The sequence below is a fragment of the Vidua macroura genome, chromosome 1, assembly GCF_024509145.1.
Source record: "Vidua macroura isolate BioBank_ID:100142 chromosome 1, ASM2450914v1, whole genome shotgun sequence".
Classification (NCBI taxonomy): domain Eukaryota; kingdom Metazoa; phylum Chordata; class Aves; order Passeriformes; family Viduidae; genus Vidua; species Vidua macroura.
Window position 1 is genome coordinate 70,036,291 of NC_071571.1, and position 57,718 is coordinate 70,094,008.

Below are 57,718 nucleotides of genomic sequence, written 5' to 3' on the forward strand. Positions count from 1 at the left end.
TGAGCTCGAGTCAGGGCTCAACTGGGAATGAAAGAAAGAAAGAAAGAAAGAAAAAAAAAAAAACAAAAAAAAAAAAAAAACCAAAAAAAAAAAAAAAAAAAAAAAAAAAAAAAAAAAAAAAAAAACACACCAAAACCTGGAAAACCTGGATAGTTAACTCCTGGCTCCTGTCTCATTAAACAAAACAGCCAATGGATCTGCCTTTGAAAAGATACCCATCCTACCTGAAAGCAAGCCCAGAGATGTAGCAGCAGGATGCTTTTCACTGGTGGTCATGGTAGTAGACCTCTCTGATTTTATGTATATGCTAATTTTACAAGTGTTGCTCTTCTAGCAGCCTGACTTATTGCTCAGAACTTGGCTTATGCTTTTTCCTTCTATGTAGTCCTCAGGGATGTATAAATGACCCTTTGTGAAATCCTTCTCATGTTCTAAGTGCCCAAGGGATAGGAGGAAATCCATTATTTAGCACCAGTACTACAACCAAGAGGGGCTAAAAGGACAAAAGTAACAGTCATGTCACAGCTTTACCATACAAAAATGTGGAGTTTCTTTATTTGAACACTAAAAGCTGCTATACTATGTTCAGTGCTAGTACACAGTAGATTAATTGTACAGATAGCATTTGGAACTGATTTGCCATCAGATCCCAGTACTGTGTAGAGGCCACACACCACATGCACTTTTTCAATCTTGTTCATCCATTGCAGCATCCATCTGCTATCCTACTTGGCAGGGTAGCAAAAAAAAAATTTGCTTTTAGAATTCAAATTCTATTTGAAAAAAAGAAAATCCAAGTCAAGTGTAGCTATATTTAATAACAACAGCAAATTCAATCAAAATAATACAAAAGAAATATACTAATAATGTCAGTGTGAAAATTGCAATAAGTTTTTCTGAAACGAAACTTTCATCTTCTTTTACAATGATGCACAATCAGAACTTGTCTGGAAAAGCTGTCATTTCTTCTTTGATCCTGTTTTCTATGAGTAAGGTGAAATTGCTGTCTGTATTTTGAAGATTGTAGCTGACAAATATCTGCTTTTTGGTCTTGCTGGCTAAAACACAAAACAGAATAGTCAGCCAGAGTTTATTCTTATATTAAAGTGATTATGGTATTTGAGTAAGCCTCTTAAAAAGCCACATCATGCAGATTTCTAAGATGTTCTTCACTCCTGTGGTGCTGAGTGCAGTTATAAATGAAAAGCAGAACAAGTCCCTGACCACAGGGGAGTTGGGCAATATTTTGCACATCACAGAAGTGAACAATATAAGACTGGTGATTGTCAACTAGTTGTTGACCTGACACAAGACAGCACTAGTCACTGGAGAGCCTTGTGGATATTTGGACACTTTTTAAATATCTTGCATTGTAAGTGACACCACAGACTGTACTGGACTCTTAGCACTGAAATTACGAGTTTGTAAATTTGTGCTGCGTAAAACATTAGAAGGAAAGTGCTCAAGAAAGTCATTGGGCCCAAATTAATTATTTTCATGAACCTTAAAAGGTTCATAAGCCTTAAAAGGCCCCAAAAAGCTATGCACCAGTTCTGTCTAAGCTTGCTATCAATTTTGTTTCCATTAACCTTTTTTCATACGGGGTCCATGAATGCTCCAAGGAGGAGCTGGAGAGCCTTTGCTGAACATGATGAAGCCAAGCACAAGTTCCAGGCTACTGTAATGACAAGTACCTAGAGAGAGGTGCTACAAAATTATGAGCTGCCTTCCATGACAGAGCTAATTAACAGTGACCAAAAAACTGTCCAGTGGGACAAGAAAACTTAATTATCAGAGTAGAAGAGATAACACCAAGAAGTGTTTTATAAACAAAATGCCATCCTACTTAGAGTTTACCACGGTAATATAAAAAATTTGTGGCCCTCCTTATATATTACTGAAGCTAAACTTTGTGAAAAATGTAAGCAATATACAGGAAAAAGAGGCACTAAATTTAAATTGAGTTGTGTAAAATAGAAGACAAAAATTAGTATTTGGGTCACAAGATATTCTTGTCCGGGAATGAGCTGGGAGCTAATGATCCCAGACATGAACCAGACTGTTCTGCTGAATATTCAAAAATGTCATCTGAATTTTTAACAATTCAAAACAGAAACATTTGGACATCTAAGATTTTAATCCTTTCTAAACAGGATTTAATTTATTATTTATTTAACTAAATAGTTAAATACAGAAACTCATATATATGTATGTATAAAATGTAGTTAAAAAACTCCTTTAAGACATTTTCATTATGTAAATAATTTTTTTATTATTTTCTATCCTAACAGGTTACCAGCTTCCTGACTCAGTAAATAGAGCTGCTTCTGAAATGCAAGGATTCATTTGCCTTTTAAGACTTGGCACTACAAAATGCTGATATAATGCAGCGTGCTGCTCTGATTGCAAAAATGAGCACCTGGCACTAGATTTTTGTGGTATAAAGCAGCATGTTTTGTAAGCACTAGTGCTTCATCATCATGCCCTAAATGAATGCAATGCTAATTCTGAACTAATTAATGCCATTATCCTAGCTAACAAAACTATATAGTGCACTGCAGTGTCAAAACTCAGCTTCTTAATTATGTTTGCCTATAGAGTCTCTGGGATGCTGCTCCAGTTCCCAGAACAGTGTGAATCTGGGAGTCCCTCTGGGTTTCCTGTGCCAAGGACCTCCAGTCCCAGGGCTCTGCCCCAGCTCTGAGGGGCAGGAGGACCTTTTCTGTCCCTGCTTCCTGAGGATTCAGTTGGACATGTGCACTCCTGCAGAAAGGACAAAAGAGGGCAGATCTTATGCCTCTGTGGAAGACCATCTGCAGCTTCAGAGTAAGGCAGAAAACTGCAAAGGACAAGGCTTACCTAAAAAGCCCTCCAGCTGGTCTGCTTCCCATGCAGCCTGGTTAATAACCCCTGTTCCACTGGCTCTTCAAAGTGGAGGAAAAACATCCTTGACAGCCATCGTCCGGGATATGCTGAGTACCAGGAGAAACTACAGCAGCACGCATCTGCTCCTACAACTTCATGTACAGAGCAAAGGCCCAAACCAAAGCTTGAAGAGGAGCCCAGCAGGAGCAGAAGAGGCAGGACAAATGTTAGACATGAGGTTGTAGACTATTTATGCTGGAAAAGAGCTGATGGAAGTGACCAGTGCCCAGCTGAGAAATACTCAAAGAAAAGGTTGAGGTGATCTTCACCAAGAGTCTGCCAGTCCCTATAGAAGGAAGACTGAAGACATGGCCCTAATCAGTACTGCAGCCCAAAGCACTGTGATTTCAGGATATGCACGTGAGGGAGGCACTAATGGACAAGAACCTTCTCAAGAATTGGCCTCGAGTATCCTACAGGAAACATTCTTAGAATTCGGGTTCATTGACTAGTGAGACACATCTTGTGCCAAAGTGATCAGGCAGGGTGGTGGGAAACTGCACCTCATAAAAGCAGATGTAGATAGATATATATAGAAAGAGGGATGAGAATGAAGTATGTGTGTCTTCAGCAACAGAAAAAAAAAATCAGAAATAAGGAAGGAGATAGAGCCAGTACACAAAATGCAGCTGTTGTGGCTAGGACCCCTACCAAACTATCCAGAAAACAAAAGGAGAATGTGTGCACTGTGATGCACACAGCACTGAAACTCCTGCTCCAGGGCAGGAAACCTGACATTGCAGGAACACATGGCAGATGATGGAATGTGACTAGCAAGTGTAAGAAATAGAAATAGTTATGTAAAAATGGCACCGCATGCTACTCCTGCTAGTGCCTGTGGAGACAAGAAACTGCACGGAAAAAAGGGTGACAAGCATGGTGGGGACAAGAGAGGCAAGAAAAACTGCCTGCCTGAAGGTTACCACATGTCAGGATGGTTAAAAAGGCGACCTTGGAAGTACTACAAGTCAGACTTGGCTGTGAATAGCATCTCTGCTATTACAGATTGTGTGGGAGTAACAAGGATTTAAATTCCCAGAGAAAAACTAAACACCAATAACAGCAAATCTGCGTATTTCTAGCTGAGGTGGAGCACAGATTTCCTTACCAAGCACTTTGTGAAACAAAGATAATTGCTGATGACCTTGCAGATCCATTGGTCTCAGGATAAATAATTTTAAATTTTAAATAATTTTTTTAAATTTAAATATTTTTTTAAATAGATGAATAAATAAATAAATAAATAAATTTGGACTAAGTGACCAGGAGTTGACCTAAATTGCTGGACTGTCAAAAGCCAGCCTAAAGACTGCGGTGTGAGATTCAAAAATATGTATTTCTTTTCCTAGAAGCTCAGGTAAAGAGCAAGCACATAATTATTAAAAGCCATAAGTGTATTATTGACTTTCCCCTTTGAAGTAATGGTGAAAAAGGTTTATAGGCCTTCCCCAAAATAATATACTTTTACCAGCATCACACAAGCAAGAACAGTATATTAAAAAAATATGAAAGGAACTGACTGGCAAGGAAACCTGCAACCCAGTGGATAGATGTCATGGATACAGAGGAACATGGACCAAAAGCCTAGCTGGGCCACAATCAGCTCAGAAATGTAAGATGAAATAACAAAAGACACCTTTAGGTGTACACAAAGAAACAGAAAATAGGAAGGTACATTATAGTCCAAGGATAAAGAGTAACCTATAGACCACTACCAAGCAACAGTATCAGTCTCAGTAACAAAGTATGGGAAATCAGTAGTGCAAATAATAAAAGTACCTCAAGGGAAAAAAAGAAAAAAGGGATAAGAAAAAAGGGCAGCAAAACTGAGACAACTCACTAGGAGAAAAGTCAGGTGACTCAAGCAGCCTCTGTCCTAGAACACTGAAAGAGCTAACGGAAGAAATGGTAAGTTCTTATGAACTTCAGCTATGAAACATGTAATAAATCTTTTAAAGAGATAGCAAGCACATGTATATAAAAAACAACAAAAGAAGTATGGCAATCACTAAGATAACTTAGAACTGTCAGCTGGGCTACAATGCTACACAGAAGATTACAGCAAGATTCAGAAGAAATTAATGACAAGGAGACCAAATTTCCATTTGGAATGAACTGGAATAGTGGAATAAACTACATTTTATCCGAAGTAAATCCTCTCTGACTACATTTTGACTGACTTCCTAAGGATAAGGCACTAATTACACATAAAGAAGTTGTGTTATACAGTACCCCATAAAATTATTACTTAAAGTAGAAAGGATTGAACTCAGTGTGTAGAGAAATTTGTGCCACCAGGGTAGACTAAAACACTGTATATTAAAACACAAGTTACTGTGAAGAAGAAAAGATGCTAATACCATTTTTCAAAGATTAGTCTTGTGAGCAACCCTTTTTTATATGTGGCCATGAAGGAGAAGCAGGTGTTGTAGACTCATGGAAGTGCCTGACAATACAAATTCAGGACATGCTGTCTGAAACTGAGATCAGCACACAGATCATTAATAATTCTGTGGCCTTTCCATCTGAAACAGAGGAAGTAAGATGAAACTGAGCAGCTCAGCGTGTTGCTTTTAAAACTTGGTAACAAGCACATCAGCAGTTCACCAGTTGGAGCTGCATCAGCCACCGGTGAGTGATGATGAGTAACCAGCATGACACAGCTGTCAAAACTGTGAAGGTGATAGGATGCACTAGGCCGTGTGTTTTTAATCTTTTTAATATGGACATGGTAGTTTGCAAGCTGTCCTTACGATTCAGGATTTCAGCTATTGCAGTAGCTGTAGCACACTGCACGTGATGGAAAAGGAAGCATCCCGAGCAGTGCCCATTTGGGTCAGTCAGATCAAGCCCAGGCATCTTGTGAGACAACCCTGGGCTTCCCAGGCCAGAACTTCTTGGAATGTGGGGGCTAAAAAGTGCGAGATGTGATGAGGGTTGGCTTCATCTTCAGGTAAAATGCACGTGCCTGGCATGACGACCACCCCGCCCACCAGCACAGCAGTGTCACAGGTTTACAGAGAGGTCACTTGAAACCCCACTCTACAGGTGCAGCATGTGCTGCCCTGCCTCGCACCCAAAGCCAGGATAAAGATATCAAATAATTCACTTCTGATAGTGCCCAGCCTGCCCAAGGCCGCTGACTCAGGTGCCACAGACCCGCACACGGATGGGAAAATAAAAGTGAATCGGTGAATTGCATGGAAGCTGCCGCAAATTGCAGCAGCGCAGGCTCTGCGGCCGGGGCAGCGCACACCGCATCCCTCTGAACCCACCCGGCCCGGGCTGGTGGCTCAGGGCCACCAGAGAGGCACGACCCGGTGCCGACCCGCGCGTTCCCGGTGGGCGGCGGCTCCCCGCACCCCCGCCCGCCCGCAGCGCGCACCCGCACCTACCCAAGCGCTGCGCCAGGCAGGAGGAGGCGGTGTCCGAGGGGTCCCCCAGGAGCGAGGCGGCCACCGGGATGCTGTCCTGCAAGCGGAGCACAGCACAGGGCACGGCTTAGTCCCGGCAGCACGGGGTAGAGGCGGCGGGGCCACCCCCCAGCGCCGCGGGGCTCTGGGGAGCGGGCGGGACGCCGGCTGCGACACTCACACGGGGACTGCACATGGCGACGGCCAGGCTGGCGAGGGCGGGCGCGGCGCCTACCCAGAGGAAGAGCGAGTCCCGCAGCCGCATGGCGTGGAAGTGCACCCGCTGCTCGCCCAGCTGCCCGCTGAAGTCGTGCAGGGCGATGCCGCCCGCCGCTCCGCCGCCGCCCGCCGCCTCCATCGCCGCTTCTCCCGGCGCGTCCAGGCCTGAGCACGCAAGGCCCGAGCGGGAGGCTGAGCCCGGCCCGCCCGGCGACCCCGGGGAGGCGGCGCTCGCTCCGCTCTGCCGTGCCCGCCCCGCCGGGAGGCACCGCCCCCGGCACCGGCCCTGCGCGCCCGCCGCCCCGTCCGGCTCCCGGGGGATGCACGCTTCCCACTCCCCAGGGAACACCCGCACACGCACACCGGTGCCCGCACTCCGCTCCGTGCACGCCCCTCCCCGAGCTTCGCCTCCGTCCGTGAACAGACCGCGCCAGCACGAACACGCTCCCCCGGGAGCGCGCCCCCTCCGTGCCCCCTACCCCCTGAACTTGCACTCCCCCGGTGGGTGCACACCCCCTCCATTTCCGACTATTCCCCTCCCATCCCAAAAGACACAACCCCCTCCCGGTGCGCAGGCACCCCGCCGGTGCACACCCCCACCAGTGTGGGAACACACCCGCAGCCCCGGTGAGCACCCACTCCGTGCACGGCTTCCCGCGGCTCACACCTCCCCGGGCTTTGCCGCGCTCCCGCCTGGGAGAGGGATAAAGCGGAGGCAGCCGCAGGGATGGGGAAGCCCCACTAGGTGGCAGGTGACCCCTGCGCGCGGACGCGCGCCATACCATCGATGGCTCCGGGAGTCACCCGAGAGGAGCCCCGGGGTTTCAGACGAAAGGGAAAGGGATAGCGTGGTGCTGTGCAGCCTCGGGAAGGGGGAGGAAGGTCACAGCGACCTTGGCTTCATTCAGCTGTGGAGGTTTTCGGCATTGGGGATCTACAAAGCAAGTGATTCGGGTTTTCATAGCTCTGGAGAATATGGAGCCGTGAATAATTAAAAGCCCTACTTTGAGTGTGAATTTTGTGCTCATCACTCTTTCAGCCGGAGCACACCAAAGTCGGTCATTACTGGAGAGGATTTTCAGTAACTGTACCGTCTGTTGCTGATAAGAATATTGTCGGCTCCCTGATGGCCGCGGGCCCTTTACAATTGGAAACGTGTATTTTCACGCCGCCGGCAGGGCAATCATCTCTGCACAAAGAACAAGCACTTTAAGGGTACAGATTGGCTTTTTAGTCAGCATTTCCTCTGCCTCCAGTTTCCTACATACCGCTGGAAATCAAAATTTCTATTTCTAAATGGTAAGATTTCATTGTCCCATTGAAGAAACGGGTGGAGGGAAAGGAACCCTTCATCACTTTTCTTCCCTGAGCCGCTCCAGTTCTCCTGGCATCTGCCAAAGAAAATCCTCAACCCTGTACTAATTTCTGCCCATGCTGCCGCACTGACACTAAATCCCGGGAGGCAGCTAAGCCCGGCTCAGCTGCCATATCCTGACATCCCATGGCACAGGATCAGCTTGGAGAGAGGGGGGGGTTGCACACCACCTCCCTTGCCCTACATTTGTCACTTGCTTCTTGCACAAAGCATTATGGGATGTATGGTGTCAGCCCCCCACTATGTCTGTCCCCTGCCTCACTGCTGAAACAGCATCAGGCTTGTGCTGGTCCTCCCATGCCCCCGACTCTACAGCCAGTCCCAGCTCTTTCCCTCCACATGGGTTGGCCTCCCACAAGGTGAGGTACTGCAGAAGCTGAGTCTTGTGTTGGGGCTCAAAAACCTGTCCCCACAGCCTGTTGCAAACCGACACTTGCCTGTGACAGCTGTAAAAACAGTCAAATAGGTGACAAAAGCCACCTTGGAAGGGAGAGAGTGTTGGCTGCATGCACTCTGCTTATTGCAGCTGCAGGTTGACTCTGCAGCTGGTTAGGCAGGCCTGCCAGCTAAAACAGCCAGGAGCCAGGAGCATTGCAGGAATAAAATTCTAAGAACAGGATAAAATGTCTGCTGGCAGCTACACAGGTGGTGGTGGTGAGATTCCTGTGGTTAGACACCTACAGGTGATGGAGGAATTTGCCCCAAGCTTGCTTGATCAGTGAAGAGGAAATATTAGGGCACAGTTCACCTGAGCTGCTTTAGGTCTCCCTTTTGAGAGAGAAGGAACCCCTCTTGTCTGGTTTCCATTGACTTGAAAGGAGGTGAGAGTGAACAGTAAGGCATTGCACAGCTTTGCAGACAGATTTATTTATGCAGGCAAATCCTTCTCTAAGTGTTCAGAGCCAGTTTCTTTGCTATACTGGGTCAGAGTTGGCTTCTGCAATGGAGTCCTAGTGGAGGATCTGTTCTAACAGTTCCTGCTCAGTGTGTCTTCCTACAAAGTAGAAGTTTGTGTGCTGAACCTTTGTTAAAGTCATCTGCTGGACTGAAGTAAGAGTTTTCTTCGCTGGTCTTTCCACATCAGGTGCAAATGTCTGGTGTTGCTTCCAAGGCTGTCTCCTGACTTGCTTCTCCCTACAGGGAACTGCCCCTATTTCATCATGCTGTGATCTGTTCCTCTTCTCACCAGGAGTCTTCTCCAAAGTGCTTCTAACGTCCCTTATTCTAAACCCTGCAGACCTCTAAAAGTAAGTCACAGGGCTCCTCTGCACATTAGCAGTTCCATGTATTCAATGCTTTTCTGTGAAATGCAGCTGCTCTCTGTAAATCCTTGTTTAAACTCAGAAAAGGAAAAACATTCATCTAGTGACTAAAATTCTGGTTAAGCATTTTTATTTGCAGTGCAGGTGTGTGAGTAGAGCTGTGCAGAACCAGACCATCAAGTGTGAAATTAATGTCTTTATTACAGCACTGCAAGGCCATGAGAATCCCTACAAAATGAGAGGAGAAAGCACTTTATATGTGTATGGACCCTCTTGCATTTCTTTTAAAATGCTCATCTTTTTTTCCCTGTGGCCTTGAAAGCAGCACCCATAAGTCTGCCTTGTTTGTCAGGTATGACGCTGCAATGAGCCTCAGGTGTAGTGACACACTAGAGAGAAAAATAATGACAAAGTAAACACACCTTGGCAAAAGCACTGCACGTTTATATGGATGTGTATGTATTCCTGCTCAGATGAGATCAGGGAGAGGTGATTTAAAGGTATGTACTTCTATCTACCTTGTTCTTCTCCAAAAGTTAGGTTGCCCATAAGAGTCACTAGATCCTAAACCTTGATTTTTTTTACTGATCATCATCTCCCCTCCAGTACAATTTTAAGTGAGGAGTAAATCTTCTTCCTGGTAACTGAGAAGTCAAGACCCATAAAGCACAGTTATGAATTGGGATATCACTGAGAGCAGCAATTTTTTCTGATTCCAAAATGTATTCTGTGCTTTGGCTCCTGCATGAATAAAGGTGAATTTGACATGCAAGAAGGCAGGTGTCATGCAAGAAGTGTGTGTCAGTGAACCTCTTGTTGATGCCTAGGATATTCTAGCTTTCTTCATTTGCCATCCTTCTGCAGAGGAGTAAATGACCCTTGATAAAGCCAAGCAAAACCTTCCAGCTGCTCTGCTAAGGCTCCGTGACACCAGGCTACTCCTGCAGTAGCTGTGCTGCAGTCCCAGGCTTCCAGGGATCTACTTTGTTTGAGGCTTGGATGCTCATTGTATGCAGACTTCCATCAGTGGCATTGATGGCTGAGGGGGCTCTTTTCTCTCCCTCTACATCAAGGCACCTGAGGATCTGGAAAAAACACTTCTCCCCTTTTTTTTTTTCCCTATCATTGAATGCTTTTTCTCAGCTGGATCCATCCTCTGACATAGATTGTTGTGCCACTGCTCAAAAACTTGTGCTGTCATTATAGGGAGCAGAATCAGGCAAGCAAGAAAGGGAGAAATGTCTCCACTTACACTTTACTGTTACCATGGTTGTGAGGCTCTGGCCACCTAAACCAGTTTAAGGTGGGGCTGGCCCAGTCCTTCTTTCTCGTGCTCATCTAACGTGATGATGAGTCAGTCTGGGGAATCAAACTGGTCAAAACATTTTACTGGGATCCTGGCATGGGTTGTTGGTTAGTTGTTATAGGGAGTTGCTTCTGAATCATCTAACTATGGCCATAGGGGTAACCTGAGGACTCAAAACACTTTGTCAAGTATTGATCAGCCTGAGTTGTAGTCTCAGAAATAGAGATGCAAAGAGAATCCGGGCTGGAATTTCTGAAAAAGTTGCAGGAAATGGAGGAATCAGACTTGTGAACTTGTATGAAAATCAGCTTAAGAGATCTGCAAGGGGACTGCACCAAGTTCATGCTATGAATCCTGCAATCCAAAGCACTATCAAAGCCAGCTCTCTCTGAAAAACACTAGTAAGCAGATGCAAAATACTACAAGAACTGCTACAACACCTCCTCATCATACATGTTGGTACCTAGGCAGGCATTGCTACAAGGAAATGAAGTTCCTGATTCCCAAAAGACTTAAGGTAACAGATTTTTTTTCCTCCCTGAGTTTGTAACCTCAGCTGTGAGGATTTCCATAGATGTGGGATGAAGCCTGTAATGCAGGTGGCACAGCAATTCTGTCAGTTGTGATCCTCTGCACAGTGTGTTTGATTAGAAATCATTGCTATTAGGTTTTGTGCCCAGCTGACCCAGTGGCCTCCTGCAAATCCCTTCTACCTTGCTCTATTTCACTCCTCTGCAGACTAGAAGAGCACAATAACTGTTGCTGATCTCCCTGCAGCTGAACACAACTCCGTGTGACACGCAGCTTGTAAGGACCTTGGTGAGCCCAGACTAAATTTCTGCTGTTATCAAATCAGAAAGTTTCCTTTCCTTGTCATATGAGTCGTTGGAGGACCTTGCCTTAGATCTGCTGGAGCATTTGAGACTTGTGGTTTTGTAGCTGCTGGACAGGAGGCACTAACACGGAGTGACTCATTGCTCCCCTTGGGGACAAGAGGTTTATGCAGTCAACTGGAAATCATATTTTGTATGCAGATAGACCACTTCATGGTGGAGAATCCCAGAGCATCTTACCAACATCAACTCCCCATAGATGTCAGCAGCTGTAGTGAGATCTGCAGGAGCAATGGGTTATTACATACCTGTGATCTGACAGGGAAGGGCACAGGTGTGAAAGGCTGATGGAACTGAGAAAGGAAAGAAAAAACCCATAAGATAGTACTGAAAAATGTTTTCCTTTATATTGCTCAATTCAATTCCTAGATCTTATGTGACATACAACACACCTGGTGGATCCTGATATTTTTCTGTCCCTGGGTCACCTAGACCAGTGCAAGGCCAGGGCAGAGGGTATGTGGTGTCCTTGAACCAGAGGGAATGTCAGTCTGCTGCAGACTCAAGGGCTCACTTGTCTGCTCAGGCTGCAGAGAGTCACGTTCATAGTCATGGAAATTACCGATTCAACATGCAGCACTGGCAGCCACATAAACAAAGGTTTGACCGAGATTCAGGCTGCTTTGGGAGTGGAATGAAATTCCTTTTTTTGACAGATAGTTTGCTGTTGCCATGGTTATGGAACTTGCTGCACTTCTGGTCTCTTCCCCACCCCTCTGGGTACTTTCCTTCTGCTGATGCCAGGATTTCCATGAATCTTCTTTTGCTCTTTACGCTGTGCTGTGGACTTATTAGTCTCTGTCACAAGACCCTTCACCTGCAGGTCTGACTGGATGTGCCTGCATACAGCTTATCCCATTCTCCAGCATGCCAGCAAGGGCCTGCCTCTCAGTCTGGTTCTCCTAACAGCCACTTTCTTTCATTACTCTTTAAAGTGGTGCCATGGCCTTTTCACTTTTCCATTTGCAAGCAAGCAAAACTAGCTGTACAAAATCAGCTTTTATTATTTTCCATCCTCTTCCCTGGGCAAGGCAGGAAGCTAACAGGCCTGGCATTGTCCCTTAGCAGCCTCCCAGTCTCCACTCAGAAGTTCCTCAGCTGAATCCAGTTTTTTCTCTTGGCTTCTCCTTCCTGCTCTGTTGAACACAGTGGTTTAACAGAAGGAGTAAATATCTCAAACAATAGTTTGTACATAACTAGAGAGCAGCAAATGTCACCTGATCCATAAGGATATGGTTGCTTTGGCCAGGGTCTCCAAGTTCCTAGTACAGTTCTTGAAAATCATTATTTAGATCTGATGTGTATTTTATTTCCTAGCACAAGTATGTCAAACAGCTACTGTTTGACACCTCATTGATATATGTGATTTTACTGGTGATTACACCGGATATAACTTTTGCAAACGTCACTTTAGTGATCTGTTTCCAAATTCCTTAGTTTAAAACATTTAAAATAATAATTCATGCTAGTAGCCAAAGATGGGGGTGTTCCCTATTTGCATGACAACAGAACAGACAGAATAGTTTGGCTGTCAGAACACATTACCCTAGGAAAATGTTATCAGTCCCTTTAATGCATTTTCAAAGTATGATCCCAAGAGGCTGAAACTGCATCTTCAGAAAGTCTGTGTCCCACTCTTGAACAGCAGCTGAAAAATATCCTTCTCTGCTGCCTCTCAGAAAGCATGAGAAATTATCACCCTTTTCTGCTTTTGTGTTTGAAAAAGCTGGTGACAGGCACAGTTGCTGCTATTATAGTGTTCTGAGGTGGATGGTCACCTTCCTCAGGATTGAAAGATTTGTGTACATGAAGTTAAATGTTTCTCGTGAGGCAAACGCAAATTGGTGAAAAGTATCCCTAAATCCTGTGAAGACCTGTAAATTGAAAAATGAGAGGAGAGAACAGGACAAATGAATTAATGTAATTTGGAAGTGATATCTTTTTTTTAATGCATTCAGAATCTGAGCCAGCCTCTACACAAATCAATTGAAAAAATAGCTGCTCCTGTGAGCAGAATATAAACCTTGTAATGATGAACCTCACTTAGCCATTGTGTAAAATGCTGCAGTGTGTGCTCAGAGGTAGTGCTGGATGGTTTGCTTAACCTACCTGCATCCCCACCTGTGCCAAGGTGAGGCCTCAGCCCATAAAACCCAGACAACTCTGCGGGTGCAGGTCGGCTCTTCCCTGCTCCCCTACAAGCGGCCTATCAATCACCTACACGGATGTCCCCGAGTGACAATGTCAGTGCTGGCACAGTGGTCCTCCGTCACCACACCCCAATTTTACCGCCTTTTCCTCATCACTGCAGCTCCAGCTCAGGGATTCCTTAAAGCACAAGGGGAAGGAAAGGATGGAAATGGTGCTTTCAGCTGTGCTCTTGGTTCTGTCTTGGTGAGGATGCTTCCAGCTTCAATAAACCAGACGATCAAAGCCTTTGTGTAAATCCTGCCGTCAGAAGAACGGTTGTACTGCTGCACTGACAGCACAGCACAGCTCCCCCAAACCCTGCTTTTCTCGGCTGCGAGTTCCTGACACCCAGATCAGTTCCCTCCAGCCCAACACGGGACAGCAACTGGTGCCGGGGAGAGAGAAATCTCTCAGTCATTTTTCTTTGCCAGTAAGACAGATATTTAATACACGTATGTGTGATCTGGGACCGGTTTTTTCAGCCTTCAAAATCATATTTCTTTTCTTTCCACTCTTCTGAAAATGCTTACCAAAGGCACCTGAGAAGCCAACGCAGCTGCTTGATAAGGTCTTTACGATTAATTTGCACGATCATGCCTTTAGCAAAGGGAAAAAGAAAGTGTTAACGAGTTGACAAGCACACTCGTACAGCAAGCAGCTCTGCCAGCCGCAATGCAACCGCAGGGAGGAGAGAGCAGGGTGGTGGCAGAAGACCTTGAAAAAAATTTCTTTGTTCAAAGCGGTTACAAAGGCTCCTGCTTCCCTAACATACCAAATCCGAGCTGCTCGAGGGAGGCAACAGATTCAGTAGAAATTAGACTTAGTACTGATGCAGGGCAGCGTGGTGCTATCGGGGTTTCAAGGATGAGTCGTTGGGGTGGAAAGAATTTTTTTTTAAACAAGGAGAATCGAAACAAAAAAGGAGTATTTGCTGGGCATGTGGCTCCTGTAGCGCTGCGGTTCCAGATTCTAACCTGACGGCCCAAATGAGGGTCTTGCCAGCCTTTGTACCTTCTGACACTACCATTTGCAACAAGATCCTCAAACTGTGCAAATTTGTCCCATTTTACTTTAGCCCGAACATACACACACACACACACACACAACCCCCAAAAAAATCCTGCTTATGAAAGAAAGGAACAAGACCAGATTTCAAGAATAACTCAGACAAGCAAGTGAATATTTTCTTTCATGCCTTGCTCTTTTGCATTTACTGAATTTGTTCCACATGAATGTAGAAACAGCTGCATCAGCAACAGCACTGAGGCTGGAACCTTATTAATATTTATGCCTGGCAAGCAGAGCACACAGGAATCAAAATGCTTTCCCATCATTGGTTCAGGGAGCCCAGCGTCCATTCAACATCTTGCCACGTTTGGGGCCAGGCAAGCGGATTTATTAGAGAGCAGATCGATTTTTCATCAACACTCTCACCCGGTACTAGGCAAACTGCCCTTTGCCTCTCCTTACCTGCTCTTTGCTTCTCGTCATCTAGTAATTTCCTAATTAGAGAAATAATTTTTCATCTCTCTTTTGCACTTCTGTAGTTGGTATTCCCACGTATTATATATTCTTGAAGGCTTTATAGATGCTTGATTCATTATTATTAATATTATCATTTGCTTATATGGGGGCATGCCCGTCAGCCTTAGTGTGAACGAGATGAACCAGGAAATAACACTGACACAGATCCATTATGTGCTATGGGAAACCAAGTGCACAATATGTATCACTATGCACGTGAAAGGTGTCATGTGGTCCTGGGATGTCCTTTAGAGCCTCCTTTGGGGCTTCTTACTGCTGTAATTTTTGCTGACAAAGTGCTGCAGTGAGAGTCCTTAAGCTGAAGCTGGGGGGGTTTCCTTTCTGAGAGTACTGAGTGGTTGCCTTGCTCCAGCTCTTGTTTTGTGGAAGTAACCCTTACATTCTGTAATAAAGAGGAACTGGTGAGCACACAGGTGCTCTCAGAAAAAAATTAAACAGTCACAGAGTTTTAACTATTCACTAGGAACAATGACTTGTAGCAGCAGTAAAAGAGAAAACAATTATCTTGCGATGTGGCTGAAGCCCATTGTGGGGAGGATGCACCAGAAGTTCTTGGCCTCAGCAGGGATGAGGCCAGGGATGGCCCAGGATGGCAGCACTGGCAGGGGCTACGGGGCAGCTGCCCTGGCCCTGGGCCCTGCTGGCAAGTGTGTCAGCACTGTAGGGGTGACCCTGCTCCCCTGGGGGGCTGCCTAGGAGGACATGGGGGCTGTGAATACAGCAGGAACAGGGCCCAGACCTCACCCACTGGGGCTTGTTGGGTGACCAGAGCTCACCCAGCAGACAGGATGGCATGGGGCCACTGCTGAGAGTGTAACCACCCCTCTCTGTCCAGTCCTGGATCACCCTGTGATCGCCTGTCTCATCGGGCACACATTGGCATTAACCCGGGCTACTGTGACCTGAAGACAGCTTGGCCTTGATGAGCTGTGGGGTTTAAGCATTGCACTGATGGGCAGAGACAGACTCTGGTGTGCTGGCCGGGCAGCTGCAGGCAGAGGGAGGAGGACCGGGCTTTGCTGCTCCCGTGAGCGCACCCTCAGTGTTGATGCATTGCAGTTTTCTGCTGCCTCTCTGCTTTCTTCCTTTAGGGCCTCACAGCTTTCAATGCTGGTGTTGATTCTACCCTGTCCTTCAGCCACTGATGATCATGTTCCTATAATCTTCTCTCTGCCTGCATTTGTACCTTTTCTTGTTAGGCAGGGGACTCTTCTGCTGGCTTTCCCACAGTTTAGGAATTTTCTCAAGAATTTGGGTCTGGGTGATGTAGTTGGGCTATGTTATAGCCAGGGGTTTTGTTGGCAGCAAGGGTAATGAGGGTCACAGCACACAGCTGTGGCTACTACCAGCCTTGTCCTGTCCCAGCAGCTGGCACAGGTGGCTCCAGCCACTGACACAGACTGCAAACAATCTGTACACAAAACCATGAAGACACATAGAAACGAGATACCCAACAAAATTTTGTTTTCAAAATGTTCCTTCTCCACCTGCACCACTCTGAGTTCCTCTCAAATGTACCCAAGGTCTTCCCAGCCCGCCCGTCACTGACTCTCTGCTGAGTTACAATGATTCACACTGAGGAACAAAATATTGGCTTGCCCTAAATGACCTAATGAGCCACCTTAGATGTCTAGCTTGGTCTATGGTCTAAGACCCCAACTCATGAGAGTCCAAACTTCTAATTTTTTTATAGTACAGCATCCTTTCCCTCAATATACAGAAGGTCTAGGTGCCTCTCTTGGGGGTTTGGGCATAACTTCAAGGTCTGTAAGGAATTTCCATCCTTCTGAGATGAGCCACAGACAAGGAGTGGGATCTCCATGAAATGTGATGCTGAGCCATGGGACAGGTCCAAGTTTTTTTTAGAACAAACGTTCTAATGACCCACAAACTATGCTGCAGCACATTCCACAAAAGCACATATTTTCTATTATAAATTAAAATGACTAAGTCTTTCCCTTGGGCTTTTGTTAGCTGGCTTTTGCAACCTTCTGCATCCAGCAAGTAAACCAGGACTTTCTCTCATCAGTGCTCACTTCAATAGCGTAAGACAGCGGCTCTGACTGTGATCACACCCAACCTTGTAGTGGGAGAATGGGAACTGCAAAAGAGAGTGAGGAGATAAAACTGGATAAAACTGGATAAAACTGGGCTGATCCTCTGAGTTTCGTTAAACAAACTCTTGACTGTGATTGTGTTCTTCTTCTAATATCCTTCTCTGTTCTTCTAACGCCCTTCTCTCTAATATCGAGAACGACTGTGAACAGTCTTGCAAGCTGGCATTTCACCCGCCCTGCCGCCGTTTCCGCAGTCCCCTACCCACAGTGCCTTTACACCCTGGGAAATGAGCCTGGCGAGTAAAAATGTTGCAGGCTCTTTTTTTTTGTTGTTCTTTTTTTTGGGTTTTTTTGTTTGTTTGTTTTTTGTGCAGCTCGTTTCTGCCGGGCGGGGGGGCGGTTGCCGGGGAGATGGGGATGGAGGAGCCCAGCCAGGGCCGGCCCCGAGGCTGGGGCAGGGGCTGCGCTGACAGACACAGCAGTGTGAGGCAGATCCAGAGAGGGGGGAGAGAGGCACGGGCAGCCAACAGCTGAACACTTCATTTTTCTGCAAGTAATTCACAACAAGCTGTGCTGAACCTTTGAGGAGCCTTCCGTCCCAAACACTCACCTTAGAATTAAAATGGACTTTGAAGTCTCCTGAAGTGATTTGAACGTCTGCCATTCACCTCTAAGGAGTCTGGGCTAGGCGCTGCAGAAAAGCTATACCTGGGTTTCCTCTCTCATCCCTCTGAAAAGCAGCTATTTATTTTAAAAATAAACATTTCACCTATTTTATTTTTCTTACAGTCTCAACAAGTTCTATATAGTAGATATACTTGAATCTCCCCTGCTTCAAAGAGGTGTATTAGTTTATTTTAAGGCAAAGCTGTTGGGGTGGGTTTCTTTCCTCCACTGTTAATAATCTGTTTTCCCTGAATTGGATTTTAAAATGGCTTCCTTTGAAGCCTCAAGCTGTTAGGAATGAGCTTAGCGTAGGTATGGAGGATGTGTAAAATCAGCTACTCTCCTTCGCACCGAAATGTCAGTTATCTCCTCGTAAAAAACTAATATGCAGTGTACAACATGCAGGATACTTGGAAATAACAGTAGCAAACAGTCACAGTACCTGTATTTTGCACCAGCTCTGCTGTCACCGAGTTTTGCTGTGACAGGGTTTTCAGGAGTACACCCGCCGCAGCCATGGGAAAGACTGGCATTACTTTGAAGCATTACCTGAAGCGGTCAGTGGTCCCCTGGAGCTGCTAATCTGCAAACTATTCTTGAACAAATAACTATAGATGAGGATGTTGATTATGCAGTTAGCATGCCACAAAAAAATGTTCGTTTGGAATTACAGCTACACATTGTTTGTGAAGCGTAGTCAACCAAACAGTTAAATTGTTCCTGGCTTAGGCCAGTAAAAACAGATTTCACAGGGACTGCAAATGATAGGATTAATTTTCCTCAAAATCACTACTGAAGAGACAAACGTGAGGCTGTATTTTCTAGCACGCCTTTTGGAGATGGGATGCCTTCTCACCGTAAGGCAAACAAAAGAAAGGTGTGGATGCGTTGGTATATCAATCAGAGGAAACCAGGTTGTGCTGAGGATTGCCTTGGAAAAAGGTAAAATCAGATCTAGAGGCATCGGCAAGGTTGTCGATCTGCATAAACCAGGTTACAGAGATTAGGGACATCGGCACGTGTACAGAACAAAGGAGGGAGAAAGAAGAAGAAATATATTGAAGAAATAATTGGTTGAAAATGGTGATATGCTTTAATCTGCACCTCTAGAGTAGCTGAAGTGTAGAATAAATGAAGTAGCCTTCATCTAGCTGGTCACTAAAATGGGGTAGCCGAGTCCCGCCCGGCGCTGGCTACGGGGAGCCTGCCTGGGCTGTCGGTGTCTCGGAGCAGCCTCCCGAGGGAACCGCACCCTCCCTCCGCTGCACACGCACACCGAGACCGTGGTGAGAATCAGGCGATGCCGACGAGGAGCCGCCACGCCGGACTGACCGCCCCGAAGGGCACCGGGCACGGCGGGAACCGTGCCGCCCTGCCCGTGCTCTTCCTCCTCGCGACCTCCTCCTCCTCCTCCCGCGGCGTGGGCAAGTGCCGTGCCCTGCCCGCTGCCGCGGCCCCCGCCACCCCTGTAATGCCCGCGGTGACATACGGGGCTGCTGGAAAATAAAGTGAGGGACCAAAAATCATTTCTGGAGACCACATGTTCAACCGTCTCCTGCTCCCCGCCCCCCGCCCTTCCTTTCTTCATCCCTCAGCATCTGTAAATCCGCAACGAAGCGGCGAAGAGCAAGACCCGTTTGCTGCAGAGCTGAGGGAACCACCCCCCTCAAGCCCCCGGCCCTGTGCAGCAGCACCCGCGCTATTGTCTGCTTGCGGCTCGCTGGTGGCTGCGGCCGGACGGGTGACAGCGCAGAGCAGGGCGCTTGGCTGGAGAGCGGCTCCAGGCTCAGCTTCGGACCGAATCCGACCTTTTTAGGCATAGAAAGAGAAGCCGAGCTCGGCACCGAGGAGAGGCAGGCAGGGACCGCCCGAGGGCAGGCAGGGCTGGCGGACAGCATCACCGCAGCCCGTGCTGGAGGGAAGCCCACCCGCGTCGTGCCAGGAGTGGATAAACCGGGTCAGGGCGCGGGGCTCCTGACCACCGGTGCGGGCTTGTGCGGGCAAACGGGCGGCAACCACGGGCGTCTGGTGATGCCGGCGGGTACACGGTGCCTCCACGGGGAGGGAGTGTCCCGCTGGCACCGTGTGAACGAGACACTGGCGGGGGGGCGGAGGCAGCCGCGGGGTTCCCCCTCCCAACCCCCCGACGGCAACGCCCGCTGCTGCGGCAGGGAAGGCTGCGCTTCACGGGGAACAAAAGGCTGCGGCGGCGGCGGACGCGGGAGGGCGAAGAGCGGGACGGCGGCCGCAGGGAGGTTCCGCGGTTCACACGTGGGCGGCTCGGCCCGGCTCGGCCACCCCATGTGGCGCTCGGCGCCTTTGTCCCCGCTGTCAGCGCCGAACCGGGGCGGCGGCGGCGCGCCCCGACCGCTGCCGCCGGCCACGCCCCGGCCACGCCCTTTCCGCGCCAGGCCACGCCCCCCACGCGACACAATGCCCGGGCCCGCCCCACCCCCGCGCGCTCATTGACTGCGCGCTGCTCCCGCATGACGTCACCGGGGGCGGGGCGCGGCGCCCGATTTAAGGGGCGGCGAGGGGCGCGGCCGCCGCAGCGGCGAGTGCGGGAGCGGGCGGAGCAGGCGGTGAAGGCGGCAGGAGCAGCGGGGCGGCACCTTCGGACACCGGCACCATGCGTGAGATCGTGCACATCCAAGCCGGGCAGTGCGGCAATCAGATTGGCGCCAAGGTATGGACTAGCGATCCGCTCGTCCGCCCGGGACTCCGCGCGTTTGGGCGGTGCCCTCTCAGCCGGGCTCCGCGTGTGCCGGGGATAGCGCTGCCGGGAGGGAGAATTCCCGGCTTCCCGCGGCGGAGCACCATCGGGCTCGCCCGTCCCTGGGAGGGTCCGCGCGGGACGGGTCCCGGCTGTTCCACCTTAGGGGGAAGCACGGTGGGGCTTCCGCGCCGTGGGTGCGGCATGCCTTGGGGAAGAAGAGTAGGGCGGGGGCATCAGCTGCTGTCCATCAGCCCCTCGCGGGCTGCAGGGGTCCCAGGCGGGCGGGGGAAGGGGCGCCGGGCAGTGCCACACCCCTCCCGTCGGTGGGGGGGAGTGTGCAGGGCGCGGTAGCGGCTCGGTTCTGGCCGGGGGGCCGCACCCACGCGCGGCGAATCCCCGCGCGCCACGTGGCGGGGATTTGACCGGGGGGCGAGAGAGGGGCGTGGCAGCACTGACCACCCTTCTGTCCCTTTAGTTCTGGGAGGTCATCAGCGATGAGCACGGCATCGACCCCACGGGCAGCTACCACGGGGACAGCGACCTGCAGCTGGAGAGGATCAACGTCTACTACAATGAAGCCACCGGTAACGCCTCTCTGTAATGAGCTTCCCGGGGGAGGGGGCAAAGGGTGTGTAGGCAGGGGTCCCCCAGCCCTCCCCGCAGTGGGAGACGCCCCAGCACAGCTTAAATGGCTGCTTTGTTTTCATATTTACGGATCTTTCCAAATTCCCACACCCTCCATGTCCTCAGCAGCAAATCGAGGGGAAGTGGATGGGAGCACAGCAGGGCTCCTGTGACACTGCCTGCCGACTGCGGGGCTGTAATGCTGCTGCTGGTTCCTCCCACAGGTAATAAGTATGTCCCCCGTGCCATCCTCGTCGACCTGGAACCCGGCACCATGGACTCCGTGCGCTCCGGCCCCTTTGGACAGATCTTCCGTCCCGACAACTTTGTCTTTGGTGAGTGACTGTGGCATGGAGGAGTTCCCAGAGCAGAAACTCCACACACAGAAAAGGCTTGGTGTGGGCATGCAAGTGACCCTGGGGAACTTCAATCCCCATAGCAGAGTGGGGATGGAAGAGAGGGGAGGGGCCATGGGGAAGGGGCAGTGGCATCATCTGTGTTTGTCCCTGGGGCGCTCATGTGGCACCTGGCTTGTGGTCTGCCCTGCAGGTCAGAGCGGGGCTGGCAACAACTGGGCCAAGGGGCACTACACGGAAGGCGCTGAGCTGGTGGACTCTGTGCTGGATGTGGTGAGGAAGGAGTCGGAGAGCTGCGACTGCCTCCAGGGCTTCCAGCTGACCCACTCGCTGGGCGGAGGCACGGGCTCTGGCATGGGCACCCTCCTGATCAGCAAGATCCGGGAGGAGTACCCCGACCGCATCATGAACACCTTCAGCGTGATGCCCTCGCCCAAGGTGTCGGACACGGTGGTGGAGCCCTACAATGCCACCCTCTCTGTGCACCAGCTGGTGGAGAACACGGACGAGACCTACTGCATTGACAACGAGGCCCTGTATGACATTTGCTTCCGCACCCTGAAGCTGACCACTCCCACCTACGGGGACCTCAACCACCTGGTGTCGGCCACCATGAGCGGCGTGACCACCTGCCTTCGCTTCCCCGGCCAGCTGAACGCCGACCTGCGCAAGCTGGCGGTCAACATGGTGCCTTTCCCGCGGCTGCACTTCTTCATGCCGGGCTTTGCCCCGCTGACCAGCCGCGGCAGCCAGCAGTACCGCGCCCTGACGGTGCCCGAGCTGACGCAGCAGATGTTCGACTCCAAGAACATGATGGCCGCCTGCGACCCCCGCCACGGCCGCTACCTGACGGTGGCCGCCATCTTCCGGGGACGCATGTCCATGAAGGAGGTGGACGAGCAGATGCTCAACGTGCAGAACAAGAACAGCAGCTACTTTGTGGAGTGGATCCCCAACAACGTGAAGACGGCCGTCTGCGACATCCCCCCGCGCGGCCTCAAGATGTCGGCCACCTTCATCGGCAACAGCACGGCCATCCAGGAGCTCTTCAAGAGGATCTCGGAGCAGTTCACGGCCATGTTCCGGCGCAAGGCCTTCTTGCACTGGTACACCGGCGAGGGCATGGATGAAATGGAGTTCACGGAGGCCGAGAGCAACATGAACGACCTGGTCTCTGAATACCAGCAATACCAGGATGCCACTGCTGATGAGCAGGGTGAGTTTGAAGAGGAAGGAGAAGAGGATGAGGCGTAAAGTTGATATGGGTAGGAGTTAAGTATAGTCTGAGCAGGCAAGTATTCATTGAGAGAAGGAATCTGTGCAGTTGTGCTGAAGCATGCATTTTTTAATTTGGTGCTCTCCACTGTTGCTTCTGTCAGCAGTTTTGTATCCTTGACTGTCCAATGTAACAGTAGTTGCAAAATACTTCAGAGTCTTCTGTTGAAATGGTTAACTTCTCAAACATAAAGTCTTTTTGTGTCCTAAACTGTCTCCTCTACTTTATTTCTTTCTAGATTAAGCAAGTAATTTTTGTGTAGTTTTCTGTAGCTTCACTTCTCAGTTTATTCCTGAACCTCAGTGAAAGGTTAAACTCAATAAAATAAGAATTCTCAGGCTGTGAATTTAGCAGCACGTGAAAACTCACATAGTAGCTCAGCTAAGGGTGCCAGGTAGTTTGCAGAAACTCCTGTGTTTAACAGCTTAGCTAACTGTTGAGGCAAAAGCTGCTTTATCTGATAAAAACAAGTCACTGCACTTGAATTGTGCAATTCGTCTTTATGGACATACATGGTAGAGAGGTCAGAGAGAAGGTATTGAATTCCACATTACTGACTGTCAAAACTGATTTGACAGGATAGCTGCAGGCTTCCCCACTGCCATCCAGCAGCTTATTTAACTTGTTCCACAGACTGTAGTACAGGCATATGGGTGGCTGACTGTGATTTGACTTGGTGCTGAGCTCGCTTCTCTTCCCCTCAACTCTCCTCTCTAAATACAAACATTCCATGCAGAGAAGCATAGATTTGTACTAGCAGGCAACTTGAGAGCTCAAGTGAAAATGCAAGCTTTTTCTCTTCAAGAATAAAATTTCTGTTTCCCAAAAATAGCCACTAACCTGCCCTTAATTGTAAAGGGATTGATTCTACAGGGCAATCAATTCCCTTTAGGAGATAGGGGGTGATGGGCAGATTTCTAGGCTCAAACGCGTGTCCAGAGCATACCATACCATCTTAGTCACCTGTAGATCCTCTGACAACAGCTGTCTCCAAGTTACATGTTTACAGGGCAATTGTTTGCTCCTGGTCCCTGCAGCAGGACATGAACCTCTACCCAGGCAGGGGAGAGCAGTGCAGCTGCACCCTGCTGCACATCTTTGCAAAGGTAAGTGTCATTTCTTCGCAATGAGGGAGGGGAGGATTGGTGTTCCTATTTCTTATGGGATGTAAGAACCCTGAATGAATCTACATTGTTAACAGTAGTTAGCAAAGTTTCATAGATCCTAATCCTCCTACAGAGCAAGAGTGAAATCCCTCCTGGAGTTTAGTAGTTACCCCATATGTAAGCTTAGTCTTTACTTCATCCAAATACCACTTAGGAGAGTGGTCCTGCACTAAAAAAAAGTGTTGCTATGAGAACTGCTACCAATGCTACAATTACTGCAGTCCTTACTGCTCTGAAAGAGCTGGTATTCACATGTGTGCAGCCTCTATTGTGAGCCTTTGCTGAAATGCTTGCAAGGCATTACTGGAAAAAAGAATTAAAAGGGAGCTGCTGTGCATAACTAATATCTTGCCTGTTTGAGTCCTCTGCCTGTGGACACTGCTCTGAATGTATGCTGTCCTTTGCTGATGGGCCTGGCTGCACTGGTGTGTGTGGGACAACAGGCACTTCCTAAAGCTTTTCTCTCATTTGTAGGTTTGGTTTCTGGTGTACAGAGGAGTGAGAAGCTCTTAAACTACCTGGACTGTCAGTAAACAAATACAGCCGTGTATATCCACAACAGTACTTGTATTTCTTAACACTTGAGCCGTTCAAGGATTAAACATTAGACAAATTGAGGTTGTTTTAGTAACTGAGTTAATACATGCTGCCTCAAGCCCTTTGGGGAAATAACACTGTATCTGGTTGCCACAGTAACCTTGCCTTGAAATTACCTAGCTGGGTTGCACTTGAAACTGTTGATCATATAGCTTTGAGTCAGCAAACGAATCTAAACAGTTTCACTAAAAGTGAAGACCTTGGTCTTTGATAGTAGAGCTCTTCCTTTCAGCTGTGACACTGTAGCAGTTTTCACTAGTATTCAACATGTCTAGCGTCTAATTCTTAGTGTAATTACACTCTGTCTCTAGCTAATCCTTAAATATAGCTACCCAAGTGACACATTTCACTACAGCTCCCTTCCTAGAAAGTAGGACACCATCCTACATGGCTTGCCATTGTTTGTAGTCTGGTTTTTTTTGGTTTTTTTTTTTTCTTTTTTTGTTCTAGCAGAAGAAAACCCAGAAATAGAAATACTCTAGAAAGAAACATGTCCTTTCATAAATTCTACATGTCTTATTTGCCAATCATAAACATTAAAAATTAAAAATCAAACCATCATTTCAGTAGGAGTTGAGAAATATAGAAAAAGGGGATACTGAAAGATTTGAAGAGAAGTTTCAAAGCTTGGTAGGAACAGTAAGTCAAACATCAGGGAGGTTGACTGTCATTCTGGGCCTGGGACTGCAGTACCTATTTTTGTTTATCTTTGATCTTTAGCTGTATTTATTACCTAGGAGCTCTTTCATTATAAAAACTGGAGCTGACTGCTATATGCCAAACAACAAAGACGCATCTTCACCGGTCTTTATGGTTGCAATTTTTCTGTTTCACAAAGAAAGCGGAACCACTGGAAGGATTTCAGATTAGGTTATCTGACTGCCTTAACCTCTCCTGGCTGTAGATTTATATTTGTCCATATAATGAACAATACATTTAGGGTTAAAGGTCTTGCATGAGGCATCCTGATTGGAAGAAATGGAGATAGATAATACAAATTTAGTGGTCTGCAGATTAAGCCACTTATAATGACTGGTTTGTGTTGGGATGTAAGTTAATAGTATAGAGCAATCTATTCTCATTTCAATAGATCAGTTGTGGCCTGAAGGGAAGCATTCTCTTCTGCTGACAATTGGAGCTGATTGTGTTGGGGAAGAGAACAACCTCTCTTTTTTTTTTTTTTTTTTTTAATTCCCTTTTGTTAAATGTGTGGAATTTTTAAGCATGTTAGTAGAGTGTCTTGACCAAGGAAACCAATCAGTGTTTGACTGCTGTTAAGTGCAAGAGGTTAAAGATAAACAAGGTTGTAAAAACAAGGAGGCAGCTGCATGCAGGTTTAATTTACATAGAAATGGCAGGAGTCATGGTAGCACTGGGATGCCCTCTCTCCTAATTTCTCGAACTTCAGTCTAAACCATTGTAGCAACAGTGTGGTGGAAATATAATCCAGTATGTGGTTTGATATTTCAAAACTTGCAATGGGATTGCATCTGTTTTCCAACAGATGTTTTCCAGTCTTTCAAGTGGGAGCAATAATGATTCTCATCTTCCCAAGATACATCAAGTGCCTATATAAATCAAAAATTGGGTTGCATTAAGTATAAAATGGTCCTGGTGACATGATAGTCTAAGAATCAAACCAGAGGCCCATTCTGTTGACAGGTGTATCCTTCCACAAGGTATGAGGTGATGAACAGAATAAACCAAAGTAGCCAATAGGATTTAAAGCCTGAAGAAAGAAGATAATCCAGATGTTTGGTTTTTCTCTCCAGTGAATTCCCTGCAAAAACGGGGCAAACCTCTCATCTGTGCAGGCTAATCTGCTCATGGATGACAATATCATGTGCTACATAGCTCAAAAGTGTGTGGTGCTAGTAGGTTTTTCTAGATATGCAAGCTCTATGTGCTTAAAGAAAGTGTGATGGACTGACAGAGTCCTTATGGGATGGTGCTGCCATGCACTACTGCAAAGCACAGCTCTGGTCCTGGAGCAGCTCTGGCAAAGTGGTGCTAGAGGGACAAGTTTCCTTCCCTCACTTGAAAAAGCTGGGGCCTCTTACAATACTCCCTGCATTAGAAAGCGTTCTCCTCTTGTTTCCTTTGTCCTTTGCCCTCCCTGTAATCCCCATAGACAAGTTATGTGTAAGATGAGGATGAAACCCAGTAATGGCTTTCAGTAGGGCAAGTTACATAGTTGTTCCACTGAAATCACTTTCCAAATGCCCCCCCTCTCTCCCACTCAAAAGAACCCAAATCCAACCCCCCACATCTCATTGTTTTATTACTACTTTTATAAGAAGGGTTGTTAATCTATATTAGATTCTGCCTCACAGTGGGAGGTGCTTTAACTACTGTTTTCTGTTTAATTAAGCCTAATATTTTTCTTTGCAATTGTAGCTATAAGGAAGTAAAATCTTCTCTGGAGAAATCATGTGGCTATCCCCTATTATTTGATACACAACTTTTCTCCCAAAGGATGTTATTCTACTTTTCCTCTTCACATTAAAGCATAATGAACAAATATATTCCAGAAATGGCAGCCTGCACAGGAGTAATGGGTAACATTATTCCTCCAAGCCTGTTCATTGTAAGGAAGGCACTGATTTTTGTTTACAAATAATCCCCTTCTCAATTGTCCCATTTGTTTTTTCAGCTGCTTCTACATTTCTACAGAACAAAGCTTGTGGCACCTTTGATGCTTTATATGTGTCTGGGGTAATCTGAGTAAAGGTTTTTTTTCTCCCCCTTTCTTCAGCTAAAACTAAATCTCTACAGAGAAGGAGCTGATTTTGTATGTGACTTAAAAAGAAAAAAAAAATTTGAGAATTTTTCACCTTCCAATAAAATCCACTCATACTAAGCACCTGCCTTTTGATACTTCAGTGATCACCTGTCCTGGTCTGTTTGTTATTTATTAAAATGGGAAAGAGCAGACAATTTGTTCTCAGATACTCCCACTTAAATGGATCTTATCTTTAGCTTGCCTACAAGAAAGCTCAAAATTGAAGCATTTCATCACAGGAAAATGCCTCAGGACATGATAGATTTTGGAAAAAGACATTTCTTGGCCCCAAGTCTCCTGGACAGTTGTCCAGCTGGAGCCCTCTGAGCAATGGAAACCAAGGCAGAGGGAGGGTGTGGGGTTCACTGTGAAAGCCTGCCCATCCCCAGACATCCTGCCAGCAAAGGACACAGTACAGGTGACAACTCCTCTCCCTGAGAAGTTTAACAAGGAGTGAACTGTTTCCCTGCTCCTAGCTTCACTCCTATTTTAAGAATTTTATTTGTGAATCTGACAGAAAGAAAAATTGTGTCTCTTTGAAGTGTGTGTATAAGAAGGCTATCTATTTACAATATCTAGGTAAAAAAATAAATAATTTAAGAATAGGTCATTCCCTCCTCCCCACTCAAAGTCATTTTTCCCTTATGGGCAGAATTCCACTTGTAAGGGAAGAAATCAAGTTAATGCTGTTAAATTCTTGTTTATTAACATTTGATTCTTCTAGTGTAGAGATTTTCCAACTGGTCTCAATTTATCCATCTGTCATACTTTATAATAGGTTCTTTTTCTCACTAGGCCTCCTTGGAAAGCTTAAGGCATAGGGTTTTTTCTTTTTTATTTTTTTCCCTTTTTTTCCATTTCTCACAAGAATGCCTCCTTCATTGCAAAAAAAAAAAAAAAAAACAAACAAAAAAACTGAAAAAAAACCAAACAAACAAACAAAAAAAAAAAAACCAGAATTTGGAAAAAAAACACACTTGCTCCAGAGTGGCTAAAGTGAAGTGGCTACCCTGGCAGAAGTTGCGTTGCTTATTCAGTAAAAGGTTCTGTGTTGTTTTGCAGTGAAAAATGTTTTCACATTTTCCATGAATGTAATAGAAATATATTGCCTGCCTCCATAGTGAATAATTAAACAGGGGTTTCAAGCAGAATTCAAATGGTCTCACAGCAAGCTTTACAAACACTTAATGAAATTCATGCACTGACTTATTACATCATGCTTCTCTGCATGCAGCCTAATGCTGGTCTTATAATTAATAAATTTGTGTGGCTGTTTTTTTGAAACTTCAGCCAAGAAATTTCCACCTCCACCCTAGCAGGCAGGGATTAGAGGTTTTATTGGCATTGAGAAAACGGCTACGTCCATAGGCGGGGCTGATTCAGTATTCTCCAACTGCTGAAAAGGATTCCTATTCCCCTTGCCCCTCTTCAGGTGTTACCTCTGTGTCATTTCCTCTACCAACTCCAGGGCATGTCTGACCCTTTTACCAGTCTTTTCCTTAACTCCACAGTTAATGACAGAAAACTGAGGGGGTGGAAGAAGGTTTTTCTTCTACTAGGTGCTGTGCCAGAGGGAGAACATGTGCAAAGAAGGAGGAAAATGTGGGCAGCTGGAAGGAGGAGAGAGCAAAAGAAGGTATTTGGTTGATTCAGCCACTTACTGCAACATCACCCTAAACTCTCCTGCAGTGAATCTGGACAATTTTAAACAATGTACACTGAATCCCACCACAAACCATGGCATCTCTTAGCAAACCTCACAAGAAGTAGTTCAGAGTTGTCAGTTTGAGTTACAAGTAACTATCAGATTGCAAGAAAGCAAGGAGGCTAAGGAACAAAAGAAACAGTAACTAGAAGATCAAAGTCTCTATCTGTACCCTGTTCTCGATGACATGCAGGAAATGAACTGCCCTGGAAAACATGGTATCAGCATTTCATTTATATTGATGCTGGAATCTTAGTCATCGCTTGACTGGAGGACCCAGTTCATAGGGATATGAGATGTGTTTCATCTACTGAGCAATCTAAAAAAGGTAGATGCAGCCTGGATGGGGGCAGGAGCCATCTGGCTGCTACTCCATCACATCTGGTGTGCCAAAAGGAAATAATGAGGCTGCATTGTTTTGCTTATCTTCTCAGTAAATCACTGCCTGACAATGATCACCACATTTTCCCCTTTTTGGAATCGTTTTGTGACATGTGATCATGTTTATTATGGTGACTTTGAAAGCCACAGAAGCAAGGTTCTGTTTACTGTGTCCTGTACAAGCACATGCACAGAAATTCCTGACTCTCAGAGGTTATAATCTAAATTCACAAGAGGAGCCATATGGTGTGGAAGAAATATTAGATTCACTGAGAAACTGTTCTCCCCTCTAAAGGTGCATGGGGTATTTTAGAATTGAGTATGTCTCAAATTGCTCTGTAATGTGATTTTCTCTCACACGCTTATCCTCTCTCCTCTTTTGTTCTTGATGAAACACATAGACCCTCAGGTATAATAAACACAAGTTCAGAGGGCTCTACAATGAAACTGCTTTTGCTCATTCATAAAAACATGCTCAGCGTTGTTGTATTTAATAGCTTCTGATCCCTGCAGTGAATTGTAATATTGAAATAAAAATAGATTTCCCTTTTAGGTATTGTATTATTAGCATTAAAATCACTTTCACAATTATTCCATCCTCTTGCTGGCAGAATATTCTTCTATCTTAATGCATATTGCAAATTATTAAGCATCATGTTCCAAAGGTGACTTCATACAGTCTGGTAATGTCATAGGTTACCAGGTAAAAGGCAAATGATAATGTAACGAACAGAGCCTGCTCATTTGAGTACCAACAGAAGGACTCAAAAAGCCATGTAGTCTCTGATATAAATATCTGAGCAACGCATTATATCATCCATCACAAATAACTGAGAATAAAGCTGTGGGCAGACATTTTGTGTGGATGAGAAGCTTTCCTATCTGAACACTTATGATTCTTTCTCAAACAATGGGAAATCACAGACAGACATGAAAATGTTGCGGGATCCCTGTTGCCTCCCTTGTGCTTCCATCGCCAGGCTCCACCGTTGCCTTGGAAACTGGGTAGGCAGGGCTTGATGCAGGCAGGGAGGAGGCTGTGGCAGAGTTTCAGCTGCCAAGGGATCCATGGATGTTCCTGGGCACATGCCCTGCCCTTGTATGAACAGGAGAATTTTTGCTTTCATTTGCTATTCTGACAACTTAGAATTTATAGAGCTGTATTAAAAAAACCCAAAACAATAGGGAACTCCCATATCGAAGTATCATTGATGGCTAAGATTTGTTAAAGTGTTTGCCATAAGGAAAGGTTCTGAATTGACATTCAAGTAATTGACATTTAGTTCAGTTCACTGTGTGTTCATGGATGTTCAGCATTGCTGAAAATGAAGGAACTTGTATGCATAAATATGTACTTCCCTCTAGGTACACAGAATAAAACCTGGAGCTACATCCCCACCCTAAAAGAAACAGTGGGAATCTACAAAGAGACCACTACTACAGTATCTAAGAATTAGTTTCCTAATAAAAGAATTCTTAGTGGAATAACTCTAAAGGAGGTCACTGTGTGCATGTGGGAAGACAACATTTCAAGGAGTGTGCAGGTGTATTCAAGAGAAGAATCATAATGCTTCAAGCCGGGCCTTTGTGGATTGCCAGGAATATTCTGGCACCCAAGAAGCTCTTCAGTGTCTGTGTGGATCTCTCAGAGATACCAGAGATGCAGTTGTGTTGCAGTTCCAGCAGTAGTTACACGTAACTGCCTGCTGCTGCCCAAAAAGGTGGGTTATGCCTAGAGCAAGTATAAATGTATATGCATAAGTGGTGTGAACAATAACAAAAGCTGCCTGTTGCCAAAATATGTCAAAGGAAAATCCTGACGACAGCTGGGATATAAAGAACACAAACTCCTAAAGAATTTGGTGAAAAGATCTCAGTGCCAGCAGTGACAGTCCTGGATATTTTGTGATTGCAAAAGCCACATGGAATAGCACCACACTTAATTCCCTGTGTTGCAAAGCTTAAGCCAATCTGTGCTCATGACATTTCACAGCAGCTGAGGTTTCTGCACTAGGGAAGAAAATAAGCTACAGTTGATAAGAACGTCAATTCACTGGAGCAAACTGAGAGGTACTTTTGAAAATATAGCCAAAGCACTTTTTCAAGGTCACAGCAGCCGAATTCCAGGCAAAGATATGGTACTTCTTTAGCCACTAGGATTTCCTGCTGTTGATGAGAAAAATAAATAAATAAATAAAAAGAGTGAAACTGGTGACATTGTGCATTGATTTATATTGTGTTAAGCATAGCTAACCTGAGTATTATGTAAACTGTTCTGATCATTCTGACTTTATTCTTGATAGTGATAATGATTTTCCACATCAATTATTACCTCACTTTTGCAAAAATCTTCTTGTTTTGAAGGTGTTGTAATTGCAATATAATGTTATACTGTAGTGAGAAACTGAGATGAATAAACTGTCAGTCTGGTGTTGCTGATCACACACAGCCTCCCACTCCTTTCTTTCCCTTTCATACAACCACACAATTGTGGAGGTTGGACAGAACCTCTCGGACCATCTAGTCTAGTCCTTTACTTTGCCTGACAAGGTCAGCTAAAGGTTAATCAGGGTTGTCCCCACCAGGGTTTTGACTGACTCCAAGACTGGACACACCACAATCTGTGCAACCTGCACCAGAGCAAAGTGGTTTTGGTTTTGAATTTTTTTTTTTTTTTATGTTCAAATTTCTGTTTTTCAGTCTGTGTCCATCCACTGATAATCATGTGATATCATGTGTTGCTCAGGCATGCCCACTGCCTCTCCTCCTGTCACTGTGCACCTCTGAGAGGAGCCTGGCTCCATCTTTTTTACTGCTTCCCATCAAGCATTTATACACACTGATAAGACTCCCCTGAGCCTTCTCTAGGAAAATTGGTCCCAGCTCTCAGCCACTCCTTGTATGACAGATGCTCCACTTCCTTAACTGCCTTCATGGCTTTCATTGGACTGACTCCAAAATGGACATCTCTCTCTTATATTGGGGAGCCCAGAATTGGATGTAAAACTCCAGATGCGTCTCACCACAGCTTATCCCATTCCTTGACTTGCTGGTAACAATCTTCCTTAAACAAGGATGTTGCTGGACAACCCTTGCTGTTAGGACACACTGCTCACTCATGTTCAACTTGGTTTCCACCAGGATCTCCAGGCAGGTTTTGGTCAAGCTTCTTTCCATCTGGGTGGTCCCCAGCATGTGGCATGTACTGGTTCAGTGGGTTGTCCCTTTCCAGGTACAGGACTTTGCACTTCCCTTTGTTAAGCTGCATGAGGTTCCTGTCAGCCTATTTCTCCAGCCTACTGTGGTCACTCTGGATTGGCAGCATAATCCCCTGGTGTGTCAGACCCTCCTCCCAGTTTTGTATCATCAGTAGACTTGCTGAGGGTGCACTCTCTTGCCATTTAACTAATTAATGAAGCAGTTAAATGGTGTTGGCCAAGGATCAGCCACTGGAGTATGGCACCAGTGTCTGGCTTCAACATGAATTTCATGTTGCTGATGTTAAGCCCTTCAGCTTGGCAGTTCAGCCAGTTTTCACTCCATCTCACTGTCCATTTATCTAGGCCATACCTCATCAACTTGGCCTACAGGGATGTTATAGGAGACAGTTCAAAAGCCTTCACAAAATAAACAATGTTAACTATGCTGAGCCTGTTGATACTTCGCAAAGTTTTAGAGCTTGCATCACCATGCTGTCCCCTTGGTGCTTTAATGTTGTGCTTAAGGTGAACTCTCTCCAATTCCATTATGCTGAACACAAGGTACACTGTTTTGCATCCTCTTTACCAGCCTATTCCTTGCTTCATTGTGGGCTGTCATCTCCCTTCCCTGCTGCTAGTGTAAAGCAGTCCTCAACAGGGTGGCCAGACGGGTAGCAAAGCTACTTTCACTTCTGAAAAAAAATTAGAGCTGTGAATCAAGTTACAATCAAGTTAAATAGTTTCTGCACAATCAGTTACAGACCCCACTGACATTTATTTCAGATATTCTCTCCTTGGCAGCACTGCAGACACAGGTGTGTATCATGGTTGGTTCAATTATATTCTCCTTGTTGTCCTTGAACTGTCCCTCCTCCCTTGGTCATCCACCATGTACTTTTCTCAGTGTTTTTGTTTTTGTTTTTGTTTTCTATAAGAGATCAAGCAGAGATGCTACTAGCGGGATTCAAAGTTTTCCAAAATTAGGTGTGTGGCAGGTGTCTGGTAACACAGAACATAACTTCACTTCCAAAAAAGAAACATATTCCATTCCTGTGTGTATTAAACTGCTATCACTGCTGGATAACTCCCAGAAAGAGCCATTCTTTAGCAGCAGCATAAAATTTTATGCCAGCCCTCTGTGTTCCTGAAATTAGAGCTTCTTGTACACACGTTTAGCAGCACTATCTAAAACAGAGTTTTGTGCTTGAAACTGGCTGTGGGCTTTAATATCACCACCCAATCTCTACTTGTTTCAGCTGCCCGAGCTATGGAAAAATTATGCTTGTGCTTCAAACATATTGAAACATGATTAAGCAGGCCTGAGCTAGAAATACAGGCTTGAGGGTACTAATAAAACATAGCAGCATGCGCTTTGTTGCTGTGGCATAGTAGACGCGAAGGAAGCAAGGGCACGAATTCCAACAGGTGTGCAAAGACGAGTTAGGCGGTTTTGTTTTCTTTTTCACTCCACGATAAGCCCATGTCGTATCCGATCCCGGCCTTTTCCCCGACGGCTGAAGGCGAAGTTCCCCCAGCAGTCCAAGCCAGCGGCGTTCAGCATGCGGAGGGGCCCGCAGCCTGCCCCTCCCAGACCGGACCAGACTCGGACGCGGAGCCCAACCGGGGCGCGGGAGACAATGCCCGGGCCCGCCCCGCGCCGTTCCCGCTGCACGTCACCGGCGGGGCGGAGCGCGGCGCCCGATTTAAGGGACGGCGAGGGGCGCGGCCGCCGCAGCTGCGAGTGCGGGAGTAGCGGCGAAGGAGGCGGTAACAGCAGCAGGGGCAGCTTCAGAGACCGGCACCATGCGTGAGATCGTGCACATCCAGGCCGGGCAGTGCGGCAACCAGATTGGCGCCAAGGTAGGGACGGGCGCGGAAGCGGGGCGCTCCTGCAGGTCGCACCCCGCGGGTGGCGCGCAGCCCGTCCCGAAATAAAAAGAGACCCGGGATTTGCTGAGGCGTCGTGGCTCGTGCTTCCCCCCCGCCCCCCGTCTGTGCCGCTCTGAGCTGCTGCGGGGCTGGGCGGGGCAGGGATGTGCCCGCGCTCCCGTCCGGCGTGCCCGGCCTTCCCGCAGGCAGCCGCGGCCATCCCGTGCTGCCTCGCCCCTCTGCGGCCACGGCGCCAGCTGCCGAGGGGGAGAACGGGAGGTGTTTCAGTGAATCACTGAACGTGTGCAGGTGTTGCCATCTTGTCCTGGCTACGGGTCTCAAGCCAATGCTAGACAATGGGAGGGCACCAAATTGATATAGCCAGAGATGATTACCCTTTGGATACAAGGTACAAAGGAATTAACTTGCACTTCAGTGCTATGGCTGCTCATCAGCCTCCTGCTAGTTCAGCTGCTGCGGCCAGTGAAGCCCTTGTGCACTGACTCACCTTCCCACCCGGCAGCTGCTCTGCCGTGCAAGGGAGTGGTCAGGGCCGCGGAATGCATGGGCTGCAACGGGGGTGTGTGATTGGCACTGGCCAGCTGTTTCCATTGGCACTGAAAATGGCTAATTGTAATTTTTCAAAAATTTCCTCTAGTTCTGGGAGGTCATCAGCGATGAGCATGGCATTGATCCCACGGGCAGCTACCATGGGGACAGTGAGCTGCAGCTGGAGAGGATCAACGTCTACTACAATGAAGCTGCTGGTAAGTGCCTGCTTGCTCAGATATTCTCAAATAAATGGGGCAGCCATGACAGTTCATTGAGGCTGGAAATATCCCTGAGCACGAGCTGTCATCTGCCAATGACTCCTCTAAGAGACCTTTGTTCTCAGAGAGGCTCTGATAACACGGCAGTCTTGATTGTGACAGTGTCTCTCCAGAGAAGTGCAGGGAGGTGGAAGGGAGCACAGCAGGGCTCCTGTGACACTGGCTACTGACTGCAGGGCTGTAATGCTGCTGCTGGTTCCTCCCACAGGTAATAAGTATGTCCCCCGTGCCATCCTCGTCGACCTGGAACCCGGCACCATGGACTCCGTGCGCTCCGGCCCCTTTGGACAGATCTTCCGTCCCGACAACTTTGTCTTTGGTGAGTGACTGTGGCATGGAGGAGTTCCCAGAGCAGAAACTCCACACACAGAAAAGGCTTGGTGTGGGCATGCAAGTGACCCTGGGGAACTTCAATCCCCATAGCAGAGTGGGGATGGAAGAGAGGGGAGGGGTCATGGGGAAGGGGCAGTGGCATCATCTGTGTTTGTCCCTGGGGCGCTCATGTGGCACCTGGCTTGTGGTCTGCCCTGCAGGTCAGAGCGGGGCTGGCAACAACTGGGCCAAGGGGCACTACACGGAAGGCGCTGAGCTGGTGGACTCTGTGCTGGATGTGGTGAGGAAGGAGTCGGAGAGCTGCGACTGCCTCCAGGGCTTCCAGCTGACCCACTCGCTGGGCGGAGGCACGGGCTCTGGCATGGGCACCCTCCTGATCAGCAAGATCCGGGAGGAGTACCCCGACCGCATCATGAACACCTTCAGCGTGATGCCCTCGCCCAAGGTGTCGGACACGGTGGTGGAGCCCTACAATGCCACCCTCTCTGTGCACCAGCTGGTGGAGAACACGGACGAGACCTACTGCATTGACAACGAGGCCCTGTATGACATTTGCTTCCGCACCCTGAAGCTGACCACTCCCACCTACGGGGACCTCAACCACCTGGTGTCGGCCACCATGAGCGGCGTGACCACCTGCCTTCGCTTCCCCGGCCAGCTGAACGCCGACCTGCGCAAGCTGGCGGTCAACATGGTGCCTTTCCCGCGGCTGCACTTCTTCATGCCGGGCTTTGCCCCGCTGACCAGCCGCGGCAGCCAGCAGTACCGCGCCCTGACGGTGCCCGAGCTGACGCAGCAGATGTTCGACTCCAAGAACATGATGGCCGCCTGCGACCCCCGCCACGGCCGCTACCTGACGGTGGCCGCCATCTTCCGGGGACGCATGTCCATGAAGGAGGTGGACGAGCAGATGCTCAACGTGCAGAACAAGAACAGCAGCTACTTTGTGGAGTGGATCCCCAACAACGTGAAGACGGCCGTCTGCGACATCCCCCCGCGCGGCCTCAAGATGTCGGCCACCTTCATCGGCAACAGCACGGCCATCCAGGAGCTCTTCAAGAGGATCTCGGAGCAGTTCACGGCCATGTTCCGGCGCAAGGCCTTCTTGCACTGGTACACCGGCGAGGGCATGGATGAAATGGAGTTCACGGAGGCCGAGAGCAACATGAACGACCTGGTCTCTGAATACCAGCAATACCAGGATGCCACTGCTGATGAGCAGGGTGAGTTTGAAGAGGAAGGAGAGGAGGATGAGGCTTAAGCTGCCTAGTATCAAAGGAACTTCTGTAAAGCAGGCATGCATCTGAATGACTTCTGATAGTGGTGGTGAAGCATGTTTTCTAGAAACTATGTACCCAATTATCCTCTCAGCTTTTGTGACTTTGCCAGATTTCTCAATGTAACTGTTCTGAATCCCAATTCTTACCATGTTTTTTGTCCTTTAATATTAAGAGCACATAAAGGCATGTATTCAAGATCATGGTTTCTGTCTTTTTTAACACCTCTATCGGACAAAGAACAGCTGTTCAGCCTGGGTGGCAACAAGTAAGTTTAAAGACATGTCAGAAATCTTGCACTACAGTGGTATGATCTGGTCACTGAGGCTTACGTCTTCTTAAGACATATGCTTCTCATGCAAATATGTTTAATGTTTTTCTTACATGACTGAAACCTACCTATAACTCCATTGAAAATGGAAAGCCACCCAAAATTCCTAAACAAGGCAAAGGCTAAGCACCTCTGACTTGTTTTACAGTTCATGTCAGCGTAGGAAATTTTCCACTTCTCTGTTGAAGTCTTTTGCAAAACGCAGGTGTAAATTATGCTTTCCTTCTGGCATCAGAAGCAACCTTAAAAGAGAAAAAAAAACCAACCCCACTGATTATACATTTTATTCTGTGAGTATAGGTAATTAAAATGCTTGTTGCATTTTCCTTGCTCTTGGTTACCCAGTAAGGAATTGTAGTAACTCTTAAGTACTGTCCTTATTTATGTGGTTGGAATGTGAACCACAGCAACAGTTGGAACAGCAAGCATACTACTTATCCCACTCTGTGGAGGATAAAATAAGCCTAAACCAAATTTTTGTGTCCTAGATTCAGTTTCTAGAAAACTTTCTGGTGATCTTCAGAGAAAAGTTCCAAAACTTATGTAAGATGCATCTTTGAAAAATATGTAAAGGAACTGAGCACTTTTGCCTCTTTCAAAGAACAGCAGTTGTGCTGGGCAGTGAAGTGTAGAGTTCTTGTTGTTACCTAAACTTAATTAGTATTTGTACTTTGTGTAATCATTCTGCAAAAAGACCATCCAAAACTAAAACCATTCATCCATTAAAATAAAAAGGGAAGTCAGAACTTCTCTGGCTATACCAAAAGCTTAGAAGTAGCACCTGTGAATAAGGTTAAATTTTTATAATATGAATATGAGTCTGACATGTCTAAAATTCTACTTACTTTTGCTTTCTGAGAAAGAACTTTATACATCAGGGATGTGCACTTCTTTGTATGGAGGTGGGAAATTTTTTGTATTGCTTTGTTCTACCACATCCTAAGCAGTTCCTATAGAGCTAAAACCATTTTGACTGATACCATGTTGCCTTCATGTCCAAGTCCCACTATAGCAAGAGGAATCAACCTCCTTTTGGTGGTGACAAGTGCTGTTTTGTTTTGGGGAAAAAACAGCAGCATATGAACATATCCAGCTTTTCTAGTGAATTCTGTCTGAATTTCATTAAGTCTGTTTCTTGAAAGATAAGCAGCACACCGATGCACAAACTAAAGCACTGTGCATGCTATTTCCTATTGCTGTTAATGTTGCTGACTACTGCAATGCTACTGAACTCCAGTCATACTATGCAAATGCAGAATGATGGCACACTCTTTCACTATGAGAGAAGCCAGCAATGTATCTGCACTATAATCAGAAGAAGCTTTTTCTATTTTACTACTAGATAAAAGTCAAAGCAAGAAAAAATGATGGTAGAAGCCTGTGTTACTGAAAACTTACTGAATTTAGGCTTTTCTTTCTGCTTCACAATAGAAAATGACATTTCCAATGCAACCAGGGAAGAATAGGACCATGTGCCCAAGCATTAATTTCTGAGAACACCATTAGTCTGGTTTCTTTTCTGACAAATAAGCATACAGGGGTGCCCTTCAGCACAAAGGCATGCAAAGAATCACTGTTTTATATTTTATTGGATGGCAATTTCTAACAGTGTTTCTTCTTTGATTTGTCTCCCAAAGAGAAGCTATCAGATTCTTGTCTATTTTCTTGGGATAATTTGCCTTAGTCAGTCAGTATCTGGAGTACTTTGGAGCTCAGTGAAACCAAGCTGTTCTGGACAGGGCATGTAGGAGTGATAAACCAGCAGACATGAAATAAAACACCTGCATGTGATTGTTACGAAGATCTTTTGTTCTCATCTTTCCTGTAGCAGAATGCATTACTAGTCAGACCACAGGGCTGACTTTGAGATATCATTCATTTTTGCACTGAGATGACACCAGCAAAACAGTTTCCTACACTTTGCATTCATAAAAATGCTTTTTTTCCCCCTCACTACTTCTGTTCTCCAGTGCTAATCATCACAGTCTGTTATTAAGTAGTAATGGAATGCTTGCATTTGTATGCAAATTCATGAAGAAAATTCAGCTGGTAAAACCCCAGCTTTTTATAGGAAGCCTTTCTGGAATTTTCAAGTTGTGCTGGTTTTGGCTGGGATAGAGTCAATTTTCTTCACAGCAGCTGGTATGGGGCTATGTTTTAGATTTGTGCTGAAAACAGTGTTGATAATACAGAGATGTTTCTGTTATTGCTGAGCAGGGCTTGCACGGCATCAAGGCCTTCTCGGCTTCTTGTACTGCCCCACTAGGGAGGAGACTGGGGGTGCACAAGGAGTTGGGAGTGGACAGAGCTGGGACAGCTGACCCCAACTGACCAAAGGAATATTCCATGCTATATAGCATCGTGCTGAGCATACAGAGCTGGGAAAGAAGGAAGGGGGATGTTCGGAGGGATGACATTTGTCTTCCCAAGTAACTGCTACGTGTGATGGAACCTGGCTTTCCTGGGGATGGTTGAACACCAGCCTTCCTGTGGGAGGAGTGAGTTAAGCCCTTGTTTTACTTTGCTGGCATGTGTGGCTTTTGCTTTAGCTATTAATCTGTCTTTATCTCAACACATAAGTGGTTTTTGTTTTTTTTTTTTTTTTCCATTTTTACTCATCTGATTCTGTCCCTGATCCCATGAGTAGGTGTGTGACTAGTACTGAGTTGCCATCTGGGGTTAAACCACAACACACATGAAGCAGATTTTTCTTGATATTTTTCTTGTTTATATAATAATGTTTCTGAGCACACCTGTACATTTTTTTCCTCATTCCGCTTTTCTTACAGACATTGAAAATTCATGGGACAGGTGGAAACAGAATCCTTGAGGTTGTTCACACTATTAGGGTACAGCAAACAGAAGTAAACTGTGTTTCTCTCTCTAATAACTGGGAATCTCTCCATTCACAGCATCTAAATTTCCTGTTGTACTGAATGGGACAGAAATGAGATCTCTTACAGCAAAAGGAATGCAATGGTCATAACAAACAACTCTGCTTGCTTTGATAAAGCTTAGGGAGTAGTTCTGTTTATGTAGTGGAAAGAGGAAAAGGAACGAACTTGGTTTCTCTCAGAGGGCTTTAGGAAGGAGCTTATTAAAATACTGTACTTTTTATATTGCAAGAAAAGTCTAGCTACCCTATTTGCATTGTAACTTGCTAGGGAAGTTCAGAATCGCTCTCTGTGTGGCAGAGACAACTTGTCCAAATACTTTTTTTTAACAGTGAGTTTGAACTACTTCATTCCTTCAACAAGGAATTTTATAAAAATTCCATCATTTAACTCACCGAGAGCCTTTGATGTGCTTATGAATGTATTCTGCATGAGCTTGTGGGACCAAAGGGTCTTTCTCACCATGAATTATAAATGTGGGACATTTAATATCTGGCAGCAACTGTTGGCAGATATTACCTAGGGAAAAAACAAACAAAGGTCACACTTTGGTTTAAAATTGTATGAAAGATGAAACTGCTTTCATAAAGGACTCTGAACTCCATTGGGTTCTAGCTATTGCCTCTCCTTTTGGATTCTGTGTGATTAATCTACAGAACTGCGTAAGCAGGAGTATGATTAACATTTCTTTCTCCAAAATCTTACTTCACTACAATTTGCTCCATTAATGGATACTAGCACAAAAGGATACAGAGAATGAAATATTTCTGTTCCACATTTCCCCCAGGCTCCCTTTGACTCTTCAAAGCCAATACATGAATCTCATTGCCAGCTTTGTTCTTTTCAGCCTTAGAGTCTTATGGCCCTCAGTTTAAGCTGCATTTTGATACAGCAGTTGTCAGGTTACAAGATTTGCTACCTTTTTGGAACAAATTAACTTAGGCTGTACTCATACTTGTTGCACTTCCCAGGCCCATTGCTGTCTGCAATGTTAAATTTAATGAACTGACCCTGGCTAGATGTCAAACAGCTACCTAAGCCTCTCCATCACTCCCCTCCACAAGTGGACACGGGAGAGAAAACAGAATGAATGGTTCCCCAGTTGAGATAAGGACCAGGAGAGAGATGACTCACCAAATACCATCATGGGCAAAACACACTCAGCTTGGGGATATTAACTGAATTTATTACTAACAAAATCTGAGCAGGATAATGAGAAGTAAAATAAATCTTAGAAGCTTCTTCCTTGGTTCTACCTCCTGCCCCTCTGTGGTGCAGGGAGATGGGGAGTGGGGGTTGTGGTCAGTTCATCACAGGTTGTTCCTGCTGCTGCTCAGGGAGTCCCACTGCTCCAGTGCGGGGTCCCTCCCACAGGCAACAGTTCTCTGTGAACTTCTCCAGCATTAATCCATCCCACAAGCAATGGTTCCCCACAAACTGCTGCAAGGTGAGTCACTTTTCCACAGGGTGCAGTCCTTCAGGCATAGCCTGCTCCAGCATGAGTCCCCCAGTGGGTCACAAGTCCTTCCAGCAAACCTGCTCTAGGGTGGGCTCCTCTCTCCTTGAGTCTGCAGGTCCCAGCAGGAACCTGCTCCAGCATGGATTTCCCACAGGTACAGAGCCCACTCTTGGGCCTACACCAGCTCTGGCATGGGCTCCTCCAAGAGCTGCAGGTGGATCTCTGCATCCCTGTGAACCTCCATGGGCTGCAGGGGCACAGCTGTCTCGCCAGGGTCTGCATCATGGGCTGCAGGGAAATCTCAGCTCAAGTACCTAAAGCACCTCCCTCCTTCTTCCCTGACCTTGGTGGCTGCACAGTTGTTCCTCTCACATATTCTCACTCTGCTCTTCTCTGTCTGTAGTAACATCTGTGCAGTAACTTTTTTTCCTTTTAAAATATGCTTTCACAGAGGTGTTTCTGCCATTACTGATTGGCTTGGCCTGGGTCAGTGGTATTTCCATCTTGGAACAGGCTGGCATTGGCACTGCCAGACACTGAGGAAGCTTCTAGGCACCCTGCAACTCCCCTGGTACCAAAACCTGGCCATGCAAACCCAGTACAAATGCATAACCATTTGATATTAATTGTACTAAAGCTATTCAAAAGTTATTTTCCCTGCCCATTCATAATTTTATATTTACTAGTCATTAATATCATGAGAAGTAATATTAATGGTTTTGCTTAAAGACTTTTCTGAATTTTCTCCCTTTTTTTCCCTCATTTCTTAGTAACCCAGTTTCCAAATTAATTGCCTAACTTCTCACATTAATTGCCTAACTTCTCACATTCTTGCAAGGGAATCTTTGGGCAAAACATCCTTGATGGGCTTTATATTCCATTTTTCTTTGAGATAACTTTGTCTATTTGTAGTTGTCACCTTGCAGCTACCAACAGCTCTAAGATTAATGCTCATACATGCACACTTTCCTTAGCTCCAAAGTCACAGTTTTTCCAATTGTTTGGTTATTTATGCAGCCTTTGTTTGCTGTTCTACTGGTTAAATATTTTCATTTAGAACATTTTACCCATAGTCCTCTAATACCTGCAGAAATGTTGACTATTTTTCAGAACAAGCACCATGTAAATTTAGGTTATTTATCTAGGAACATAGTTGGCAGTCAAACTATTATTTCCCAGTTTTCATTACTAAAACGGTATGGTACAATAATCATTAAATTGTATTTACTCTAAAAGCATGGAACAGCAAGAAGAATCTTGGATGTTGCAACTTTATGCAACTTACTCAGTTTTATTAATTGTTGGCTCCTTCTAAAAGTTCATTTCTTATGGTATTTTACACTAAAAGCTGTCTCATTTAGGGAAAACAGCCTAGTTTTAAAAAGAGTTTGAGTTTTTGACCTATATTGGGTTTGCTGTCCTCCTCTTATTTCTGATGGGTTTTATTAACACCTTTTCTTATATCTGCTGTATCTGTGCTTTTGTTGCAGTGTTTTAACTTTAATTGCAAGGTGGCCTGTTTGTAATCTAAGTTGGAAAACTGGTTTTCCTCTGGAAAAAAACCCTGCAGTGTGATAGCTGCTCATCTTTTGCAGCAAACATTAGGCTTCTCCCAATATGTGACCCAGTTTCAGCATCTAGGTAATTCAGTTCCTTGTTACATGTTTCTTGGTGGCTTGTTTTTCACAGTCACTTTATCTCAGTGTCTGAGGCATGTGCAGGCAGTGAAGGGATGTCACAGCCACAGATTCACCAGCCTGGGCTTTGTACTTCAGAAAAAAAAATAGTTTTAAGGAGATTCCAGAAAAGGTAAAATTGGAACCTAATTTGTTACATCACTTTACTGGGAGAAATCCTAGTCCTGTGTTGATCCTATACAAAAATTTATGGAAAAAATGACATGAAGGAACATTTTCCTTGTAGTACCTGCTGCCTGTTAATGTACATCACCTTCTATCTTTCATTATGAGAGCTACAGGAAAATGTGGATAAGAGTTACAAACCTCTTTTTTATACATTATGTATTACTGCTTTAGGCAAATTAAAAGCAAATTCCCTCTGAATCAAAATAGAACTGCAGATTATTATTCATAATATCCTTGTCTGAAAAGGTCTATGTAGAGTAATTGCAGAAATCTTCAGGTATAAACAATTATATTGTCTAGTTTAACTTTTTTTGTTTTTTTTATTTTTAAACATCTGAGCTGCTTCAATAGTGTTTTTAAAATGTGTTTTTTTAATTCTGAGTTCTCAAAAGCTGAAGTACCTTCTTTTTTAACCCAGATGCTACAAGGTTTGAAAGAGTTCTTCAGCTCTGTTTTGCAAAAAGTGGAAAGAGCATGCCTTACTTTTGGTACATCTTAACTATGTCACCAAGAGATAATCCTTTGACACAGAGACAGAAGAGGAGAGAAAGATTCTGCCTGAGCAGAATCCTTCCTATTTAGTCTGCACAAAAACAATGACTTAATAATGCAGTTTTGTGGTGGAACAAGAGGAAAGCCTAATCAGCTAACATTTTCCATAAATGTTTTCCTCCCGTACCTTTCTGGTTCTGTGAACCATCTACAGAGTAATTGTGTTATTCCTGAGTGTGAGTCAGACCCGGCTTTTAATGCTATATGCAGAGTCCTTCCTTTACTGGCTGCTAGAAGTACTGTTAATTTTTTTTTATCCAGAACTACCTGCTACTCTAATTGCCTCAGTTCATCATTGTGAAAGCCTTACCTTCTGAATTTTCAGCAAAGCGCGATATTCCATCTACCCAAGCCTCACAGGTTTCTGCAAAGTACTTATGTCCATACAGCTCTTCCAGTGGTTTCCTGACCTTTTCACTCCATTTGGAAACATCTCGGATGCCTACATAAAATAAAGTTGAAATATGTCATGTCCTTTCCAGCAAAAAGGTACAAGCCACACCTAATATGGGGAAGTTCTCAAACCAGACTGCAAGTATGTATTTCAAACTCGAAAATGCAATGAATATTTTAAGTAATTCATAGTATGGAAAACGTGTAAAAATGACAGTGGTACAACCTCTGCTGTGGTCTTCTGAGTTGTGGAGGAACATCTGAGTTGTAGAGGAACACAAGGAAAAACAGAAAAAACATAATATTTAAAGGACTCAGTCCTAAAACTTCTGATGGTTCTTTCTGGAAGACTTTCACAAGAGAAGTTCAAGGGCTACCTTCTGTATAAAAATGGGACTGTTTTATAACAGTGTTCTAAACCTGGCCATTCTTTTTCCTATCCTTTAGCCTTCTGCATCGCCTCATGGATGGAAGTTCTTCCATGGCTCCTACCAACTCTCAGAGGAAGGAAGCTCTTACTAAGGCATTCCAGCAAGCTGACATCATGGTACATTTGCCATAGTTTTACACAAAAACAAGTGACTCAGTACAGATCTGTGACTCATGACAGGCTGGCTAAAACTGTACAAATAATCTGACATTTTAGTTATTTATTTATCAGATTTTTCTAATTTTTTTTCCTCTAAAATTTTCAGTACTGCTCACAAACTAGGTATTCAAGAGGGTTATTTTCACTAAACTATATTCCAGCTGTGCAGCTTTGTACTGACAAAATCTGAAACAAAGTTGGCACAGCAGAGACCAGGACAGTACTGAATCATCAAACTGCAAAATAGGCCACTAGCAAAGGTTTTAATTGGTTTCAAAAGGGAATTAAGGGAAGAAAGGAATGAGATGTTAATTAACAAAGAGAACATGTCCAGCCAAATGACAAAGGTAGCAGTAACTGAAAGTATTTTATAACAGCATCTGATTGGAAATGAGTCTGCTCACCCCAGGCTAGGTGCTACTGAACAACTGTTTCCCATATAATCTACTGTTTTGTCCTTGTGACTGGCATTAATTTAAAAAGAGAAGGGAGAAGCTAATGTTGAAAGGACACAGATACCAAATCAACACCTTTCTTTCCTGCTAAACCGTCCAATGCAGCTGACATGCACTGATAAGCCAGTTGTAGAAGACTTGTGCTGCTACTCTCTGAGCTCTATCAGCCAGGGAGAGATGTTGAAAGCAACAGTTCACAAAGGACAGAGGTCAATATTACAGTGGGTGCTCCATGTAAATAGGGCTTCTTTTTTGTTGTTGTTTTGGGTTTTTTTAATTTTTCTTTTACATTTTAGTCTGTTGTGCAGAGATGTCCATTTCATAGTTATACAACAAAAAATTCGTAAGTATAAAAACATGCAAAGAAATAAAGCATTTTACAGAGCTCAAAAGCATTTTGCTTTCTGAACTAAAAAATATATTACTATTACTACTACCACTTAAAGTTTTAGTATAGGTGAGGTAAATACAGATGTGCAATATATACACTTGTAATTTTGCTGAAGCCAGAGAGATTTCACAGCTGGTATAAATCAAACTCCAGTCACTAAAATGAAACTATACTGGGTTACAGTTGTTGAGAGCTGACATGGTTAACTCTTTTCATTTCTATGTTCAACAGGAAATATGGCCCCTTTCGGAGTTCACCAGCCATTTCTTCCTATTTTTCTTTATAGTGAGCAGTGATCTCAGGTTCTATTTCACATGAGTGGAATAAGGATCAGAAATCCCATATTTCTTTACTTTGCAAAGATTTTCTAATGATAATAATTAACTCTGAAGGAACGCAAATGGTAAAGACACCTTGGGACATTTACTTGAATGATTCATTTGCTTCCTGAACTTAAAAGGTAAGTTATGAACTTGTTTTCTTACTGTCTGTATTATATAGCCCCTAGAGGCAAAAGCTGTAATGAGCTAGCCCAGTAATTATCTGTGGACCTGGTTTTAAAAGGGTTGTGCAAGATGTGAGATAAGAAATCAAACCTGGGGTTTGATAGCATTATTTGTAATCTATTTTTAGAAATTTGTTATAGCAACAAAACTTTGACTTTCTGAAAACTGCTGATAAGCCATTGTAACTTCTGTTTTTCATCAGGGTAAATTGGTAAGGGCTTGTTAAAAAATCTATTATATTACCCTTACAGTAACTGTTAGAGAGTTTCTCACTGTAACTTTAATCTTTCCCTATACTTAGCAGTGAATTTTGTGTCCTGTCTCTTTAGGTTTGTTTTGTCCTCAGCTCTGTCTCCACTTAGCTGTTACATGACTAAGATCCTTGGGTCAAGTAGAAAGTAAAATAATTCATTTAGAATACAACATGCAGTTCATACATACCATTGTAAATTCTCACATCCTCTTGAGTAACGCTGGCATTTGCTCCCCAGACAACCAACTTGTGGATGAGATTTGGGTACTTCGCAGCAGCAATGAGTGCTGTAATCCCACCATCACTCCATCCCAGCAAGGAGAACTTCTTAAACTTCAGTGCCTTGATTCATACAAGAAAGTTATATGCAAATCATCAGCTGGCTTTACAGCCAAATGTCAAATATTTCTTGAAAATTAACTGTAGCATTTTAGGCACAACACTATGTAGTTGAACTATAGTTAGCTTTTATAATTAGAAAACATAATTTTCCTACTATACATAAAAAATGCTAAAAATAGTAAAATATTTAGAAAACAAAAAATTACACCTGCCATTTCAATTTTCTATAACTCTTTAATGAAACAAGCAGCAGTCCTACTAGATTCTTGCTGTGTTTTAAAAAGCCCTCCAAAAAAAGAAAAGTTGATTTAAAATGGAGAGTAAAGACCTTTTCAGAGAGCCTGATGATATGAAGAATCTGTGTATTCTCTTGGTGTGAAGTTGGCAAAGACTACCACAGTGTGGATGGTAAGCAATCCAAGATTAAGCTAAACTTAAGAAAAAGAAAAGAAAAGTGTAAGACTTGAAAAATGGAAGCAAGCCAGTGATCTGGTTTACTGATGCTATCTGAGCTAAAAAAAAAAAAATCTGCTTTTTGGTAACAACCAAAAAATGCTTAAAGTATTTGCTAAAGGATTGTATCAAATTTTAGTTGCTTATTCACATTTTCTGAAGCTTGTAAGTGTATGTTTGAAATGTTACTTCACGGTCAGTTGCGATTTGAAATATTAATAACTAAATTCCTCTTTCTTCAAAAGGAAAGCTTAGGGCAAAAAATACGACAACCAAGACCTTAATTCATTCTGACCAGTGACAGGACCCAAGGGAATGGCATGAAGCTGAGTTGGGGGAGGTTTAGGTTGGATATCAGGAAAAGGTTTTTTACCCAGAGGGTGGTTGGGCACTGGAACAGGCTCCGCAGGGAAATGGTCACAGCACCAGTCTGACAGAGTACAAGAAGCATTTGGACAGTGCTCTCAGGCACATGCTGTGAGCCTTGGAGTGTTCTGCACAGGGCCAGGAGTTGTACTCAATGATCCTGATGGGTCCCTTCCAACTCAGCATGTTCTATGATTCTATTATAATGCTTTCTACTAGAATTTGAAACTCTTGTTTCCTTATAAACCACTATATGTTGTAGGGAGTACTGGTAGTCACAGGTGAGAGAATTTTGTCTGTGTTATGTTCAGTGGAGAAAGAGTGGGGAAGGTAAAGGCACTCATCTGAAGGTTGTAGAGGGACGATGGTTAACCAACGGTTCAATGGTTAAGCAATACTTGAAGTTTTGCATACAGGAATTGCAGTTTGTGAACTCATTCACAAGAAAATATATTTCACAGTGTTTTTTGCTTTTGTTCTGCAGAAATTACAGCCTTTTAGATGTAATTAAGGAGGATGTTGTACTTTTGGAGCAAAAAGAGCAAGTTAGTTGAATTAGTTGCTTTGGTGCTTGGTGGTGGAAATCCAGGCCTGCTTTGTTGTGCCAGAAGAAAGCAAAAATGCAGGCAATGACAGAAACAACTCTTCCTCAAACAGAGGGAGAAAAAGAAGTTTCTACTTTGCTTGTAAACTTGATGCTCAAGTGAGGCACAACTTTACTAATCAACTCAATATTTAGCAGACTTCAATCCCTACAAGGCCTTTCTGGTTTTGGCTTCATCCTCAGTATTCTGCTCACTGTAGTTTTGACCAATTTTAGATTTCACTTTGCAAAGCTGTAATTACTAAACAGAAAATAAATAAGGTAGGGGAAAGAAAGGGACACGTGAAGTAAGAGCTGATAATAAGAAAAGAGAACTTTGAATTTTTGCAGCTGATCAGAAGCTGGCCTTGGTCTGATGAAGAGGTAGTTCATCTGTGTCCAACTTTCACTATTGTGTTCCTGAAGGGTTCCTGGTATCTTGGCAGATTCTGGGGGTTGGCAGCAGTGCTTGTAAAAGCTAAATTTTTGATGTTGCTACTGTTCCCCTGCTGCCAGTAGCAAATGATGGAGCTCAAAGTTGGCTGATGGATGGAATAGCTGATTAAATTCTTGTTCTTCATGCCAGGTTATTTGAGATCTATTTGCCTCCAGTATTTCTCGTGTTTAATATCCTTTATCTTGATGCATTCTTTGGGGTATCTCAGGATGCCTTTCCAGCAGGAGGAATTTAATTTATCCTCTGCAGCCTTCAGAAAAACAATGTGATGTAACAGATGTGCTGGATAAGGTGTGCATGTTTGCTTGCTTTAATTTTTAACTACTTACAGTACAGGTCACTAACCTAACATGGGCAATAACCTGAAAGCTGATTGCACAGCACAGTTTTGTGGGTGATTTTGTGCTGCCTTTACTCAGTGAGTGAACAAAATTTCTTTTGAAGTCACCTTCTCCATCCAGGCCTATGTGAAATGCAATCTGATGACCACATAGAACAGTGAGCTGCAACACAACATCACTCTGCACTGCATGTATGCTTTCACTGCATTACAGGGAGTGTAGCACAAGCAAAAGTTACAGTTGATCTACAAAAACATACAGAAGCCCAAGCCCATCCTTTTGCTAGGACAGTGGCTCTGAAGAGTAAGAACTTCTTAAATATCAACACTAATTATTTCCCTAATGATTGTTTTAATGCTATTGACTTTGCTAGCATTAGACATTGGGGTGGAGGGCAGCAAAGTGGACTCAGGTGCATTATATTCCTTTTAATTCAAGTCAATTCCTTCACAGAAGACAAATGGAGATACAGAACAGTGACTTCTGCATAAAGGTGCTAAATACTCCACAGAATTTCAGCTTTTGTTATTTCACAGAAACCTTGCATCACTCACAGCTCCAGCAGAGACACCAGAATCTGAAGGAGACTAGAACAAAGGTTCTGAAGGCACACCCATATGGATGTGTTTCTTGGATTATTGTAGGTTGGATGATGTATATAAGCTATTATATTCTGGAAATCATAGTTGGAATGATTCCTCGGGATTTGTGCTATCCTTTATAATATCCTAAAATAGAAGCAAGTCATCCACGCTTGGAAACAATTTAGTAAGTTGTTATTATATGCTTATATTGAGAAACATCTTCAAAAAAACAGGATGCTATGCCTCATTTGCTTTGGCAGCTCTAGAGATTGGTAGGCTGCTCTTCCATTTGACTGGAAGCTACATGGTTACATTCCCTTTGGGGAAAGTTCTGTTTAATATTTTGCATTTATTAGTATTTAAAGAGAGACAAGAAAGGGGGACAACCATTTAGACTGCAAGTTTGTCACCTATTCATGGCAGCAACTTTATTTTCTTTGCTAGTATAGCAGAAGAAATTGAAGATTTACAGTACAGAGAGATAGCTTTTATGGTTAGAGGGCAAATCTGTGTCTTAATCCTGATTCTGCTGCCAGACTTACTTTGTTTCACTGCAGAATCCACCTGGAAGGTCACATTTCCAGTTTCAGATGGGTTTTCAGCCAGGTTATTGTTTATTACAGAAATACAGTTGGACTGACTGTCTGAATCTTGCCTCATATTTTTGGAATTTTAATGCTCTGTCAACTTTCTTAACATGACCAAAGAGACTTTATATCTTAATATAAAAAAGCCAAAATATTAGTTAAAGCTAAACTAGAAAATAGTGTCAGTGGTTATAGGACAGAATAAAAGAGGAACACAGAAACACAGAATAAAAAAATCTGCAAGAAGGAGAAATAATAACAGCTTTAGGCCATATTATTTATAACCACAATAGCTGTGTTAATTAGTAAGATTTAGTATGGTCACAGGAAGCCTTTGATTTCCCACAAAAATAACTTCAGTAATATGCTGTAAAATGCAAAGCATCAAGTTAATTTTTAGAATCAAATGTTGCTTAAAATGGGCTGCTCAAGACAAAATGCCAAGATTCTATTTGATAGAAAATTTCCTAAGAGCCCTTCAGTATGGTAATCCCTTCAATTAAATTACTTTGCATAGACTTTGTTTCTTATACACACATTTAACTAAACTTATATGGTTTTTGGCTGCAAAACTCTAAGGGAGGGCCTTAGAACAAAAGCATATTGTTTTATATTAATTCCCACTGCTGAAGCTCTATGTATCTTGCGGAATAGGTGGAAGAAGAAAATATTTTCTAGAATAGTGTGTATATGCTTTTAAGCCTTCATTTGTATGGTCTTTTCTTAATCTGCTGTCTGCTGGAAACAACCTTCCTCCTTCTCAAAATCTAAGGAAAACAACTAAAAAAAAAAAAAAAAAAATAATAAAAATCTCATAATAGATTTACCTGCATAAGATCCACAGCATCTTTTGCATCCCTCTCAAAGAAATCTGGAGGAAAGTCTCGAGATGGAGGAATGGACTTTCCATAACCCCGAGGATCCCAAGCAACAACTGTGAAAAGTTGCTTATTCATAGACTTAAGCTGCGGTCCAAAATCAGTTTGACCACTCCCTAAAACATAATAATTTTTCAATGTTATTAACCACCATACTGCATACATAGTATACATGCTCTAAAGGGAAAGTGGGGAAAACTTGTAACTTTACTCCAAATAAGAGATTATCCAACAGTGAAGTATCTTTAATTGTAACTATCCATTGCAACTCTTAGACAGGAAGTGCCACAACTAAAATCTTTAGAAACATCTGCAGTATGTTCAGAGCAAACTATTTCTGGTAGGTATGAAAGGTTATCAAGAACAGTAGTCTCTCATATGATTAAATACAGTATCTTAAACTGAGTTACATGAGTAGGGATTTATATTTGACAGATTTAAAGCACCAGCATGGGTCATTGCTGTTTACGTGGGCAAAACAGGTGACACTGAGAGGGCAGGAAAATTTGTAAGTGAAAAAGCACTGTGCCAGACAGTTATTATTTGATAAAGCATCTCTATTGGTGCTTAAAGCTGATCTTTAAATACTTTGTTGCCTGAGGAGACTGTGGCGACACAGAAGCATAAAATTACAAGATTTTATTTTTCTAATATGTAAAATTAAGCCAAATACCGGCTTTTTTTTCCAATTCAGAACCATTCCTCCTATAAATGACTCAGACCTTCAAAGGATCTAAAAATTAAGTACTCCTGTCTATTGCACTAAGCTATCTATGAATGAAGGTAACCTAGCACAAAGGAAAGACAGCAGTTTGTGTTGTTTGTATTGTGGTCATGTGGTAATAGTATCAAATGCTATTTGATTAAAACTTATTCAAATTTAATGTGCTGAAATATGAAATTTGCTATCTGTTGCTATATTAAAAAGGCCATTTAAAGGCATTTAAGAGGTATTTGGAGAAATCAGTCCTCAGATACCATCAGCAGGTCTAAGTTATAAAAGAGGCTTTATATTGCCTGCTATGATGATAGCAATGTATACATAATAATAATCATCATCAATAATAATAATATTGCTCACAACTGAAGAAATAAATTATTTCTGTTTAAAGAGTTTGCATTGGCAACAGTATTGCTAGTTTAAAAAGCTGTTTAAAATCAATAGATTGAAACATATGACTACTTGAATAATTACTAGTATTAATTTTCTTCATCCTCCCTTTGAGAATTCTTTGAGAGAAAGAACCACTCCATGAAGACTTGAAAACATTGCTGCCAAGAAGAACAAATGTTTCCTGCTTTTCAGTTCTTGACATTTTATCATCTTATCCAGCAATTCAATTAAGCCTTCGTCCAACTCTGAGCACAGTAACAGTCCTACTGACAGCCTGCCATGAACTGTTGGGAAGTCTGATGGATCCTTTAGAACTGCAAGAACCCAGAAAAAATAGGCTGTGTTAATTTTAAAAGGTTGTTATCAAATCCAGTGTTTTCAATGGACAGACACCACTTAGCTAGCACAACCTGTTGTCCATCTCAAAAAATCACTGAGAATCTTAATGATGTTGTCCTGAATAAACAAAACATGAAAATACATCTTTAAGCAAAAAATAAATGTTAACAGTGACTTTTTTTTCACAATAAACTGTAAGGGTTACATTATGTTTATAAATTTAGTTGGAATCCATCCAGCTTCTAAAAAGGAATTCCTAATTCAGTCTGTGTAACAAATATAGCTGACCTGTTTTTTCCCCCCTTCTGCTATTTTCCACCTTGTGTAGCTATTTGCCACCTGTCCTGGACACCACCTTTGCACAGTTAAATCCAAAAGTCCAAGTGACCACTAGGTAAGTCAAGACATTGTATAAAAGGTGCCTGGTAAGATAAATGAAATCTTCTGAAGACTGTTAACTAATGGCAACAACTCTGCAATTTCCCTTCTGTTTTAAGTGTAGCAATTTTTTTTTTTAATGACAATACTCCATAATCAGGTGTTGAATACATTACAAAATAGTGTTGTGCATTCTTGCTGGAGACCACTTGGATAAAGAGGTGGTTGCTCTACAAAGACAAGATAAAATCTCCAAACCTAGCATTCCTGGAAGCAGAAGAACTGCATGGCTTCCTTCTCCTGTTTGCTGATAATGCAGGTGGACTCCATTCACTTGGATTTTGGCAGATGTTATTGAAGTACTAGGGACAGGGAAAGAGGAGAGAAATAGGAAAACATTCAGAGAGTTAAGTTTTTATTACTACCTGGTCATTCCAGGTATACAGAATAATTACTTTTCCTAGATACTAATGATAGCACTATGAGATTTTAATGGGTCACTTGCCTTTCATGGGTGCACAGAAGATTAAAAAAAGCTTCTCAGGAGCAGAGAATTATTCAGTTGTGACCACTATGTAGCATTCATACCTAGGCTAAAGGTTTGGGGGTGGGAAAACAGTCTTGATGATGCAATCAGGAAAATATAAAAGCAGCTTTACATGGCTACAGAAACATTGAAATAAATACATTAAAGAGGAGAAACCTCATTCTGTCACAACATAACTTTCAAAATGGCTGGTGTTCACCTTGCTATTATTAAACTGAGCCTCTTCATCTGCCAGAGAAACCACAATCTATTGTTGCTGCTCCTCATGAACCACAGGGTCTGCAATGAAAACCACTTTGCACTGAGATGAGAGCAGAGAAGAAGAACGTCATAATAATATTTCTGTCAGTGTAATCTCACCAGGAGATAACGCTTAACTGGAAAATACCACATGAGCAATAAATCCACCCACTAAAAAATCACCACAGAAACCGACTGCACAGGCCATCTCTCAGCCCCAACACTTAAACCCCAATACTAATCTTCAGTACAAAGAAAGATATATGTGTAAATGCAAATAAGTGACCTAAGAAACCATGTCCAGATACAAACCTCTAGTGAGAAAGCAGAAGTACCACAGATTCAAAGTGTCTTCTTATCAGTATAAACCATTACATCTGTTCTCCCAGGCAAATTTGTGCCCTAATGGTTGCAAAACATCTTTTCAACAGCTTAATTCATTTTATTTAAAGCTAATACGATAAAAATCTTGCCATTTGGTTACCTATTGAGTAACCATAATTTTACCTAGATTAAATATTCATGCCCTATGAATTTAATCACTGTGAATTTCATGTGCATAGAGACACGTTGTTTTCCAATCTTAGATATAATAACAATCTCTATTCCATGATATGCACTGGACAATTCATTAACAATTTAATTTTAATATATAAAGTCTAAACTACTTACAGTACCTATAGAGTTGAAAGTGGCGGATTACAGGTAAAAACAATCCCACTAATTTAAGCCCTTTTCATAAGAAAAATGAGCAATAGCTTGCAAACTCAGGTTCCTAATACATAAGTGGCAGTTAAACCACAGACCCTCTTCAATACAAAGCCAATTTTGATTTTAAGTAAAATCTTGTGTCTATGTAACCCATCATGCCACATGCCTGAATAAAAGCTGTGACTGTGCAGAATAGTATCAGCTCCTTATGTGCAGATCCAGTTTGAGAACTGGAGTACAAATGCAGATCTGTGGCAAGAGTACAGCTCAAAGAAATTAATTGTGTAATTATAACTTCAGTGAGTTTTGCTGAATTGGTATGCTAATGTGATCCAAATGATAGTTTGCCTGTAATGCAATATACATATATATATATATATATATAAAACGACCACTTCCTTATAGTCCATAGTCCACGTATCACATTTGATGTGGTTTATTGCATCTCACAATTCAAATTATGCATGTAGCACTCATATGGCTGTCTTACCCCCTTTTTGAATACTGACTTTCACTTTTTTTTCTTTATAAAGGTTTTTTTTATTATTCTTCATATGCCATCTTTTGCTTTGCCATCAATTTTAACAGGTACTTTATTATAGTTCTCACCACAGTATATCAGCACATTGCTCTTATTAAATTTTAAAAATAATGTGATGGGTTTTTTTGCTTATGATTAGTAATTGCCAAACCCACATTCAGTTTCTAACAAAACAAAAATAATGACTATCTTGTTACTTTTTTAGAAACAGGTTAGCAATGTACAGTTTAACAGAGAGTTACATATTCAGCTTTCCTTATTCAGATTTTTTTCCACACAGTTCTATGTTTTTACGATTAATTATTAACATCTGGGCCTTGAGAATTTTGCTGAGTCTGTGATGCTTTTCCATTTTTGGATTATGCTTCAGTGTGAAGTTCACTGAAATCCAGGAGTTTCAACCAGAGGGTATTTTCAATACTTTTTGGACTAACAACAAATGAGTTGGGTTTTTTATGCACTGAGAAATTGTATTGGAATTAGCAACATCTAAGGCATCTAGTCCTTCCAATACCAAATTTCTGGGAGCCTGAAATCTTCAGGCTTCAACAGTCATCAGTAGGATGACTTCACTTCTGTTAAGTTTTTGTAAAGAATGTTTTTTTCGTTGGTTGAAAGAATTGGAAACTCTGGTAAAACAAAACAAAAAACCCACCCTGGTATTTGAATTATTAATGTTAAGGTGTACAACTCTTTGAGAAGCATTGGATACATACTGCCTATGTTTACCAAGGCAGCACAGATGCAGAGTGGGCAGATCTTGTGCCTCGTACTGTGCAGGAGTGCAGCTTAATCTGGGAACTACCTCTGTTCCAGCTGTGCTACAATATGACCTGCTCTTTTTCTGCGCAGGGGAAAAATATTACGGTACTATGTCAATTTTCCTCAACAGGACCTGCGGAATAAGCAGTATGATCTAGATTAGATACGTGTTCTCTTGGAGACCTCGGCGACCTCCAGGGAGCCCCTTACCAGCAGCAGGTGGCCGAGGGCTGGCGGTCAGCGGCACGTCCTGCCCTGCGGGGACCGCCACAGGGGAGGGTGACAGGCACTGACCAGACGGCGCTGCGGAGCCTTCCTGGTACGGGTCCTTGCAGCGCAGGGAAAGCAGGAGCAGGCTCCTCAGGACACTGCCCGAGTCCCCGCTTTGTCACCTCCTCCCTCCCGATCCGATTCACCACCCCCTCTGCTAACACGCTTTGTGCATCCCGCCGCCTGTCTGACAAATACCCCCTTCCCCAAGCCGCGGGAAGGGAGGAGGGAGCTGGGGAAAGGGAGAAGGAGGGGCTGTGGATTTTACCCGTAGCAGGCGGCCGGTCCGCGGGGCGTGAGCGGCGCTGCCCCGGCGGGCGGCTGCAACTGCAGCAGCGCCAGAGCCCGGAGGGCCCGGCCCCCGCTCCGGCAAAACATCGCACCCACCGAGGCCGGCGCGGCGGGGAGGGAAGGAGACGGGGGGGGCCGGCCCCCTCCCGGGTCCTGCCCCCGCGGGGCCGGCCCGCCTCCCCTCCCGGGTCCTGCCCCCGCCAGGCGGGAGGCGGGGCCATCTCCACGGCCTGTGCAGGGAGAGGGGAGGCGCGCTGTCCGCGCTCTGATTGGTGGCCGCCGCTGTCACTCAGGGCAGGATTGGGAGGGTTTGGCTTCTGGGCTGTGGCCCCGCCCCCCCGCGGTGCTGATTGGTCACCCGGCGGGAGCTGTGGGGCCGGAGCGGGAGCGGGCCTGTTGGTCCCTCCTCCCGGATCGTTTCCCGGTTCCTGATCCCGCCTTGGAGCCATGGAAGGGATAGTGCTGCCCCCGCTTGAGAGCACGAGGTTGAGGGCTTTGCCCTCTCCAGCCTACTCCAAGAGTAGAGCATAGCCCAGCGCAGCACAGGTGCTTGGCTGCGCTGTCGGCCGTGGCTGGGAGCGGGGCATTGTGAGCGCCTCCCTCCTCTTCAAGAGGCGGAGACAAACGGAGACACGGCAGCGGCCGGGGTGTCTGCAGGGAGCAAAGATCCCAGCCCAGGGAGAGAATGGAAGCTGAAGCCATGAACTGCCCCTCCAGCACTGCCCGTAATGCAGAAGCTCCATGGACTGCGAGAACACAGAGGACACGGGGTCGTCTGTGGCTCCAGGTCTGCCTGGAGAACGGCTCCCTGGGCAGCTGGGGCACTGAGCTCTGGATAGTGCAGCCTCCCCGATGGCGGTGCCTTCAGCGTCTCAGAGTCCAGGCGTTCCCAAGCCCTTGGCAGGAATCATTAACCCTGCCTCACCAATGTTATTGTAGGGCTTGCTTGTGGGGAACATCTGGCAAAAGGCTTTGCCCTGGCAAGTCCCCGTACTGATCAGGGCTGGCCACTTCTGAAGCGGCCTGGCTGCTTTCGTTTAACACAGCACTTGGCCCGGCTTTCCTCTGCATATTCTCACAACCTGCACATAAAACACCAAGGAGACCAACTGCTTTCCTTGGTGTCCAGCTGTGTTCCTTGGTGTCTGTCTTCCAAGCACGGAGGAGAATGGATGAGTCTGAGTCACAGCCAGCCAGGGTGATGGTGGAGAAGGTAGTGAGGAAAATAGCAGAAAGCTGCAGAGCTGATATAAAGCTTGAAACAGACCTAGAGTTAAAGGCCT

The 57,718-nt window shown here is 44.7% G+C and overlaps 4 protein-coding genes across 7 annotated transcripts; 2 read left to right on the forward strand and 2 right to left on the reverse strand.

Annotated features, from left to right (window-relative positions):
• Positions 1-798: 798 nt before the first annotated feature.
• PSMG4 (proteasome assembly chaperone 4) lies at positions 799-6,781 on the reverse strand. Its single transcript, XM_053980804.1, has 3 exons — positions 6,520-6,781; positions 6,321-6,396; positions 799-1,058 (listed from the first exon to the last, which is right to left on the reverse strand). The coding sequence occupies exons 1-3, from the start codon at positions 6,694-6,696 to the stop codon at positions 937-939; spliced, it is 375 nt and encodes a 124-aa protein (XP_053836779.1). The 5' UTR covers positions 6,697-6,781; the 3' UTR covers positions 799-936.
• A 13,624-nt stretch (positions 6,782-20,405) lies between these two features.
• On the forward strand, positions 20,406-23,033 carry LOC128803380 (tubulin beta-2 chain). Its single transcript, XM_053970289.1, has 4 exons — positions 20,406-20,537; positions 21,043-21,151; positions 21,416-21,526; positions 21,741-23,033. The coding sequence occupies exons 1-4, from the start codon at positions 20,481-20,483 to the stop codon at positions 22,799-22,801; spliced, it is 1,338 nt and encodes a 445-aa protein (XP_053826264.1). The 5' UTR covers positions 20,406-20,480; the 3' UTR covers positions 22,802-23,033.
• Positions 23,034-34,382: 11,349 nt separating this feature from the next.
• On the forward strand, positions 34,383-37,161 carry LOC128815526 (tubulin beta-1 chain). Its single transcript, XM_053992357.1, has 4 exons — positions 34,383-34,514; positions 35,182-35,290; positions 35,562-35,672; positions 35,887-37,161. Exons 1-4 carry the CDS (start codon positions 34,458-34,460, stop codon positions 36,945-36,947), a joined length of 1,338 nt encoding a protein of 445 aa, XP_053848332.1. The 5' UTR covers positions 34,383-34,457; the 3' UTR covers positions 36,948-37,161.
• BPHL (biphenyl hydrolase like) lies at positions 37,106-56,573 on the reverse strand. 4 transcript variants are annotated; one of them, XM_053992551.1, is made up of 9 exons: positions 56,085-56,247; positions 55,918-56,007; positions 53,820-53,899; positions 53,332-53,435; positions 51,192-51,358; positions 46,840-46,993; positions 44,375-44,506; positions 40,584-40,707; positions 37,106-37,536 (listed from the first exon to the last, which is right to left on the reverse strand). In XM_053992551.1, the coding sequence occupies exons 3-9, from the start codon at positions 53,885-53,887 to the stop codon at positions 37,449-37,451; spliced, it is 837 nt and encodes a 278-aa protein (XP_053848526.1). In that variant the 5' UTR covers positions 53,888-53,899; positions 55,918-56,007; positions 56,085-56,247; the 3' UTR covers positions 37,106-37,448. The 4 variants fall into 4 exon arrangements, with proteins under 4 accessions (XP_053848526.1, XP_053848446.1, XP_053848606.1 ...); XM_053992471.1 differs by having other exon boundaries at positions 55,829-56,007; XM_053992631.1 differs by lacking the exon at positions 55,918-56,007 and having other exon boundaries at positions 56,085-56,101.
• Between the last annotated feature and the right edge of the window lie 1,145 nt (positions 56,574-57,718).

Coding starts and splice junctions, on each gene's coding strand:
- PSMG4 (XM_053980804.1), bottom strand. CDS start 6,696: ATGGAGGCGGCGGGCGGCGGCGGAGCGGCGGGCGGCATCGCCCTGCAC. Junction 6,397..6,519: donor TCGCCATGTGCAGTCCCCGT/GTGAGTGTCGCA, acceptor CTCCGCTTGCAG/GACAGCATCCCGGTGGCCGC. Junction 1,059..6,320: donor CTGCCTGGCGCAGCGCTTGG/GTAGGTGCGGGT, acceptor TTTGTGTTTTAG/CCAGCAAGACCAAAAAGCAG.
- BPHL (XM_053992717.1), bottom strand. CDS start 56,522: ATGTTTTGCCGGAGCGGGGGCCGGGCCCTCCGGGCTCTGGCGCTGCTG. Junction 53,436..56,412: donor GGACCGGCCGCCTGCTACGG/GTAAAATCCACA, acceptor CCCTGTCCCTAG/TACTTCAATAACATCTGCCA. Junction 40,708..44,374: donor CTTTGCTGAAAATTCAGAAG/GTAAGGCTTTCA, acceptor TTTTTTCCCTAG/GTAATATCTGCCAACAGTTG.
- LOC128815526 (XM_053992357.1), top strand. CDS start 34,458: ATGCGTGAGATCGTGCACATCCAGGCCGGGCAGTGCGGCAACCAGATT. Junction 34,515..35,181: donor GCAACCAGATTGGCGCCAAG/GTAGGGACGGGC, acceptor AATTTCCTCTAG/TTCTGGGAGGTCATCAGCGA. Junction 35,673..35,886: donor TCCCGACAACTTTGTCTTTG/GTGAGTGACTGT, acceptor TCTGCCCTGCAG/GTCAGAGCGGGGCTGGCAAC.
- LOC128803380 (XM_053970289.1), top strand. CDS start 20,481: ATGCGTGAGATCGTGCACATCCAAGCCGGGCAGTGCGGCAATCAGATT. Junction 20,538..21,042: donor GCAATCAGATTGGCGCCAAG/GTATGGACTAGC, acceptor CTGTCCCTTTAG/TTCTGGGAGGTCATCAGCGA. Junction 21,527..21,740: donor TCCCGACAACTTTGTCTTTG/GTGAGTGACTGT, acceptor TCTGCCCTGCAG/GTCAGAGCGGGGCTGGCAAC.